Consider the following 71481-nt stretch of genomic DNA (forward strand, 5'->3'; position numbering starts at 1 on the left):
ATAGTCATGTGCGAGCCGGTGCAACTGTTTATTCTCATGCTTGAGCCCTCTAATCTCATGTTTGAGACTCATCACTTCAGCCGCCAATGATTCAACTTGGCGGGTTCGAGCAAATAGGCGTTGGGCCATGTTAGACACAGAACCTGCACACTGAACACTGAGAGCCAGAGAATCCTTAACAGCCAACTCATCAGACCGTTTGGAAAGTAGTCTGTTATCTTTGGGAGTGAGAAGGTTCCTGGCCACTACCGCAGCGGTTATATCATTCTTCATCACAGAATCCCCAACAGTAAGAGGACCAGTAGGGGAGACGAAGGATGGGCGCCATATGTTGTCTGGAGAAGGCGTGGCTGCCTCTTCAACAAGGTTCAAGTCAAAACGACGGTCGGAGGGGCCAGACATTTTCAAAGGTGTTGAAGAGAGAAGAGGTCGGACAAATCAAGATCTTAGAAGTGCAAGAATGGAGCTTCTACTGGTGGAGATTCAAGTGTGTTTTGGAACTTAATGCCAGCCTCTATAAAAATCTGCACTCGACGGAGCTTCAGAAATCGAAAAGGCGTTTGCTTTCTCAAAAGCTGGGCTGCTCAGAGACCACGAGACGTTTGCTTTCTCAAAAGTTGGGCTGCTCAAAGACCACGAAGGCCGATCTCAGAAATCGAAGAGGCGCTTGCTTTCTCAAAAGCTGGGCTGCTCAGAGACCACGAGGGCCGATCTCAGAAATCGAAGAGACACCTACTTTTCCAGCCTTGTCAGCACCTGTCAGCTTTGCGGAAATTATGGGCATTATGTCAAAGATTTCTGGTGAAGTAGAAAACACATGAATCTTACTGTTCAATCACCCACTTCCCACACGCAACATTAGCTCATGGGTACCACAGATAACTTTGCCAAAGTTCTCTGACAAAGTTGAGACACGTGAAGCTTGCAGCTCCCACTACACCGCTCTGACCAAGAAGGGTAAAAGAATAGCAAAGAAACAGCACTAACAAAGTTTAGACACATAAATTTTGAAGGTCTAGCTACCATATTATTACCCACAAGGGTAAAGGAACAGTACCACTGCTGGATAATTGGAAAGTCCCTGTGTGTCAACCTCTGTGCTTCGTGGCAAGATAGACTAGCAAACATGCCCAACCTTTTCTCACATTCGAGAAAACACTCCCAACAAGACTGCTTGCTCCAAAATCGAAGAGGCACCGCCCTCCGAATCTCGAGAGCCAGACTCCCAACATGATTACTTTCTCAAAAATCGAAGAGATACCGCTCTCCGAATCTCGAGAGCCAGACCCCTAGCAGGATGGCTTTCTCAAAAATCGAAAAGGCATCGTTCTCCGAATCTCGAGAGCCAGATCTCCGACAGGATTGCTTGTTCGAAAACTGAAGAGGTACCACTTTCCCAACTTCAAGAGCCGGATCTCCTTGGATAAAGTTTGTCTGTAATCTTTACACGCAACATCAGCTTTCCAGATACCACAGACCACTTTTTCAAAGTGCTCTGACAAAGTTAAAACATGTGAAGCTGGCAGCTTCCACTACCGTGTTATGACCAAGTAGGGTAAGGGAATAGCATTACTACTTGTTGTTAGGGAGACTCCTATATATGTTGACCTCCATCCCCAACAGACAGGCAGACCTGCAAAAATGTTCAACCCTTCCTCATATCTGAGAGGGCACTCCCAAAGAAGCCTTTCGAAATATTCAGCTTTCTTTCCCCAGATAATACCTCTGCAAACAAGCTATACTATAGCAAGAATATCTCATATCATCAGGGTTAAAAGCAAGAGTATCCCATATCATGTTTTTTCCCTGTCTTTTCCTTTGGCCTTGTTCTTACCTACAAGACAAGAAGAAAGAGAGCAATCAGTCAGCACTTGGAATCAAGCTTCCAGTCAGGAACTGACTGCCTGGAACCCCTTACTTGATTACTTACCTGGCATTGCTCTCGAGTACTCATCTTCAACATCTTATGCTTCCAGGGAAGATACCGCATCTGCCTGAGGAACATATAGGGCAAGTGAGAAGGATACAAGGAAGCATGTGGAGACAAACGTAACAGCACACGTGCCGATACATCCACTACTCTGTCAAAAGCAAAAGTATCCCATATCAGCAGGGTCGAACGTACTATAGATTTGATGGACTTGTTTTGACCCTCAAATTCTTCAGTCGGCCTTATACTCTGGAGGAAACCAGAAAACCCTCCAGCCCAGTTCAAGAATAAGCCTGTGGAAAGTTACTTCTTCAAAAGCAAAAGTATCTCATATCATCTCTTCTCATTTTCTTCTCTTTATCCTTCATGCTGCCTGCCAGATAGGGAGAATGTGAACAATCAGCCGGAACTCGAAATCAAAGTTCTGATCTGGGACTGATTGCTTGGAGCTCTGATTGCTTACCTTGTCTGTCACCTCTTTCAGCAGATCCCCTAGCTCGGCGACTTGGAGGACTCCTACTACATGGTTTGTATCGCGCTTGACCAAGCCTGAAACTACAAGTAAGCTTCAAGTGAAATTGATACATTACCTTGTGCATCTCCACCAGTTAAAGATACCACCCCTGGATGAAGGAAGAGTACTTCCAGAGAAGATGCCACATCTACCTACGAGACAGATAAGGCAAGTCAAGACGATACCACACTCCGGAACTTAGAAGTTTCGTGATTACGAGATCATTCTCCCACAATATTTCCTAATGTCATTTGTACTAAATCATTCACTTGTACTCACTAAAAGATAGCTTGAACCTATGTACTTGTGTAAACCCTTCACAATTAATGAGAACTCCTCTTTTCATGGACGTAGCCAATATGGGTGAACCACGTACATCTGGTGTTTGCTTTCCTATCTCTATCCATTTATATACTTATCCACACTAATGACCGGAGCAATCTAGCGACGATCACAAAAAGCGACCGTTTTCGCTACCTAGGATCTATCTTGCAAGAGAACGGAGAATTAGATGGAGATCTCAACCATAGAATACAAGCTGGATGGATGAAGTGTAAGAGTGCATCCGGCGTGTTGTGTGATCGTCGTAGGTCACTGAAGCTCAAGGGAAAATTTTATAGGATGGCAATAAGGCCAGCGATGTTGTATGGCATAGAATGTTGGGCGGTGAAGCATCAACACGTACACAAAATGGGTGTAGCGGAGATAAGGATGCTTCGTGGGATGTGTGGGCACACGAGAAAGGAAAAGATTGTGAATTAGGATATCCGAGGTAAAGTAGGAGTAGCCGAAGTTGAAGGAAAGATGAGAGAAAATCAGTTACGGTGGTTTGGACATGTGCAAAGAAGGCCTACTGACGCTCCGGTTCGAAGATGTGACTACAGAACAGAGGTTCGGGGCCGAAGGGGTAGAGGAAGACCTAGGAAAACTTTGGAAGAGACCCTAAGAAAAGACTTAGAGTACTTGGATCTAACGGAGGACATGACACAAAACCGAGCGCAATGGCGTTCTAGGATTCATATAGCCGACCCCCACTTAGTGGGAAAATGCTTTGTTGTTGTTGTTGTTGTTTATAGTACTATTGTTTTATTTCTTTTTGTAATTATTTTGGTAAACTTCTCATAATTTGAATGATTTATAATGTTTGGTTTTTCTATACTTAGCTTATACGGAAGAGAGTTTTGATTTGAAAAACCTTACTGAAAACATCATTAACATAACTCTTGAGAGCAAGAGATCAAGCCAAAGTTCAAATACAATTTCCCTATGATGATCGATGAAAATTGAAGGACTTCGTAAAAGGAATAACATACAAGCTTTGAGTTTCATTGGCAAGGTTTTAACTTCTGAGAAAAGCTTCACAACATTGAAAAGAAAAACTCATTCATTTTGCATATCCTTGCACATTTGATATTTTGTAGTAGACTAGTAGTGTATTGGTGTTTTTTATTAGGCTCTTATTTTGGAGTATAGATGTAGTACTTAACGAAAAAATTGTTTTTATGTTTTGAAGTTATATTTAAGTGGCAATGTGGTATTTGCAAATTTAAGGAAAAAAATACTTTTCTTAACGGGTCATAACGGGTCTGGTCATTTTACATGTTGGGTAAAGTGACCTAACTTGTTAAGAACCCGTTAAGATAACGGGGTGTGACATGACACAACCCGTTAAGATGACAGGTGTTACACGAAAATAAAATGAAACACGTCAAACACGACTCGTTTGCTAGGCCTACTCAAATCCATCATACCTTATTGCAGAAAATCGCCAATAAAAGATAAAGTTATAAAAAAAAAAAAACATCCGCTTCTTCACATGGTCTTATGCAAACATGCATGGCATTGACTTGAGCGTTATATATCACTGCCTTAGCTTAGATCCCTATTGCGAACCTGTGCGGTAGAAAAGACAGTCGTATGATGCCGAGCACTACGAACCCATAGAGGTGCAGGTGGACAAGTTACCAAGTATATGACTCATCAGGAAGGTAGATTACCCAAAATGTGTAGCAAATGTGATCATGGTTATGAAGACCACAACAGCCGAGTGCCCAATTAAGTGGTGCATGTTCACAAAATATGCAAATCTCAAGGGAGAATGCCTTAAAGACAACTTCTCTTTATCCCGCATCGACAGCCTTGTCGATGCAATGGCAGGACAAGAACTCTTGAGTTTTTTTATGCTTATTCCGGGTACAACTAGATTCACATGCATTTTGCTGACCAAGACGAAAATGTGTTCATCACTAAACAATGGCTTTATTGCTGGAATGTGATGCCTTTTAAACTCAAGAATGCAAGGGCCACGTACCAGCGGTTAGTCAACCAAATGTCCGCATACCACATTGGGAAAATTGTGGAAGTTTATGTACACGATATGCTCGTGAAGAATAAGAAAGAGAACCAACATGTCACATAATTAACCAACGTGTCAAAGATTATTGATGCCTACCAGATGAAGCTGAACTTTACGACGTGTGCATATGCAGTCGGATCGGGGAAGGTTTTGGTCTTCATGGTGAGCTAGAGGAAAACATAGGCTAACTGAGAAAAGATCCAGACACTCATAGATATGACACACTATTGTACAAAGAAGAAGATTCAAAGCCTCACCAGTCAACTGGTTTCCTTGAACCACTTTGGTCAAAGTGTTTAAATGAGCTACTCAAACTGCCAAGTGTATGATGGAGTGTCAACAGGCATGCAACAACTTGAAAGCCCATATTAGCTGAGCACTGATATTATCGAACCCGAGCATGATGAGCCACTTTATATCTTTTAATATCGTTATTGCGATAAGCTTTGTACCAATCTTGGAAAAAGAACAAGTGTAACGACATGTGTAATATGTTAGTCAAGCCCCGCTGACTGTTTGAAAAAACGTCTCTCTTTAGAAGATGTATCCCCAGCTTGGTCGACCATCACGGCCACTGATCCCGACCCTCCTACCTCGTCAATGTTGGGGTGCTTGAGTCTTTGACTATAGGGCATTTACCGGTTGTCCTACCATTGCCCGTTGCTAGCAGGCTTGCCCTAGGCTAAACAACTACCCCGAACCCTTGGCCTACAGAAAGTGACCCGCTCAAGCTTCCACGACCCTAGCATTTCTCTGCCAACGATTTCCTTGCTCATATAAGGCATTTTTCTTCCCCATCGCTCAGAAAGCAATTCTTTGGGCTTTAACATCCATATCTGTCATTCACATCTCTGCAAAAATGATAGCTAAATGAGAGAAAAGATATCACAAACATGGAAAAACTATGAATAAGGATAAGTATTTACCAGCTTCACTTTTCACCAGACCAACAACTCTCAAAATGCCTTATATTAAAATGGAAATTGTCGATCGTTGTTCGAGATTGAGAGAGCTCATCATTGTTGAACCTCCTCATCTTCAGTAAGCATGATCTTTTACTCCCAGTCAACTACATCAAAATGAATAATAGTTAGCTAGCATAAGAGAAAGACTACAAGAAGAAACTAGTAAGGTTATAGGAAGTAGTGACGACCTTTAAGCCTAAACCTCCTCAATACGCTAGCCATATCAAAGTCCACCTCAGTATGAACTCCCAGTTACTACTGGTGTAGAACTAGTTCTCCTTGTAGAGCTTTTGGTTTGAAGGATTATCAATCAGCAATTTGTCCAGGCTGATAACATAATAAAGTTATACTTGTTCAGGATTGAACCTCAGTTTATAGCAGTATTTGATCAAGTTGAGGTTAGGTTCTACTTTATGTTGCTTTATCCAGAGCAAGTATATGCTAAAGAAGAAAAGAATGGTGTTCAAGTTAAGCTAGTGAAGAGACAAACCAGTGTGGCTACATGCATTGAAAGAATGGGTGAAATAGTAACCTAACCCCAAACTTCAACAACTTAACAAAGAGTGCCACACATCCGCAAAGCAGTTGGCTCAGCTTATCTCCCTTTAATGGCACTTGGAGCATAATATCAATCAGAGTCACAGTTGGGACATCATGTTATTGGTGAGATCGGTGGTATACTCCAAGACCTCATAGTAGTAAGGGTCGACCAAGACCCCACACTTATAAAGGCATAGTAGGATTTCAATCTCCCTATTAATGCAAACAGGTATAGGTTTCCCTTGATCATCCAAATCGCGTATATCAACTCGAGCAATAGGCTAATTAGGATAGTTAGAAATGTTAATTAGCTCTTCGTCCCCTATCTCACTTGGTTCTTCTCAATCCTCTATGTCCTCATCTCTCTCCAGATTCATCTCACGATACTTACAAGTAGATTCTTCATCATTGGCGGCCGATGAAAAAGAATCTTCCAAGTTTATAATAAGGGTAAGGTTTTATGGATAGTGAATGATGTCTCTATCGAGCGCTACCAATAGACCATTGTTAAGTTCATCAGCGGACTTCTCGATGGCATCCCAGTTGATATCACTACCAACCCCCTCCTCGTAGTCTTGTGCCTTTTGGTCATCATCCTCAGAACCATAAGCGCTCGACATGTTAATTGTTGATCAATATATACAAGTATTTTGGGTATTAGAAACACGAGGCAGGGAATAGTACAGTATCAGAGCCTATATTCTAAGATAGCTAACATCATCCTACCTTTCATTCAGCCCGCTCATTCTATAAATCCAAAAATTCGTTGTTTTCCTACACTACTACTTTGAAGCACAAGAAAATTTTCATTCGATTGTGTTAATTTTTCAATAGACTACAATTATTATATATCCCACAGACATATGCAAGCAACTATTATAAACTATTATCAATGCCAAAACGATATGATTTCTCCATCAACAAGAATATGACATGTGCACTATATGCACTATAAAACCCGAGCGATTTAGCTTCCTTCTCATGGAAAGAGTTGGGAGACTATTGACATTTTGCATAACCGAGCGCTTCATCTAAAGGGGAAAAACCAGAGCGCTATACACTTGCAAAAAAATAAAAAATAAAAATAAAAAAATAAAAAATAAAAAAGACGCAAGAACAACAAAACAACTCTATATTACTTTAAGGTTTGACTGATTGTCATAACTCCTTGTTCAAAGAACAACTCCATGCCCAAGAAGAAACCTTTGAATAAGGAGTTGGAATACTTGTTGACGCGAGTTCCTTTTAGATTTATTAAAATAATATATAATTATTGTTGGACCTAATAAGAGGGGCATGAAGAGAGCCTACTAAAGGATGAAAAGATCAAGACATTGGGCCTACATGCCAGCCCAAGGAGTCCAGATAGCTGAACACCAATCACCAGAGCGAAAGATGGCCCCCATCAACTACCCATAACCAAAGATTGTCTACCAACAAGAAGAGACGAGCACATAACTTAAAAGTACTTCCCAACTGCTCGAGCTAGTTGGGAAACGACAACTTTATGGCACAGAGCTCTAAGGACAGGTATATCCAGATGTCAACTCCCAACCATGCATTGGCCATCATCGATAAAAGAAGTTTATGAAGAGGCGTAAATGTTGTCAGGTTTAGCACTCAGCTAAAGTACTTTCAAACCATTCTTAGGTGAGCGATACACTCACTATGTGTCTATTTGGGAAATCATGCAATTAGATTTGAGCAAACGTCACTTCCATTCCACGTGTTGTGTGGATAATGGAGGGATAGCTTATAGGTCATATCTACGTACTTGGACCATTAAGTGATAGGACAGTGAGAGAATTAAGGACCCAAGACTTTTGGCACTCACGTAGGGCCTATATATAGGGGTCAATTACCCCTTATAAGCAGTAAGATCAAGGAGAGAAAATGACATTACATTATTGTAAGGTGCTCTTGTGATCCACATCAAAATATATCAAATGATGACAGTGGACGTAGCCTATTTTTTAGGGGTAAACCACTTAAATTCTTTTGTTGTTCATAAAATAGCTTCATATCCCAAGCCCACCGAAGGTTTACCATACTTGTTTTTGTTGACCTCCTAGTTTTGAGCATTAACACCTTGTGACTCATTGTGCCTTATTGTGGTGTAGATTTTTTCAATACAATGATACATTTACTTAGTGTACAAGGATTGAAAATAACCTACATAATAGGTGAATCAAATTTATCATCTGCAAGAGTCGAATCTTAGACTTCTCACTCATAAGTGAAGAATACTACTAGAATGTAGTATTAAGTAGCTATTGCTACAAATAGTTATTAAAATACAAAACATGTATAGTACGTGAAAAATACCTCTGTATATTATTCAACACCTTTTCTAAAATAATAAATTGAAAAAAATTCAGCCATTTTTTTAATTTAATAATTGTTTTAATTAATTAATTAATTAATTATATGTGTACAATGCGTAAATTTTATATGAAAATAACATGTTTTAAACGTGAACAATACGTAAGTATGGGTATCGTATTTTGAAGTTTTAGTATCTTGTTTATTCTATTCATAGTCTTAAACACGAAAGTTTAATAAAAAAAATACATACATGTTTAATACATATGTTATTATATGCTATGTTGTGGCATAGTTAAAGGCCCATTGTAAAAGTAATTGGTAAATATTTTTATTTTTTTTGTCAAATTAGTTAATATCCCTTTCATTTGACAAAAAGAAAGAAATTATACCTTGTAATTTGCAACAAGCAAGTAAAAGGATGGGCAATAATGAATCGGCTCACACTTGGAGTTGAGTTGGAACGGTTAAAAGTAAGAGGATTCTCATTATTACTCAACGATGATATCTACCGAAAAAACAGAGTAAATTAGAATACAAATAGTCTGGCAAAAAAAGAAGGAAAAAAAATAAATTAATAGAAATTAATATGCAAATCCCAAATCGGACCAAAACTGACTATAAAATGACTATTTTTCTCTCTCTCTCTCTCTCTCTCCCTCACGGTCCCTTCATATACTCTCTCTCACTACTCTATTACTCCCACACCTCTGTCCTGCCCTCTGCTGCATTTTGGCAAGAGGCGGAACTGGCATTGGTTTGGCACAGATCTTAGAGAGAGAAAGAGAGGGGAGAGAAAGCTTTTGTTGTTCTGTACTTTCCACTTCTGAGTGAAGAGAGAAAGAGAGAGAGCCAATCTGTATTTTTGTGCCTTATTAATTTCCCTCTCTGGGTTTTTTCTTGAAATCAAAGGATTTTCCGGCCCATTGTTTCATTTTTCCCCATATAAAACCTTGAGCCACATTCAGATTGCTCACATTTCATACAAAAGCAAGAGAGAGAGAAAAGGAGAGAGAGCGATCTGAACAACAACCAGTTTGTTCCTTAGTATCTCTGTCTCGTTCTTTTCTAGAGAGAGAAAGAGAGGAGAGAGAGTGTGAAGTGGGTACAATGGCTGATACCACAACCCAAATTCTGATACCAGAAACGTTTCAGAGAGGGACGTATGACTTTGCAGGGCAAATTGGGCTGATATGGGAGCTAATCAAAGCGCCATTGATAGTCCCTCTGCTCACAGTTGGGGTCTATGTCTCATTGGCCATGTCTCTCATGCTCTTCTTTGAGAGGGTTTATATGGGAGTAGTCATCGTTCTCGTCAAGCTCTTCTGGAAAAAACCAGAGCAACGCTACAAATACGAGCCCATTCAGGACGACCTTGAACTGGGAAGCTCCAATTTTCCTGTTGTTCTCATCCAAATCCCCATGTTCAATGAAAGAGAGGTATTTCTTACACACATATATGTATATATAATATATATGCTTGTATTTGTTGCTATCAAATTCTCTTTGTTTTTTGCCATTTTTATTTTCTGGGTTTGTGAGAAAATCAAATAAAAAGCCTTAAAGTTTGGTGCTTTTTGGGCAGGTCTACAAGGTCTCCATTGGAGCTGCATGTGGACTTTCATGGCCGTCGGATCGTCTCGTGATCCAAGTCCTTGATGATTCAACCGACCCTACAATCAAGGTAAAAAACAATCCTCCCAAATCTCCAATTAAAAAACTCATCCTTTCAATGGGTCCTCTTTCTTTAAGGCCATTAGTTAGAGCTCCAAAGTTCTCAATGTGTTTGATAAAATGCCACACTGAAAAAACACCAATAATTGAATGTTTTGGAGCAACCCTTTTGATTTCAGACCCAATTTCTGACATGGGGTTGTTCCAATTCACAATGTGCAAGTGGGTTTTCAATAAAATCGGCAAATAAATAATCTGAAATTTTTGCAGCAAATGGTTGAGCTGGAATGCCAGAGGTGGGCAAGCAAGGGGATAAACATAAGGTACCAAATCAGAGAAACCAGGGGAGGCTACAAGGCAGGTGCCCTAAAGGAAGGACTCAAACGCAGCTACGTCAAACACTGCGAGTACGTTGCCATCTTCGATGCCGATTTCCGCCCCGAGCCCGACTACCTCCGGCGAGCCATCCCTTTCTTGGTCCACAACCCTGACATTGCCTTGGTTCAAGCTCGATGGAGATTCGGTAATTAATTTCTGAGTTTTAATTCCAATATCTGATTTTTAATTATTAAAAATTACTTATTGTTATTGTTAAATCGTTAGTTATGATATTATTTGGTTTATTTACGATTTAATTGCGCTAATTATTTTTTTTCCGGAGAGTGTCGGTGGTCTGGTTCTCTTGGATTTTTCTTCTGGGATTTTTGCTTTATTTTTGGTTTTTTGTTTCGTCGGCGGGTTCGTTTGTGGGTAGTTTGCATTAGTCACGCGGTCGGGCCCACTTAGCAGCCCTTCTTGGCTATGTCTTCTATTCTACGTGAGATTCTCGAGTGTGTAGGAAGAACAAGTGTTATAATACAAGTTATTGAATATCTGAAGGAAACAAAAATTTTCAATCATTTGTATCATAACACTTGATGTACTGAATCGTGTTCTCGTATACTGAAAATTTTCTCTTTATTCTATGCAAGGGATTGGATTGGGTCCCTCTTTCAGATTACGTTTCAATTGGCCTCATTTAAAGACAAATACTTTGTGTTATATGTTATATAGTCACACGGTTGATCAAGTCAGTGGAATAACTATATAGAGTTCAGCCGTGATTGATGATTCCAATTCACTTTTTGGTCGTGATTCACATGTTTGACTACACAACAACGTAACATGTCATATTGACAAGAAAATGATTTAACCTAGTTTTAAATGACGTGAGAGTCCTTTTTACGTAGGATGTGAATCCTTATCCTCCCCTAAGTCACAAAAGTTAGTGTCACCTTCTTCATGTGATCCGGCACAATCAGATGCTGGAAATGCGGGGTAGGTTTATCATTTTGCTGCAAAACAAGTAAGGTGGTTCTGTGACATTATAAGTGGGCTTAGGTAAACCCCGGATTGTACGGTTTAAACGGTCAACTACTCTGCGAGATGCCGGAACAGGGTCAATTTCCGGAAGTAATTGGGGCAGTTACGTCATTTTACCTTTCCCCAAGGGTGACCCTTATTTGCTTGGGCATTGTCCACGTGGTGTTTGCTAAAACTGGAGGGGCAGTTGGCCCTGTGGTGGACCTCTTTCTCTGCTTTACCGACACTTTGTGTTGTCGTGCTCATGCTATCGTGGCCGACCCTCGTTTGTATCACGTGACCACGAGACCAACTCCCCACTTTTCCTATTATTGACGGGGTCCACGTATTATATTTTTTATAACTAATTTCTTTGAATTTACTTTAATTATTTTACAGTGTGCACTTTCTTTTTCTTGTGTCAGTATGCATATGCGAGTGAGGTCAGTCGAACAAATGAGTGTCTGTATTTACTTCTTCGTAATTTAGAATAGTTTTGAACACCGTCGCTCCGGGGCTAAATTTTGGTATGTGGTTTGTTTTGCAGTGAATGCGGATGAGTGCTTGTTGACAAGAATGCAGGAGATGTCATTGGATTACCATTTCACAGTTGAGCAAGAAGTTGGCTCAGCAACTCATGCCTTCTTTGGCTTCAATGGTAAAACCCTCTAAATTTTCTTTTTTCTCAAAAACCATTTTTCCTTTCTTTTTTTTTTTAAATTTTATTTCCAGTAATATGTCTCTTTCTTTTCTTGCTGCTTATTAATTAAAAACACAAAATAGTTGGTGTGTGAGAGTGAAGGAACAGATGAGAAAAGTAGAAAATTGACCAAGTCTGCAAATGCAGGGAGCCATGTTATGCTGCCATCATCCTCATCATAATTATTTACATAATCATCATCAAGTTTTGATTTAATATGTTTTGGATTAAACAATGCACTGGTTAGTCTGGTTGACTTCTGGCTTAAAATCATACCGATGCAGAAGTCGACTTTTAAAACAGAAGTAAATTTTAAGGTCGTATACGGATAGTCAACTGAGAATCTAATTGCCAAGTTACTAATAAGGCCACAGTATTTACTAATTACTTCTTCTTCAAGTAACTTTCTACTGTATTTATTTATTTTTAGATTTGTAATCTTGTATTTGACATATGAATACATTGCAGGGACTGCTGGTGTATGGAGAATTGCTGCTATCAATGAGGCAGGTGGGTGGAAAGACCGAACAACAGTGGAGGATATGGATCTTGCTGTCCGTGCTAGTCTCAGAGGCTGGAAATTTTTGTATCTCGGTGACCTACAGGTATACCGCATTGTACAAATTATGTGGTTTGTCCCTAGCACTTCAAGTTTTAGAGAAATTAATTACATGACATGAGCACAATTCCTGACCATGATGTTTGTTTCAGGTGAAAAGTGAACTTCCTAGTACTTTCAACGCGTTCCGTTTCCAGCAGCACCGATGGTCCTGTGGTCCTGCTAATCTGTTTAGGAAAATGGCGATGGAAATTATCAAAACTAAGGTGAGTTCATTTTATTACACTATTCACGTGTTCTTCTAATGAAATTTCTTCTTCTTCCTTCTTATTCATATCTTCTAATTGTGTTCTTCGCATGTATTGCTGCAGAAAGTTACAGTGTGGAAGAAATTTTACACCATATACAGTTTCTTCTTTGTCCGGAAGATCATTGCTCACATGGTTACCTTCTTCTTTTACTGTGTTGTACTTCCTCTGACCATTTTGGTTCCTGAAGTTTATGTTCCAATCTGGGGAGCAGTATATATTCCTTCCATCATCACCATTCTAAACTCCGTTGGAACCCCAAGGTCTCGCACTTGATTTCTTGATCAGTTGTCTTTTGTTATGTGTTCTTTTATAGGATTCACATATTAATATTCTTCTTGAAAATTACAGGTCAATTCACCTTCTATTTTACTGGATTCTTTTTGAGAATGTGATGTCTTTGCACCGCACCAAGGCGACATTGATTGGCCTGCTAGAAACTGCGAGGTCTAACGAGTGGGTTGTCACTGAAAAGCTCGGAGATATTGTCAAGAACAAAGCAGCCGAGGCTGCCAAGAACAAAGTAGCAGATGCTAACAAGACTAAACCAGCCAGCAAACTCTTCAAAAGGCCACGATTCAAGTTCGGAAACAGGTAAAATTTCGTTAAACACCTTTTGTTCTTTCTACCGCAGACTTTCTGGTACGCTTATTTTATTTTGTCATGTGCAATGTGCATGGAAATTTGTAACTATTTGCATTGACACCACATTTTAACTGGCAAACAGAGAGCTGTCTCTTCTGCATAACTCTAAGAATTGGCACAAAACCGATCACATGCTCCTTAACTTTTAATTTTTTTTTTCAACAAATCTTTGCATTGTTTTATAAACGTTGATAAGTTTATTAATATACAAGAAAGCATCCCAAGATTGTTCGTATACTCTTTATTTTTTTATTACATTCTCACCTAATATTCAATTCTAACAGGCTTCACCTATTGGAGCTGGGATTCGGGGTGTTTCTGTTCATGTGTGGATGCTACGACTTTGTGCACGGGAAGAACAACTACTTCGTATACCTCTTCCTCCAAACCATTACGTTCTTGATATGCGGATTTGGCTACGTTGGAACCATCATCCCCAGCTCTTAGTGGCAGCGCTTCGTGGTTAAGTTCTATATGGATTTAGTTGATACAGACCGGTCAGTTATTGTTTCTCTTGCCATGCCAGCATCCTTCTCTCTTCAACACAGATTTAAGTAAGTGGGGTTCATTAAAACTCATCTTGCCGGCCAAAAAAAAAAAAAGGAAAGGTTCTTACTGCGTCTTCCTCAACGAATCTCATGTCATCGTTCGAGTAAACATGGAAATTTTCAGAGAAAGAACGAATGGTTGAATACATTTTACAGAGTGAATTGTGAAGGAAGAGGCAGATGTCATTTTCTTTTTCAAAGACAAGGAGATAGTAGTATTTTTCTTTTAAATGGATTGCTTGTAATTGTGAAGTTTTGTTCTTCTTTCTTGGTTTGCCTCTTATAGTTTTCCTTGGATTGCGAGGAATAAGCTTTTGGGTTGGAAAAAAAAACAAATTAGTTGAACTTGTAATCAGAATTTGCTTATCATTTGATAATCATCATATATGAGTGGTGATTTTAGATTGTACCAATCCAATTTTTACATAGAGTAACCATTTTTTGGCAGGACGACTCCTAGCCGTTGATGCAGTGTGGTCGTCACATGCATCAACGACTAGGAGTCGACTATTTGCTTGTGTGTTGGTGACTACGCTAAGTATAGCAAACTCTTTCAATTATAGTGAGAGAAATTGGAAATTTCTATTATGGTGTGGTATATAACATTTTACTAGAGCAATGGATGGTTAGATGCTCGATTAAGTATTTAATGAACAATAATTTAGCGGCCAAAAATACCAGTGTATACGATCATTTTAAGAAATGGTTAATGATTCATTAAATTTCTTTAGTCCTACTGAATTTTGTGGGAACTTTTTACTATGAAAAAAATATATGACACGAGTACACTGTTACAATAAACTGTATAAGTTGTCCTCTTTTACATAACTCCTGACTTTACTAATGATTATTAATTGATATCCAGCATGCAATGTAGTGCAACAGAATTTATAAAGTTTGGGACATGCACGTTTCTTGTCTGACTCCGAGTCAGAGATTTGTCGCTCTAAGGACCCCACTGGCGCATGGAAATTGCCGGCTGTGAAATAAAGCGCTAAAAGCAGTATACAAGAAATGCATTGGTTGACTATTTACTGGACACCACTTACCATATCCTTTTTCTGAAAAAGTTTACCTGCTCTCTTCTATTATATATGAATTGCAATTATCTAAGAAAGGGGATAATGGACTATCTTGCTACATAATATGCTTATATTGTCCCATTGTAAAACTGAACTATGAACAAGATCAGATACTTTGGGCGGTTTGAATTTACAGTTGACAACGCAAATTATTGATAAAAGAACATTTGGTATGTTGACAATAAAAGGGATCAGATGATGTGGAGTATCAGGAAGTACCAAAGAGAGAGGAGCGAGGATTGAATATGAGGAAGTATCAAAGTACTTACGTTTTCATTATCTTTGATCTATCTTGCAAAATAACAGAGAATTAGATAGAGATCTTAACCATAGAATACAAGCTGGATGGATGAAGTAGAAAAATGTGTCATTATGTTGTGCAATCGTCGTTTGCCACTAAAGCTCAAAGAAAACATTTATAAGACGACAACAAGGTCAGCGATGCTTCATGGAACATAATGTTGGACGGTCAAAAAGCAACACGTGCAAAAAATGAGTGTAGCGGAGATCATATTGCTTTGTTGGATGTGTGGACACATGAAGACCTACAGACGCTCTAATTAAAAATGTCATTATAAGACGAGGCTTAGAGTAAAAGGGTTAGAGAAAGACTTAGTAAGACTTTGAAAGAGATTATAAGAAAAGACATAGAGTACTAGACCTAACGAAAGACTTGGTACAAAATCAAGCTCAATGACGTTCTAGGATTAATACAGCGGACCTCAATTAGTGAGATAAGGCTTGGTAATTGTGTTGTTGATAAACCAATTGATTATACAAGATTTAGGAAACAAAACATCATTCAATCACTAAAGGCTTCTCCGGCAAGTAGGGAAGGGCATTCTAGAACATTTTAATTGCACTTTTCCTGCCTTGTCTCAATCACCAAATGATAATATGAATGTGTTATATTGTATATAATTTCATCATCTTCTTATTATTCACCTTTACTACTGCCTTGTTGCATTTAACTAAATAACTGATCAAAAGATAAGTTTAATTTTGGAGAAAAGAGGTTAAAATTATAAAGTAGCCTATCATGGTTTAGGGATTACTTGCATCTCAAGTGTCATTGTCTGTCTTTTACTTTTTCTTTACTTGCGTCAATGAGTGTCTCAGAGACCTCCAGCCAGCATGCTTACCTCCAATGCAGGTGCTGAAATAATAATTATAGTTTAGATAAAATTAATATAATACAAGGGAGACTAAGCTGTTTTTAAAAGAGCAATTTTTTTTAATGAAGTTGAAAGTTGTCAATAATTGTCTACTTAGGTAAATTTTATTTATTATTTTTTTTTTTCATGAATGTAAAATATTTAACGGAAACTTCGAAATCAAAGCAAGTTGCTCTGACGGGTGATAGGTCTGTCACTAAGAGATATATTTTTTTTTTTAATAAACAATATTATTTACACTAAGAGTGTGGAGTGGACTAAGTTTCACAATAAGCTAGTAATAATGCAGTTCAAATTCGCATTTGGCGAGAATCGAACGTAAGACCTCTCACTTACAAGTGAAGAAGAATACTACTAGACCATAGTGCTAAGTGACTACAATTTGAGTTTTATTCCAAGAGTTGGAGTAGGTCTAAGGGGTTGATGGAGTGGGCTAAGGTGCTAAGTCTCACAATGGGCTAGCAATAATAAGATTCAAATTCATCTTTAGCGAGAATTGAACCTAAGACCTCTTACTTACAAGTGAAGAGGAATACTACTAGACCATAATAAGAGATAAAATTAATATGGCAGAAAAACAATGGGCTGATTAATTGGAGGGACAACCATCTTTTATTAGACTTTTGGTCATCAATACTTATACTTATTGGTGTATAGACTAAATTATATAAACTAAATGATATGAAAATTAATGATTGAATTATTACTCAAGTGTTGAATAACGTGCTTATTTCTTATCGGTGACACATTATTTAGTATGCAAAGTTAATCTACAAATTTAGTTTACCTAGCATTATCCAACAACAAATATGAAGTTTACGAGAAACAAGACTAAATATACGATTTTTGTTTTCATACTGCTATATAGACACACAAAATTAATACATTTGTGCCACATTCTAATAGATTCTACATCTAAACTATATATTAATAGCTATTTGTCAACTAAAAGAGGATGAAAAAACTATTTAATCTTCTATCACAACAAAAAAAAAGTGAAGAGCACTAACGTAATTTTACAAAACGAAATTTTGCTGTTTTTTGTTTAAGCCTCACCTGCAAGTGATTTTAACATATCTAATTGAAAAAATAAACCTCTCCCTCCCTCCCTACTCTCACGTTCTCTCTCTCTCTTCCTCTATCCTTCAATTTTAAAAACAAAAAATAAAAAATTTCACACGCACTTTGTGTGTTTGGGCATATACTAGTACACTTAATTGTAGGCTTTACTTCTATTTTTGTGTGGTCAAATACATTAGTTGTTTTTTTTTTTTTTGGCTAACAATGCAAGCAATAGAAGTTTTACAAGAATACTTTTACAATGAAATATAGCACACCTTCAACATAGATCGCCTAATCATAATGGAGTTAGCCATAATTAAGTATCGAACTCAATACAAAATATGTTGTCACTGTATTTGTATGAATCGTACCCAAGACAACTTCTAGATGCACGAATCGTACCCAAGATAACTTGTAGATGCATGAATCGTACCCAACTAAATGGTATTTAAACCACTATTTGTGATGGTTTAAGCATTGCATTTAATTACTTGGCGAGGATATCATATAAGAACAACAACAACAACAACAACAACAAAGCCTTTTCCCACTAAGTGGGGTCGGCTATATGAATCCTAGAACGCCATTGCGCTCGGTTTTGTGTCATGTCCTCCGTTAGATCCAAGTACTCAAGTCTTTTCCTAGGGTCTATTCCAAAGTTTTCTTGGGTCTTCCTCTACCCCTTCGGCCCTGAACCTCTGTCCCGTAGTCACATTTTGGAACCGGAGCGCCAGTAGGCCTTCTTTGCACATGTCTAAACCACCGGAACCGATTTTCTCTCATATTTCCTTCAATTTTGGCTACTCCTACTTTACCTCGGATATCCTCATTCTCAATCTTATCCTTTCTCGTGTGCCCATACCTCCCACGAAGCATCCTCATCTCCGCTACACCCATTTTGTGTACGTGTTGATGCTTCACCGCCCAACATTCTGTGCCATACAACATCGCGGCCTTATTGCCGTCCTATAAAAATTTCCCTTGAGCTTCAGTGGCCTACGACGGTCACACAAACACGCCGGATGCACTCTTACACTTCATCCATCCAGCTTGTATTCTATGGTTGAGATCTCCATCTAAGTCTCCGTTCTCTTGCAAGATAGATCCTAGGTAGCGAAAACGGTCACTTTTTGTGATATTCGCTAGATTGCTCCGGTCATTAGTGTAGATAAGTATATAAATGAATAGAGATACGAAAGCAAACACAAGATGTACGTGGTTCACCCAGATTGGCTACGTCCACGGAATAGATGAGTTCTCATTAATTGTGAAGGGTTTACACAAGTACATAAGTTCAAGCTCTCCTTTAGTGAGTACAAGTGAATGATTTAGTACAAATGACATTAGGAAATATTGTGGGAGAATGATCTCGTAACCACGAAACTTCTAAGTACCGGAGTGTGGTATCGTCTTGACTTGCCTTATCTGTCTCATAGGTAGATGTGGCATCTTCTCTGGAAGTACTCTTCCTCCATCCAGGGGTGGTATCTGTAACTGGTGGAGATGCACAAGGTAATGTATCAATTTCACTTGAAGCTTACTTGTAGTTTCAAGCTTGGTCAAGCGCGATACAAACCATGTAGTAGGAGTCCCCCAAGTCGCCGAGCTAGGGGATCTGCTGAAAGAGGTGACAGACAAGGTAAGCAATCAGAGCTCCGGCTGATTGTTCACATTCTCCCTATCTTGCAGGCAGCATGAAGGATAAAGAGAAGAAAAATGAGAAGAGATGATATGGGATACTTTTGCTTTTGAAGAAGTAACTTTCCATAGGCTTATTCTTGAACTGGGCTGGAGGGTTTTCTGGTTTCCTCCAGAGTATAAGGCCGACTGAAGAATTTGAGGGTCAAAACAAGTCCATCAAATCTAGAGTACGTTCGACCCTGCTGATATGGGATACTTTTGCTTTTGACAGAGTAGTGGATGTATCGGCACGTGTGCTGTTACGCTTGTCTCCACATGCTTCCTTGTATCCTTCTCACTTGCCCTATCTGTTCCTCAGGCAGATGCGGTATCTTCCCTGGAAGCATAAGATGTTGAAGATGAGTACCCGAGAGCAATGCCAGGTAAGTAATCAGGTAAGGGGTTCCAGGCAGTCAGTTCCTGGCTGGAAGCTTGATTCCAAGTGCTGACTGATTGCTCTCATTCTCCTTGTCTTGCAGGTAAGAACAAGGCCAAAGGAAAAGACAGGGAAAAAGCATGATATGGGATACTCTTGCTTTTAACCCTGATGATATGAGATATTCTTGCTCTAGTATAGCTTGTTTACAGAGGTGTTATCGGGGGGAAAGAAAGCTGAATATTTTGAAAGGCTTCGTTGGGAGTGCCCTCTCAGATAAGAGGAAGGGTTGAGCATTTTTGCAGGTCTGCCTGTCCGTTGGGGATGGAGGTCGACATATATAGGAGTCTCCCTAACATCAAGTAATAATGCTATTCCTTTACCCTGCTTGGTCATAGCACGGTAGTGGGAGCTGCCAGCTTCACATGTTTTAACTCTGTCAGAGCACTTTGAAAAAGTGGTCTGTGGTATCTGGAAAGCTGATGTTGCGTGTGAAGATTACAGACAAGCTTTATCCAAGGAGATCCAGCTCTTGAAGTTGGGAAAGTGGTGCCTCTTCGGTTTTTGAACAAGCAATCCTGTCGGGGATCTAGCTCTCGAGATTCGGAGAACGATGCCTCTTCGATTTTTGAGAAAGCAATCTTGCTGGGGGTCTGGCTCTCGAGATTCGGATAGCGGTGTCTTCGATTTTTGAGAAAGTAATCATGTTGGGAGTCTGGCTCTCGAGATTCGGAGGGCGGTGCCTCTTCGATTTTGGAGCAAGCAATCTTGTTGGGAGTGTTTTCTCGAATGTGAGTAAAGGTTGGGCATGTTTGCTAGTCTACCTTGCCACGAAGCACAGAGGTTGACACACAGGGACTTTCCAATTATCCAGCAGTGGTACTGTTCCTTTACCACGAAGCACAGAGGAAAAAAAAAATTAATGTTATTATTTCTTGGGTAGCGCCCTAGGGGGCAATCAAATGATGTGCAAAAGAGTGAAGAAAGCGAACAATACTTGGCCGTAGCAGTCACTCCTGTTTTTATTCAATCAGATTTGAACACTGTCCAAATAATTGAAATTGTAAACACAAACGAGAGATGAAGATAGGAGTGACTGCTGAAAATTCAATAACTAAGTATTGTTCGAAGAGAGCTGGCCATGTTCAATTGGAGGGGTACCCACTTGGCACTTGCTCTCCATGGTAAAAATATACCAGGCAGGTTTGTATCTAAAGGCATTGCATTGTCCTATTTTATCAACTAGTCTTGTCAGCAACTCCACATTCTGTGTTTCTCACATTATTATTTTTATTATTGCCAATCCACACACACACACACACACAATGCATACTTTCTTTCTCTTTGTTTATTTTTTTTCATTTTTTATAATTTAGATTAACCTTTTGTCCTCTTTTTCTTTTTCTAACAAAAGGCAAATATATCTAACGAGCTAGATTTGCGTAAACCTAGAGTTGCTTGATGAAGGCTTTTCTTTAGATCAAATTTAGTATATAATACACATTGCTTAAATTATGATGTGAGGTATATCATTGACGGGTGCCAAACTAAACACAAAACTCGCATTGCACTAATCAAACAATTATTAGTTATTTATGTTTGCGTGGCTGATGATAATACAATTTGTGATGCAAAAAAGCTAAAGTGTAGCTAAAATCTTCATTGCATTAGTGCATTGTATCTCAAAATGGAGAAATTCTCTCATGCAACCAATTCACTAAGTGTCAATCATTTTTTAGATAATATGTACACTTTTTAAATACATAACAATCGTTTATTAGACTATAACGCTATTAGGACTAAAAACTAGTTGCATGAATCTCTCCTCAAAATGGTAGCACATGAGAGAGTAAAAAAAAACCTGATGTATGCGAGGCGAAAGCATGTTTTGAAGTGTCGGCAATATTGTGATTAACTTGAACATATTCAATGGGTGATTGTTGATTCCTTTATGACCAAAAAATTCGATAAGTGATTTCCTTACGATAGCGTATTTTTATAAAGTGGCACATGTTCTAGTAGATGCTTACATCACTTGTCCTTTTCAACTTCCCTACATTCAAGATTTAGGAAATATGTAGAAAAATAATTTTAAAGCAGGATGATCTAAATTTACAGTACTTTACTCAAGTATTAAAACAAAACAAAAATTGACTAATGGCAAGACTAAATGAATTTCTAAAAATTTAGTCCCACTATGTCTTGAACTTGAACCGACATAAAGAGAATTAGGGCAGACGGGAGCCCAAATTCAAGATAGTTGAAAAGACTCGCATGAAAAAGCATACACCATAATTATGATGGTGAACAAAAATAATTGTAGGAAGAATGTTATAATCAGTCATTGTATAAAAAAAAATTTCTGTTAATTGTCTACGTAGGTTGATAATTGATGCGTTATAAGTCTCAAATAAATTAACTGTCTGAAACCGTCTACGTATGTCTATGTGCCAATAACCATAGCACACTCAAAATGGTTAGAAACTACGTCATGAGTTGGTAAAGGGTCTCCTCACAGTCCCACTACCACAATTCTAGCATCTTGACATATCTGCCTTTGGGAATATTTTAGGCCCATTTCTTCTGCAACAATGGGGTCAGCCCCCATTTAATAATATTCCACAAGTTTCTCACTCTCTCTCTCTCTCACCTTATCAATGTAGAATAGAAAGTGTAAAATGTTATGTTCTAGACGGTTTTCGAAGCGGTTAAAAACGGCTTCTTGTGTTGTTTGAAAGAAAAACTTACAAGTTCTTCTGTTTGGAGATATACTTGATAAGTGATTCAACTTATTTCTAAGTAAAACACTTTTAGCAAATTCGCTTGAGATCAGAGATATATTAAGTAACAAAGAGATTAAGCATATTCAATCTAAATAATTTAGTAATGTGTGAGGATCACAATCAAGCAAAGAAATAAAAACGATATATATATATATATATATATATATACACAGAAAGCTTAAGGGGAGGGATCCCCATTTTTTGAAAAAAATGGGGATTAGGTGTGGGGGCTACTTCACATCAAATTTCAACGATCCGAACCGTCTATTTTGTTAGTCTCGATTCATAGATCATCCTTACAAAAATTCAATTCAATCCGAAACCATTTGCCTATTTAATTATCAATATCAAATTTCATATTTTCTTATATAACAAAGTATTGGTTCATTTCCTTGAACCCAATTAGATGTCTTAAACATTTCCAATTTAGCTAATATTTTGCAAGGATGATCTATGAATCGAGACTAACAAAATAGACGATTCGGATCGTCGAAATTAGATGTGAAGTGGGCTCCACACCTAATTCCCATTTTTTTCAAAAAATAGGGATCCCTCCCCTTAAGCTCTCTCTATATATACATATATAACACATCCCTGGAATGATCGCAGAATATGATGACTAAAAGTCCAATTTTCCTGCTGGAATTAACATGCTTAGCACAGAACTCTAAGTATTCTTTTTAATTAAATTTTTGGATTTATTTTCTAGTAGAAAAAGAAATCAAGGTGGAAAATAGTGTTGTTGACTTAGCGATTTGAGGTTGAATGGTTGATGCAAATTTTAAGGTTCAACTTTTACAATTTACGAGATAGAGACTTCATATTTTACAACTGGTGAGAATCACGTTGCGCTCACCCCCTCAGCATTTAGGCAACATTGTATAATAATGACTTATGTGAGATGTTACCTGATCTATTGTCTTATATAAAAAGTTGTCACACTAATAGATTGGGCAAGGCAAACCAAGTAGGCGAAATTATGTTTTATTATTTTCTTTCATCTATAACATATCTATTTTTAAGTTTTAGTTTTGTCATCTTCCTCAACAAAGTATTTTGCTATAAAAAGAGTTGTGGGATTTGATTTGCCTACTCATGGTAGGTAAGGTTGCCTACTTTGGGGGAGTTTGCAAGTTTGCCTATTCTATTGGAGCTTGATTTTGATCATCAAAAAAAATATGATTACTTATTTGCATACTTCATTGGAGATGCTCTTATAGATTCAATCCACAGGGTCCCAAGTTCAAACTCTCCCTGCTCTTCTTAGTATAACTTATAATAGTAATATCGGTTGTAACCGAAAAATATACTTTCGAATAGTTGCATGTATACTATGTTATACTACTAAATTAGCCTTAAACTCAACTATATTATTTATATTAGGGTTAACTATATTTTACACCACAAGGGGGGTCATTTGCAAAATGAGTCACGAGATTTCAATTACTACATTTACACCACGTGGTTTTTGAATTGCACAAATTTAACCTCTTTGTTAATCTCATCGTCTAATTACTACATTTTAAGCACGCATTGACTGTCAATTTCATCAAAATGAGTCACGAGATTTCAATTACTACATTTACACCACGTGGTTTTTGAATTGCACAAATTTAACCTCTTTGTTAATCTCATCGTCTAATTACTACATTTTAAGCACGCATTGACTGTCAATTTCATAAAAGGATTAAAAGAGTAAAAGAGTAAAGTACCAAACATTGAAATTGACAGTCAACGGACGTAAAATGTGAACCAAGTCTATGCCACATAAACACGTAACATATAATTAAATGTAAAATTGACAGAAAGATTAAATTGGTGCAATTCAGAAACCATATCGTATAAAATACAACAATTGAAATCTCGTTATTTTATTTTTTATTTTTTTTCGTAAATGATCCCTAATCTTTGTGGTGTAAAATGCAGTCAACCCTTTAAATCATTCAATGTTTTTTCAAATCAACCCAAACGAACCTTGGCAGAAACCATGAAAATTAGTAAAAGTAAGGCCCAGTAGGCCCAGTAGTATCGGGTTCAGTTTTTGCTGTTTTGGACCTTTGGACCCTCACGTGTATCAGAAAGAAAAGAAAATATATAAGAGAGCTTGGGAAATAAAACTGATTTTTTTTTTTTTTGGTACGTACCACTGAGCGGTATGAAAAATTAATAGTTAGATCAAACATATAAGGATCTAATAAATTTTTGCAACAATTAGATGTTGCATAAAACTCGTACAGCTCAATTGTAGCGGACCCATAAACAAGATCAAAGATAAACCCAATATGGGTTCTTTTAAGATTTCAAATTTTAAATTTTGACTGTTAGGTTTCAAATTTTAAGATTTTGAGAGAATTCTTCCAATCTGATGTACCAGTATCAAAATGTTATGCAAGGATGTTAATAGGTTGCAACCACTCTTATTGTTTTTAGGTTCTATATTAGACTACACTTTATTTTCAATTGCAATTCTTCATCTGTCAATTTTCATAGTAACAGCATCAACGGTATAAAGTTGTTTATCAAGTCTCACATCATCAAGTCCATGCAAGATCTATTCTTCCATCGTTGTGAGAATTGATTTGTTGTCTTTCTTTTTTTTATTGTTCTCATCCTTATCATATTTCATGTGAAATTGGTGGTAGATGTGATATATGTAAAGTTTTCTTAGACACATATGATAGATTCTTTGCTTCTACCATCATGCATATAGTTGGATTGATTTTCTTCTCGAGTAGGAGCACCTCAAAAGGTCTGGGCAGGTCTGGGCAATTGGACGTTGTGCTCTCTAAAATAGAGCTTAATTGCAACTTAATACTACATTCTAGTGATATTTCTCTTGACTTGTAAGTGAGAGGTCTTAGTTTTGATTTCACCAAAGGAGAATTTGAACCATATTATTGATAGCTCATTGTGAGGCTAAGCCTAGACCTATAAACGGGTCGGGTTTATTGGGTTTGGGTCGGGTTCAACCCGACCCGTTAAGTTAACGGGTCAACCGAATCCAACTCGTTAAGCTAACGGGTCACCCGTTTCACCCGTTATCACCCGTTAACAATTATTATTATTTTTTTTTTTTGCATAAAGTTTATTTTTTGTTATTAAGACTTTACTAAAATTACTAAAATATCCTCAACTAACGGGTGCTAACGGGTCTAACGGGTTGACCCAAAATGACCCGTTATTTAACAGGTTCACCCGTTAGCGACCCGACCCGTTAAGCATCCACCCAAATACAAATATTAATGGGTTGGGTCCAAAATGCCAGGCCTAGCTAAGCCCACCTCTCCCCTCAATGTAGATAATATTGTTTGTTTAACAATAAAAAAGAGCTTAATTATAATTTTGGGTTTTTATAGCAAATGGTCCCTGAAATTGAAAATCGATCAATATAATCTCTGAAAATGGGTGTCGCAAATTAATATGGTCATTCCCTCATAATTTTGTTAAAAAATCTATTAGAGCAAGTCCACCCCTAAGGACTTTGCGCTAGCATCCAGCGTATTTATCCACTCAAGTGAACAGTAATAGACCCCACTGAACAGTAATAGGCTAAAGCAGCTCCACCCCTAAAAATAGGCTGGCACCCAGTCCATCTAATATTATATTATTTTATTTATATCAATTAATATTTTATCATTTAATTTATTTTTTCTCCTTTTCTCTGTCCTGTCATCTTCCCTTTATTTCTCTCTCTCTCTCTCTCTCTCTCTCTCTTTTCCAGCTCACTCCCGTGAGCTTTCCTTCTCCTTCCTCTTCAAAACCTTCAACAAATCATTCTCCTTCCTCTTCAAAACCTTCAACAAATCAAACACAAAATATTATTTTTGTAATCCCTGGAGCTCAAGGAACCCAACCATGGCCTTGCATGCGTCATCGGTGTATGGTGCGAGATCCTACCATTGAAGCCGAGAGCTTGAGCTCTCAATCTCTAACCCAGGTGATGTTTCTATCACTGTATTGTGTTATTGAGTTTTAAATCCTGTTGTGTTGCAAGTTTTGTGGTTAATTTGAGGGCTTAATTCCCTGCCTGTGATTCCGACAAAGGAAAACGGACAACTCCGACGAGTTTAAGGTCCAATCTCGGTGAAATCTCTTGCATTTCACCTGGGTAAGTTCTCAATCCTATTCTTATGGTTTCTAACATATAAATCGTGTTGGAAACCTTTGTGTTGATGCAAACATGTTGTTGGTGCATTTTTTCAGATTTTCCGACGAACTCAGGCCATCACCTTCAGGCCATTTGCCTTCTCCCTCCGTGCTCCTTCCCTCCCTGACGTCAGCAAGCGTCATACAGGCCGGTCCCAAGGTCTGTCAGTTTTGGACTGGCCTAGAGACCAGCTTGGGCTGGGTGCCAGGCAATCTGTTGGGCTGGAGAGATTTCCCTAGGTGCCGGGCCATTTTTTTGGCTGGGTGCCGGCCTATCCCATCCCCGGTGGAATTGCTCTTATGTACTAACATGGCACATAATTGGGTCTTACAAATCTAATTAAATATTGATATATAAATTAGACTGGGTCCAACGTGCTGTTTGAATAACATCACTTGAATGTTAAGCGTTTCTGACTTATTTGCATCATTATTAGCCTGTATGAACCATTAATTGTTTCCAAAATTCCACAAATGCAAGAAGAAGAAGAAGAAGAAAATAGTTAGTCAACCTTTTTGTGCAATGAATCTACTTAATCTTACCAGAATTATAAAACATAAGCATCAGCTTCATTGTCGTTTTGTTACCACACTATTAGGTTTTTGTAAACCTACATGGTTGTTCCAATGAACCTTCCCCACCCCACTCATCGGATTTATAAACTTTAGCACCAGCTTCATTCAAGCTGTTTTCCTGATTGTGTTTTGTTTCCTTGTAGTTAATCATAAGTACGTGTGAGGTTAGAGGACTAAATGCATGATTAATTTCTTGGTTACGTATGTACCTTCATGGTAAGGATAATGGTATTTAAAACGCATAATTAAGCTCTATTTTAGAGAGCAACATGTTCAATTGCCCAGACCTTTTGAAGATGCTCCTACTCAAAAGAAGAAAATCAAACCAGCTGTATACATGGTGGGAGAAGCAAAGAATCTATCAAATGTGTCCAAGAAGGCTGTACATATATTTTACCATCAATTTCACGTGGAATGTGATAAAAATGAGACCAAAAAAAAAAAAAAAAAAAAAAGGCAACAACTCAAAGGTGAGATTACACTTTGGCTTTTTCTTTTGTGAGAATGCTATGAGAATAAATCTCATAATCATGGAAGAATAGATCTTGCATGGACTTATAAGTAAGTTAGGGTACTCTTTATATTGCCAATTGGTTTTGTGGTGTAACTTTTAACTTTATTTATAATGAGATTCTTTACTTGTCTTGGTGGTTGTTCAAATTTCACATCTCACGTCAAAATAAGATTTTTTTTCAATTTCTATAAACTTCTCTCCACTTCTCTCATTTGATTTCATTTTCTTTTCATCTTCCAAATCCTGTAACCATTTTGGGGACACATAATTTTCAAATTTGTTTATATTTTGGATTGCTGGTTCTTGCTTGCCATATCGGTACTTCGGTTTGTTTTACTTCTTGGATCTTGCTGCAATTCAAAAACCATGTTGTTTAAAATACAATAATTGAAATATCGTGACTTATTTTTGTAAATGATAATTAAACTTTATGGTGTAAAATGCAGTCAACCCTTTACATCATTCAATTTTTTCCCAAATCAACCTCGTTGTTCATGTCCCAGGAATTGGATCCTCTCCTGAGCACAAGCTCAGGATCCTGCTGACCAGCCCAATCCAACGGTTACAAATAGGAGGTACTTTTCAAAGTTATAATAATTGTAGTCGTTTGATCAAAATCTAACAGTTCACATCGGCTGATTATGAGGATCCTGAGCTTGTGCTTAAGAAAGGATCCAATTCCCATGCCCCATATCATATACCACAGCTGGAAGATCCAACCTAAACGAACCTTGGCAGTACCCATGAAAATTAGTAAAAGTATTAGGCCTAGTAGGCCCAGTATTATCTGGTTCCGTTTATGCTGTTTTGGACCTTTGGACCCTCACGTGTATCAGCAATTTTTCTTTTTGGTACATACCACTGAGTGGTTAAAAAATCAACGGTTAAATCAATTATATAAGAATCTAATAAATCTTTGCAATAATTAGATATTGTATAAAACTCGTACCGCTCAATTGTAGCTGGACCCATAACAAGATGAAAGGTAAAAACCAACTTGGGTTTTTTTTAAGATTTTAAATTTTGACTATTAGATTTCAAATTTTAAGATTTTGACAGGGGTTCTTGCAATTTAATGTACCAGTATCAAAATGTTATGCAAGGATGCTGATAGGTTGCAACCACTCTCATCGTTTTTAGGTTCGGTATTAGACTACGCTTTATTTTCAATTGCAATTCTTCATTTGTCAATTTTCATAGTAACAACATCAACGGTACAAAGTTGTTTATCAAGTCTCACAACATCAAGTTAATGCAAGCTCTATTCTTCCATCAATGTGAGATTTATCTCAATATATTCTCGCAAAAGAAAAAACCAAAGTATAATCTCACATTTAATTGATTTGTAATCTTACTTTTATTATTGTTCTCATCTTTATCATATTTTACATGAAATCGGTGATAAATGTGATATATGTGCAGCCTTCTCGGACGCATTTGATAGATTCTTTGCTTCTCCCATCATGCATATTCTTCTCTTGAGTAGGAGCATCTTCGAAGGGTCTAGGCAATTGGACATGCTGCTCTATAAAATAGAGCTTAATTATAATTTTGGGGTTTTATCACAAATGATACCTGAAATTGACCAATCCATTAAAATGGTTCTTGAAATTCAAAATCGATCAATGTAATCCCTGAAAATGGGTGTTGCAAATCAAAATCATCATTCCGTCATAATTTTGTTAAAAATTATGTTATGTGCTGATATGACACATAATTAGATCCTAAAAATCTAATTAAATATTAATATATAAATTAAAATTATATAAATAATGAAAAATGTTTTTATTTTTGTATAAATAATATTTTATTTCAATTCTAACTGGTATGAGTTTGTAATTTACCCACATTTGAGTTTGTTCTCTCTCCTCTCTCCCTCCTTACTTCGTCTCCGCCAAACCTCTTTTCCCTTTTTGTGCCCCCATAATTCCCATAACATTGTTTTTCATGTCCAATTGCCCAGACCTTTTGAAGATGCTCCTACTCAAAAGAAGAAAATCAAACCAGTTGTATGCATGGTGGGAGAAGCAATGAATCTATCAAATATGTTCCAGAAAGATGTACATATATCACATTTATCATCAATTTCATGTGAAATATGATAAAAGATGAGACAAAAAGAAAAAAAAAAGACAAAGGTGAGATTATACTTTGACTTTTTCTTTTGTGAAAATGCTTTGAGAATAAATCTAACGTTGATAGAAGAATAGGTCATGCATGAACTTATAGATAAGTTGGGGTACTCCTCATATTGCTAGTCGGTTTTATAGTGTTACCTCAACTTTCTTTATAATGCGATTCTTTACTTCTCGTGGTAGTTGTTCAAATTTCACATCTCATGCCAGAATATGATTCTTCCTGATTTCTATAAATTTCTCTGCACTTCTCTCATTTGATTTCATTTTCTTTTCATCTTCCAAATCCTGTAACCATTTTGGAGACTCATATTTTTCAAATTTGTTTATACTTTGGATTGTTGCTTCTTCCTTGCCAGATCAGTACTTCGGTTTGTTTTCCTTCTTGGATCTTGTTGCCTCCCATTTGGTTAACCCTTTTGCTGAAGATCAAGCAAAACGGTAAGTTGAATTGGAAGTCAAAAAATCGAAATATAAACACACATAGAATAAATTGCTTTATTTTATTTATTTGTTTATTAGAATAAGGTGAGATGAAATTTATTAGCTTATTTTATTTATTAGTGGGCTTTATTTTTCACTTAGAAAAGTGCTCACATGACATTATTACATTGAAACTGAATGATAAGTGTGATCTTTCAATTGCAATTAAGGATGTCATCTGACATTCTGATTAATCAATGTGCATACGATACATGCAGGAGAATAGGCCTCCTCAGGTATTGTTAGACAGACAGACTTTGTTTCATTTTGTTATTCTTAATTTTTTTTTTTCCACATATGCCTTCGCCCATGAGCGGTAGGTCTCGGGTTCGAGACTTGGGAGCAGCCTCCTCATAAATGGGGGTAAGGCTAGCCGACATTCACCTCTCCCAGACCCTGCGTAAAGCGGGAGCCTTGTGCACTGGGTACGACCTTTTTTTATGCTCGATTGACATAAAATCTCATTAAATAAATAGGTAGATTGAACATGGCAGCTGCAGTTGTTCCTACAGTTCTTAACCGTGAGAACTATCGGAAATGGAGTTCTCGGATGAAGACCTACTTGTTGGCCGAAGATCTTTGGGACATCGTCGAAGGCACCTATCAACTTCCTGAAGAAGAAGAAGATGAAGAAGAAGATGCTGAAGCTGAACGTGAGGCTTGGAAGAAGAAGAATGTTAAGGCCTTATATGCAATCCAAAGTTCTTGTGTGGATGATATTTACGACATAATCGAGTACAAAACCAATGCCAAAGAAGCATGGGATGCTTTGTATGATTCTTTGATGCTAAGTCATACACCATACGATAAAGGTACGTAGTATATACATGAAAGGGTGAAGGAAAAAAGAGGAGCTGATAAACATATATATACCTTGTAGGTGATCTATGATCTAATTTGATGAGAAATATTTTGTACTATTCATAATTAAGATATGCATGAATTGGAAATGTAGAAAAAGAAAAGACAAATTAAGAATTGAAAGGTAACATCTGAACATCAAGATTTCCATTTTCAGATGAGAGGTCACTTGTTGAAGCGTATCCAACCCGGATTGATGGAAATGATGGTGATGCTGCAATGGAAGAAGGGCTCAATGCAGGACACGATGAGATCAGCAATGCCGACGATATTAATGCAACTTTCATCAAATATGTCAAGTATAAAGATTGGGATAATGTGATCAAGTTGCTTCGCGAACATCGCCAGCTAGGAAGACTTCCAGTTTACACGGATATGGGAATTGAAGGCAAAGGTGGTACAGCTCTTCACCACGCAATCAGCCCGTTTCCGCACAGGACCGTCAACGTGCGCATTGTTGAGCAGTTGGTGGAGTTGATGGCAAAGGAAGACTTGGAAAGGCAAGACGGTTTTGGTCAGACAGCTCTTTTTCGCTTAATGCTTTATCATCCAGAAAGGGTTGAATTAGCTAAATGCATGCTTGAAAAGAACGACAAGTTAGTTACTATTTTGTGTCGTTATGAGGGCAAGACTCCTCTGGTTGTCCTGGCGGAGACGATGGAAAATGCAAAAGGAATGGCTCGCTGTCTTTACTCCGTTACACCACATGAAACACTAAGAGTTACCGATGGCGCTCAACTTCTTTCTCTCGGTTTTCAGCTCAATAGATTCGGTACAATTATTCCCGGCATACTTGCAATGTCAATCTTTTCCCGTCTGATTTTGTTTTGTTACAAGTTTTTGTCTAATTTTCTTTTGTTACAAGTTTTTTGTGCATACTTACAATGTTAATTTTTCACATTTACATATATATATATATATATATATATAGATATTGCGTGGGATTTGATTCAACGTTACCCACAATTGGCCATGGCTAAAGACTACAACGGGAATTTCCCCTTAGAAACATTGGCCAAGAACCGTCATGGATTCTTAAGTGGAAGCCGGCTCAATTTCTGGAAAAAATTAATCTATAACGGTTAGTACATAAATATTGCTTTTTACTTTCTCCTCATATTTATGTGAAATTGGTCCAATGACTAGGATTACACGTCATCATTTTTTTTATTTTCATACCAGTATACGCCTAAGAAGAGGTCGCACTTGGTGTGATGGCAAGTGCCTTCGCCCATGAGCGGTAGGTCTCGGGTTCGAGACTTGGGAGCAGCCTCTCCATAAATGGGGGTAAGGCTAGCCGACATTCACCTCTCCCAGACCTTGCGTAAAGCGGGAGCTTTGTGCACTGGGTACGACCAGTATACGCCTAAGATTACAAATTGATATAAATATGTAGATGCACATAATCTCATAAAATATGTAGATGCACAAATTGATATAAATATGCAGATGCACATAATCATTTATTTTATTTTATTTTCAACTCTCCTGTATAAAATATGATATGTTCGTCTTCTATACCTGCCTCGCTCGAACACCATTTGCTCGTTCAAACTTTGATTTTGTGTGTACACAATTAACATAAAAATCTTGCTTCACAAGAATACTTGCTGGATTTAATGATTGGGCTTGCGTTCTTATCTTGGTAGGCATACGCATAAGGCTCTTCGACCTAGTTTGGGAGTGAGGTGCTTAAAAAAAAAGCACCTATGAAAAAAAGCTGTGAGGGTTTTAGGTGTTTGGTAAACTGAAAAAAAAGGGCTTATTTTGGAAGCTGCTGTGAGAATAAGCTGAAATCAAAGGAAAAAGCTGAAGCTGCTATTTGCAGCTTTGGAAAACTGGCTTTTTTTCAAAGCACATGGAGCTACAGTGCTCCTTTAATGAAAAGACCCACTATCAGACTGCTTTTTTTTCCAAAAGCACTTTTACAAAAAAGTTTACCAAACGCTCTGCTGCTTTATTTCACAACCGCTTATTCTCACAGCACATCCGCTTATTCTCACAGCAGCTTTTTTTCAAAGCACAGCAATACCAAACCAGCCCTTCCTCCCATCAATGATAATCGTGTCAATGAAAGTGGCCAGAGTGATCAAAGGCATCTGTCAAACAAAAATGAAAATCAGAAGCCTCTCTCAGACCAAAAAGAGAATCAAAGGCATTTCAGTTGCTCAGGTATTTTATATGTCTGCAATGCAATTTGTTTTTGTTAATGCCATGGTAAATTGTTCCATAATTCTTCAATCATTCCATATTTTCTACTGCTCAAGCGTGGTTTTTTTAACATCTTTAGCTCAAGCTAGACTTAGCTTGCTTATGATACGAGCCGAGCTACACTGAGCTTAAAAAGTTCAAGCTTGATATCATTTAAGCTCAAGCTGTTTCGATTAATTTACTAGTCTAAGTTGGTTCTATCTTTTAATAAAAATTCCCAAATTGGCAGACATTAATAAATAAATATAAAACACAGTTACTATAACACAAAATTTCCAGACATAAAAGATAGTCATATAAACGAAGTAAACACATCATCTACAAATATAGAGAACTTAGTAGTACAACCCAAAACAAAACAAAAATGCTTCAAAACTTTCCTTCATTTACGGCATTTTCTAGACAACCAAAAAACCCCAGAAAACAAAAACCACAAAAAAAGATCAATTGGGAGAACTGAAAAGAGGAAGAGGATTAGAGATTCACGGTTCTTACCCACATTTGAGTCAGTTTCTATCCCATGCAAAAAAGAGACACAACTACTTTAATTAAAAAATGTAATAAACAGCAACCAGAAGGCTTTATGAATTCCTGCCAATTAAAGATTATTACCTGGCCTTGGCAAAACAAAGCCTTCACATTATCTTCCCAATCACGCAATGCAAAGTCTGTGTCCAACAATGCTCCTTCTAGGTCTCCTAATTTCACCCTGCAAGCCTGAATAGAAAACTCACCTATCAATCAAGTGGATAAACGGAAATGTATTTCTTTTTAGTTGATGACAGTAAAATCAATGTACCACAAAAGAATGCAGAATACTCATTAACATAATCAAGTTAGCCTTCTGAGAAAAATTAACGCGAGGCCTGATTACTATATTCATAGTTGTCTTTTAGGTTTCACTCACCTCAAGGACTCTTCATAGAAACTCAGAAGCAACAGTAATTTTAATTTAGTCCAACATGTTTAATTTAAGTACGATTAAGTTACTATTATACAAAACTATCCTCCTAACTTTTGATAATTACCCTCTCAACCCAACTCAACTCACGACTTTTTTGTAAATAGCGTGAAATCTAGTGGCAAAGGTTTGACTATAGCTTATATGTGTGTTGTTGTTGTTGATGAAAACCCTTTTTCATTACTTTTCTGATTTATATAGAGACTGTAGTTACTAGATATAATTGGAGTAATTTTGTGTAATGTTATAACTTATGCTTATTAATTTTTCATACAAAATTTGACCTGTAATACAGGAATGGGTTTATTCATCGGACTCGTGAAGAATCTTCAAAAACTTTTGGGTAGGCCACATATACATTCATATAATCAACCATATCGTTAATTAACTTTGGGATGATTGTTTTATTAATTGTCAATATTATTTTTAAATTATTATAATTTTAAATTTGTTTTCTTGAATGAACTTAGGAATCAATCGTATATATGAGATGAAATTGATACATGAGCAAGTGAAGCAGTTTTTACCTATCATATCTGAAGAAAAAAGAAACTTATTCTTACCAGAACTTAAACAAGTATTGTGTGTGGCCGCAGAAAGAGGGCATGCAGAGTTTCTTACTCATTTCCTTGGAGAAGCCTTAGATATACAGGCTACAAACGACAAGCGCCAGAACGTGTTCCAAATTGCCGCTGAATGTCGTTACCACAAAGTTTATAATCTTATATATCTCCTTGATGAGTTTCTCAAAGAAGATCCAGACAAACAAAAAAAAATACAGATGATATTGGGGTCGAGAGATAACTTTGAAAATAATATATTACATACAGTAGCAAGAATTACCTCATTGTCACAGATTTATCACATTCGAGGTGCAGCTTTGCAAATGCAAAGAGAACTACAATGGTTCAAGGTGACTATTTTTCCATTTTGAACTACCTATTATACTATCGTTCTCTGTATCATTTATGTGTTCCATTGTTGACAACCCTATTCCATTAAGAATTACCTCATTGTCATAGTCACATCCCTAAAAAGTTTCGCCAAAAAATGCAGGAGGTGGAGAGCATTATAGATCCCAAAGATTGTGAATCTGTAAACGTGGATAATAGGACACCACGACAAGTATTTACGGATAATCACAACGACATGGGTAAAGAGGCAGAAAAGTCAATGAAGGAAACATCAACTTCTTGTACAGTTGTAGGTGCTCTCATTGTCACCATCATGTTTGCTGCTGCAATCACAGTTCCTGGTGGAAATGATGGACATACAGGTCTTCCTACATTCTTAACCGAAAGGGTATTCACAACATTTATAGTTTCAGATGCAATCTCACTCTTTTCTTCCACAACTTCAGTTATTATGTTTCTGGGGATTCTCACATCACGTTATTCTGAAGATGATTTCCGCAAATCTTTGCCCACAAAAATGATAATAGGCCTTTTTACCCTCTTTTTATCTATCGCCACCATGATGATTGTCTTTTCTTGTGCCCTTTACATTATGCTTAAAGGGAAATCATCGATTGTTATCCCAAGCATTTTGCTTGCTAGTGTTCCAGTTACCTCATTCATATGGATGCAATTTCCGTTTCTTGTTGAGTTAGTTATTTCTACGTTTGGACCAGGATTATTTGATAGGAACAAGAAAAAGTTGTTTTGAATTCCTATGTTATCTTTAGTTGGGTTTGTATTTGAGTTGAGAGTATGAATCTCACGTTGTGTTGTTCACTTGAGAATTCGCCACATATTAAGAAACTTGTGAAGAGAAGCCAATGTATACGGCTTTCTATTTGGCCAATGATGTGTGTGTGTTTTCTTTTTTCAATAATGTATGTTCTTCAATCCTAAAAGAAAAATTCTAACTTCCAGAGTTTCTATTTTGAGTTATTTACCCTTGTTAATATTGTAGAAGAGAGAAATAGAAGCGGAATTTTAAGGAGAAAAATGCTATATTTTGTTACTTGATTAACAAGAATACAATGAGAGCATGCTGTTGCTTTTACTGAATGCAACAATACAATGCGCAGCACAATACACATTGGCAACAAACACTTAAGTAAACTCTATATAGGCTCTACTTTGGACATAAACATCATATTTAAAAATTACATGTAAATCCAACAACGTTTGGACTTTGAGGACATGAGAAACCTTTCCACAATAGCGTTAACAACGATGAATATATTAAGCATTATGACACATATTGTATCAATTCATATTTCGGATATACTATAAAATCTCTCCACAAGAACCACAACAGGCCAAGAGACATGCATTAACCACCATCCATATATAATTGGACCTAGAAAGACAATTAAAGGAATAGGATTCTCTCCCTTCCAGTCGCCATCTATTTGGAAAGTTATAATTAAGGCATGTCATCATCTTCAAGGTTCCATCTGAAAAAGAACACGTAGTTCTCTGCACAAAATGTGTTAATATCATCTTCAATCATAAATCCCTTTTACAAAAATTTGTCCAACTCTTTTCGGATGTCGGATTTGAATCAACCTAAATATTTTAGAACTTTTCAACTCAAAATTAGATCGAACCCTATTTTCTTAGTCAAGTAATATGATCCAAATATAAATAAAATAAAATATAAAAAAAAACAACTTTTCTCACCCTGTACATTTTTTTTTTAACGTGTCGGATTGAGATTTAACTATTAACTATTTTTTTTCGTTAAATCTCAACCATTAATTCACTCGTAAGAAAATGGGCAAAATAAATTTTCCATTGTACAAAATATACATTAACGGCATGGTGTAATTGATGGGCGCGTGAACCCAATTTCACATAAACACATCGACTGTCCAAACGAACTCTCTGGAAGAACGAGAACCAGAATTTAAAACGACGTCGGTTTATCTCCCCTTCCCTCAATATTTATAGACGCACGCGCACCCTCCGCTTTTGGCCACCGTCTCAAGCTTCCTCCATTCCCCATTGATTCGCAAACACCGCAGAACCGACTACACTCATGGCGAAGCATTTGGCTTCGATATTCGGGACGGAGAAGAACCGAGTGAACTGCCCTTTCTACTTCAAAATTGGGGCGTGTAGGCACAGCGACCGCTGCTCCAGACTTCACACCAAACCCAGCGTCAGCCCCACGATCTTGCTCTCCAACATGTACCAGTGACCCGATATGATCACCCCCGGCGTCGACGCCCAGGGCCAGCCCATCTGTTACAACCCTACTCTACATCTTCCACAATTGCACAGAAAGAATACATGATACTGCAATTTTATGCACCTGAAAAGGAATGGCAGGTAATTTTTCTTGTTATTTTTTTTAATTGCAGAATGTACTTGTTGGAATTGTTGGATCGCCGGGCCCGTCCCACTCTAACAACACAGATACTGTCCCCACTTAACCACCTGCACAATCCTCAGGTGTGGGGTTTTATCACAAAAGGCCTCGGTATTAGTTAGAGTGGGGTAATACTATTTAAACTTCTTTGGTTTTCTTCACCCCACCGATGTGGGACAGTTTAACACTCCCCCTCACGTGTAACCTCATTTAGTGGTTCACACGTGGAGATCCACATCAGTAATTGAAACTCAGAGGTCGGCTCACGTTGGGCCCACTTGTTTTCAATTGGAACTCAGCGGTCGTTTCTATATTAAGAGTTTAGACTTGTTTCCTTCCGGGTGGTGACAAGCTCATTGGCTTGCACACAAGCTCGTTGGCTTGCACGGGCCCGCAACCGTGGGCTCTGATACCATGTTGGAATTGTTGGATCGCCGGGCCTGTCCCACTCTAACAACACAGATACTGTCCCCACTTAACCACCCACACCTGAGGATTGTGCAGGTGGTTAAGTGGGGACAGTATCTGTGTTGTTAGAGTGGGACGGGCCCGGCGATCCAACAATTCCAACAGTACTGATAAGCTAATATTTTTTTTTTTACTTTGTTAAAATGTCAGGGAATTGAAGCGTGAATTATTTGGGAGCTATAAGAGAAGGCATAGCCACAGTCGAAGCAGGAGTCGCAGCCCTTACCGGCATCGTAGCTATGAAGAGCGTTCTCTTGGTAGCCGCGGTCATAGCAGAAGGTATAATGATGAGGATCGCTATCCTGAAAGCTGGAGAAGAGGAACAAGAATGTAAGCCTTGGTCGAAGGAAATGACGCAGTAGAAGTAAAAGCCCTGGAAGAAGAAGAAACCAGAGTCCGATTAGAGAAGGAAGTGAGGAGAGACGGGCAAAGATTGAGCAGTGGAACAGGGAAAAAGAACAGGATGAAAATGCTAGTAAGGTCAACACTGACCGAAGCAACACTAATGGGCATGCATGAATGGAACAACAGTACAATGGCCATGAGGAACAACAACAATGGCAACTTCCAAATAAATGAGGGTATGACTGCTGAGATTATACAGCTTTATTTTGGTTTTTGCATACACACACACACACACTCCCTCTCTCTCTCTCACCCCCACATCCACACACGCGTCAATATTTATTATACATGCTCATGTAAGATTAACAGAAATATATATATACCTAAATTACTAATCACAAGTTTGCCAATCGAATCACCATAAATCAAGAACAAACTAATTATTCACCATTAAACGTGTTTATGGAAAACTGATGTATTTGCAGAAACACTAACCTGCAGAACTCGATATGGAAGACGAAGCCATCGCAGCTTGTTGATCTAATAACCTTCTCCTCTTTAGCAAACACAAGTGCTTTCCAAACAATAGTTATTTGGTACAAAAGAAGCAGACATTGCAAGAGCAGTGATTATGATCATATATATATATGGTCGTTCTAATCATTCCCCTATTAGAATTCTTATATAACTCGAACAAGTAATCCATATTACAAGTGACCCTTAAAAGATAAAGTACAGAGATAAGTCCCTCAACAACAAGGACTTGTATTTATAATCCTACAAGAAAAAGGATTTCACTAAGCTTATCAACAGGACTATTCCATTCAAAAGATTTATACTACTCGGCTCTTTCAATTCATACTCATACTTTTACATTCTCCCACTTGAGTATGACATATGATTAATAGCCTTATAAATCATGGAAGTGATCACTAAGTTCATACCAACAGAAAACTTATCTTCACATTCGACGTTACTCAAGCACTTCAAAGCATGGAACTCATAAGTCTCTTTTGTCCATCACAAAATTAACTTAAGAATCACAGCATGCCTAAATTGCTCTCTGTGTTCATGTGAACGTATATATTCAGTAATGTCAAAAACATTACTCCCACTTTTCCAATATAACCTCAACACAATAATTGTCAAGACATCAGTTAATGATCAAAACTTATTAACCACAACCATCTTATATCAAAACAGCATATTCAATAGTTCAAAAAAAAAAAGTATTCTGCAACAAAATCACAAAATGACTTTCTAGCAAACCAAACTATCAAATAAAATATGTTCTCTGGTACAATTGATCACAAAGTTTGAAAAATTGAACCCTTAATGAAAACCAAAACAAACACTAACAAGTAGATAAGTATAACTAAGCTAACTAGACTACCTTAGTTCTGGGAATCTTCAAGCTCATCGTTGTCATGTTCTAACTGAACAAAAGCAACTATCTTCAAGCCTTTAAACAGTACACTCCCACTTATCTAGGCCATACTTAACACAACCAAGTTAAGTACAAGTTAATAGCAACTATAAAGGTCGTACCCAGTGCACAAGGCTCCCGCTTTACGCAGGGTCTGGGAGAGGTGAATGTCGGCTAGCCTTACCCCCATTTATGGAGAGGCTGCTCCCAAGTCTCGAACCCGAGACCTACCGCTCATGGGCGAAGGCACTTGCCATCGCACCAAGTGCGACCTCTAAGTTAATAGCAACTATATTAACTAAAAATCATTCCAATACAATGAATGACTAATTAGAATCCATATGGAAACCAAATTCGTTTCCTTTTGAATGCTAACATAATAGGATTCTTCTCATTACTTAAACAAATTACGTAACACAAATAATTCAACCAATTGCTTCAATAAAACCATAAACTGGTTTTTAAGCATCTTGATGAATTATAATGGCTGGCTTAAATACTCTTAGCCAAGCTTACATTCGAACATATGATTCTCCCACTTAAGCATAAGCAGAATGTACTGCACAGCCGATAAAGAAACCGAAGATATGAACCAATTGGTTCCCGATTCCTCACCAATTGCATAATCTCAGTTTAGTCATATACACCTAAACCATTATGCAAACAGTCTATGTATCAAAAGATAGTCACAATCCATTCGGAAAAACTTATCCCACATAAACCCAAAATCACTAGTTTCAACAATGATCAAAATCAGAATAGCAAGCACAATATTTTTGCATTCAATTTGATCCTAACTGTTCAATATCCATCGAGCAAGATCAACTAAAAATTGATAATGTTTGGACATAGAAGCACAAGTTATCATGAAATAAACGAGATAATCAAGATCTCAACTTTTCAACAATATGATTTACATATAATAATTCTTTAACAAGATCGACATGTATCATAATTCAATCTAGTCCAAAAATCAATTGCAAAAATACTAATTGACGCTTCAAAATCTCAAACAATTCCAATCAATGGAAAACCCATAAGTTGTCAAAATTTCAAAATTAATATCTTATGAACTTTGAGATCACATTAGATATGAATTAAAGGATACATACCAATTAATCAGCAAATTTTCATTAAGAGCAGTGGAAGCAAACGAGAAACGAAAATTCCAGACCAAATCTTGCCAATCGATGAGTTCCACTATCATAGCGAAATAGAATGTATTCTTGCCAACAAGGCTTCACCAAAACAATTTATATCATTCCATACAAGGTATAAATACAAGAGCCCTGACATGTTTTCGGTTATACACTGCAAAGATTGACATTTATCGAATCCAAATTCCAAACTCCACCATTCATATATACGGCAACACCCCCAAAACATATTATATGTACTCTAACCAAAACTGGGGATATGAATTACACTTTTTTTCTTCTAATAATTCAAAACAGACCAATGCATTTAATTATATGTACCATAAATACAAACAATGGCATCCAAATTCCATTAGTTTAATATTAGAACCGCTCGGTCATTAAGCATACTTGCCCAGACAATATCAATTCATGGAGTTCTCGTGTAGTCAGATTGATTCCATTCCAAATTGATATTCATCGTATATGTCCCAAAACAAACAAACAAAAGAGAACGATAGGTGCTCTATATGAACAAGTTTTATCCTCCACCAAGACTAATTTAATCATAACCATAGACTCTTTAATGAAAAATAAAGAGTATACATAGACTAAATGCTACATTAACTTATTTATGCAGCAAAAGATGATTTCAGACATCCCACATAATTACAAGTTGGCATCCATAGGGATTTCGAGTTTAATCATGCCCTCACAGTATGTAATTAAACAGGCATACTCGAAATAGCAAAAGCCCTAATTCATCATGCTCAAACTCATCACACTATAATCATGCATATAAGAGAACAATTAACCATGCATGATACAATGAATTAAGTTACTTGAATGCATCATTGGATCCATATTCGTCAACCTAATTGTAATTCCTCAGCTCCAAATAAATGAAACAAATTATCCATCAATGCTCGAGACCCAACCACGCGGATTTCCATCACTCCAAATTCCCATGGACCTCGTACCATTGCAGATTATGAAATGAATTGCCATTGTTACAGACGTGTCGATCCAAAATCATCGCCAAAGTTATCAGCCAGAATCCCGTCGGCACCAATTCCCAGAAAATGACAATTCTCATTCAGATTTCAATAAAACAAAAGAAACAAGATGAACTTTGTTCAATGGTTCTCATTCATAATACAAGTTTATTCATTACACTGATAATACTAGGAGGATTAATAAACCAAAATTATCTCAATCTACAAACATCGTAACCAACTGCAACGGAAGCAATACGCATGCAACTTAAATGTGACATTAGTTAGAAAAGAACGGTTTGGATTCAACAATATTCAATTGCAGGTGTTATTTCAATATCGCTGTCAAATTCCAATATTTCCGATCTACAACTAATTATTTAAGCGGAGTTTGAAGAACATACCATTAACATAATGTTAATGGGGTTGTCGTGATCAAGAGATAGACAAAGCAAAAACTTCTTAATCGTCGCAACTTTCAGTGAAAGCAAGAAAGAAAAGAAAAAGAAGAAACCCAGATAGAAGAAACCGAAAACCTAGAAAATAACAGTCAAAAAATTTTAAATAAAAGGAAACCTTCTAACGGCTCTTTCGCCCTTTCCCTTTTTTTTTTTTTTTTAACGGTGTCGTTTCTTAAGTTCTTTCTGGGTTCAAAAACCGGGAATTTATGTGAAATTTGATCTTGAACAAGATTTATGATTTCAATGGTCAAAATTTAATTGGCTCTAATACCACATATAAGATTAACAGGAATATATATATATACCTAAATTACTAATCACAAGTTTGCCAATTGAATCACCATAAATCAAGAACAAACTAATTATTCACCATTAAACGTGTTTATGGAAAACTGATGTATTTGCAGAAACACTAACCTGCAGAACCCGCTATGGAAGATGAAGCCATCGCAGCTTGTTGATCTAATAACCTTCTCCTCTTTAGCAAACACAGTGTTTTCCAAACAATAGGTATTTGGTACAAAATAAGCAGACATTGCAAGAGCAGGGATTATGATCATATATATATATGGTCGTCCTAATCATTCCCCTATTAGAATTCTTATAGAACTCGAACAAGTAATCCATATTACAAGTGACCCTTAAAAGATAAAATACAGAGATAAGTCCCTCAACAACAAGGACCTGTACTTATAATCCTACAAGAAAAAGGATTTCACTAAGCTTATCAACAGGACTATTCCATTCAAAAGATTTATACTACTCGGCTCTTTCAATTCATACTCATACTCTTACAGCTCAATCACGAAAGAAATTTATATTTCAACAAGAAGCATACGTTCAATAAATAGAGCTTACAGCGCATTTCCACTGTGCATGTTCATTTTGTGGTATGGAATTGAAATAACTTTGCTTTCCTAATCGTTCATATTGTCTGACTGTGTGCTTTCTGCATGATATGCCTCAATACATTCCTCCCTACTGCCCTAGATCTCTCCTCTTAGATTGAACCCTTCAATTCAAGCAGTGTTCCTTCATCAGTTTGTCCTTTTGTATAAAACTATTACTATTACATCATTCGTGACAACTACCAAGTGACGCAAAGGAAATAAATAGAGGATAGGGTGAAGTTAAGAGTTAGGAGACCAATTAGGGTAAACCCTAGTTAGCATTCCTAACAATATTACATTATGTTTGGATATAGAAATTTAAGATTACTAAAGAATTTTAAAATGACGGAAATTGAAATGACTTGATTTTATTTTCTAGAATTTGTAAATTTTAAGGTCTTATACAGACAGTTAACTGAGAATCTAATTGTCAAGTTACTAATAAGGCCACGGTAATTACTAACTACTTTTTCTTCAAGTAACTTTCCACAGTAATTACGAACAAAAATACATAATATATTGGGGGTGGAGAGATAACTTTGGAGATAATATATTACATACGGTAGCAAAAATTACCTCATTGTCACAGATTTATCACATTCGAGGTGCAGCTTTGCAAATGCAAAGAGAACTACAATGGTTCAAGGTGACTATTTTTACATTAAGAACTACCTATTATAATATCGTTCTATGTATCACTTATGTGTTCCATGTTGACAACCCTATTCCATTAAGAATTACCTCATTGTCATAGTCACATCCCTAAAAAAATTCGGCAAAAAATGTAGGAGGTGGAGAGCATTGTAGATCCCAAAGATTGTGAATATGTAAACGAGGATAATAGGACACCACGACAAGTATTTACGGATAATCACAACGACATGGGTAAAGAGGCAAAAAAGTCAATGAAGGAAATAGCAACTTCTTGAACAGTTGTAGGTGCTCTTATTGTCACCATCATGTTTGCTGCTGCAATCACAGTTCCTGGTGGAAATGATGGAGATACGGGTCTTCCTACATTCTTAACTAAAAGGGTATTCACAACATTTATAGTTTCGGATGCAATCTCACTCTTTTCTTCCACAACTTCAGTTATCATGTTTTTGGGGATTCTCACGTCACGTTATTTAGAAGATGATTTTCATAAATATTTGCCCACAAAAATGATAATAGGCCTTTTCACCCTCTTTTTATCTATTGCCACCATGATGATTGTCTTTTCTTGTGCCCTTTACATTATGCTTAAAGGGAAATCATCGATTGTTATCCTAAGCATTTTGCTTGCCAGTGTTCCAGTTACCTCATTCATATGGATGCAATTTCCGTTTCTTGTTGAGTTAGTCATTTCTACGTTTGGACCAGGATTATTTGATGGGAACAAGAAAAAGTTGTTTTGAATTCCTATGTTATCTTTAGTTGGGTTTGTATTTGAGTTGAGATTATGAATCTCACGTTGTGTTGTTCACGTGTTAGGCTTGAGAATTCGTCACACGTTAAGAAACTTGTGAAGGGAAGCCAATGTATATGGCTTTCTATTTGGCCAATGATGTGTGTGTTTTCTTTTTTTCAATAATATGTTCTTCGATCCTAAAAGAAAATTTCCAACTTCAATTTAAATTTATGAGGTTTCTTTTTTGGTAAGTTTCTATTTTGAGTTATTTACCCTTCTTAATGTTATAGAAGAGATAAATAGAACAGGAATTTTAAGGAGAAAAATGTTATATTTCGTTAACAAGAATACAATGGGAGCATGTTGTTGCTTTTACTGATTGCAACAATATAATGCGTAGCACAATACACACTGGCAACAAACACTTGAGCAAACTCTATATAGGTTCTACTTTGGACATAGACATCAATTTTTTTAAAATTACATGTAAATCCAACAACGTTTGAACTTTGAGGACATGAGAAACCTTTCCACAATAACGTTAACAACAATGAATATATTAAGCATTATGACACATAGTGTATCAATTCATATTTCAGGTACACTATAAAATCTCTCCACAAGAACCACAACGGGCCAAAATACATGCATTAACCACCATCCATATATAATTGGACCTAGAAAGACAATTAAAATTCCTTGGTAGAACTCTCTACCAACTTCCAATTTCAACGAGTAGGATTCTCTCCCTTCCAATCGCCTCCTATCTGGACGGTTACGATTAAGGCAAATCAATATCTTGTATTGACTTCTTTATAGAGAGAGAACAAAAAAAGGAAAGTGAGAGAGGAGGGGAGGAAATTTGGAGGGAAAAGATATAAGTGAAAGAACACTTGAAAAAAAAAAAAACATTATTATGTGTTTTGGAAACCCTGAAAAATCTCTTGAGTGATCTTGTGAAAATTTTAAAGGGAACTTTAACGAAAAGCTCCCGGTACTGTTCACTTTAACGAAAAATCATAATTTTATACTAAAAAGTCAATCCTGGTACTATTCACTTTACCCTTTATTTTGTCCTTATCGTTAAAACTCAAAGTTTTCAAACCCTTTTCATTAGTTTTCCTAAATCCCTTTTACAAAAATTTGTCCAACTCTTTTCAAACTTTCGGATTTGAATGAACCTAAATATTTTAGAACTTTTCAACTCGAAATTAGTTTGAATCCCATTTTCTTAGTCAAGTAATATGACAAAAAATAAACTTTCTCACCCTGCACATTTTTTTTACGTGTGATGAATTGAGATTTAACTATTAACTTTTTTTTTTTGTTAAATCTCAATCTTTCATTCATTCGTAAGAAAAATGCGCAAAAGAAAATTTCCATTGTACAGAATAGGTCTGGCAATTCCTGACACGAAATTAACAAGTGTTAGGGTCGTTATCGGGTAATCCGATAAGCATCTGTTAAGATAACGGATTGGTTCAGGTATACACGTGGATAATACGATACACGATAAACAAAATATTAATTTTATAATTTTATAACCCTACAAAATTACTATAATAATTATATATATTAATTTAACAATTTTATACCCCTAAAAACTATAATAATTATATATATATATATGATGCGAAATATATAAGCACACAAATTAAACCCTCTTTTTATCAATTGTAGTAAAGTATGTAAGTAGGGATCGTTCTAGGCCGGGGATTAGGAGGGATTGCTAAATCACTTGGAAACTGACTTGAAAACGTGAAAACAAAGTTTAAAACACTAACTAGACTCAAAGAATGCAAAACTATACTTTAAAACACTAAAACAAACCAAAAGACTCAAAACAGCCCCTAAACACTCAAAACTACCTTAAAACACAATCTGGGCAATTTTGGGACTCTCACACAAACTTGGACATATTTTGGTTTTCTAATGAACTAAAACACTTAAAAACATAATCTAAGACAAGTTCTAATTAATATGACTCAAAGAAATAAGATGGGGTTGATTTTCGACGAAAATAATTAAATTAAGACAAGAACAAAGTAAACAAATTCTTAGACAAATTTGGGTGAATCAAAACACTCTAACACACAACCAAAACAGAAATTAAACACTTTGAAACAATAAAGTAAAAGGAGGATTTTGGTTTTAATGAATTTGAAAACAAAACAAACTTTGTAAAACAAAACAGATTGTAAGTGAATTTGAATGAAACTTATGGATGGAAGATTAGCTAGGAGGTTCTTCTCCACATATGTCACACTTGCATACAAAACGATTTCCAGTTGCTTTTCGATAAGCTATGAATACTCAACGCCCCAAATTAACCGTGAATTGCACTAATTAACCCTCAGTTTTTTCCACAAGTTATTAGGTTGGATGATTGCATACGACAACCCAAAACATTCCCTACAAGTTCCCTACATGAATTGCATAATAGAGATACAAGCAAAAATCATTAAGTTCTATGAAAAACATAAGCATTGACGAGGCACTCGTTACTATGATTTGCATGAAACTTATGCCAAGAGTTTACTTAACGTGATTGTGACTAGCAACCTTCACTACTTGTGAATATAAGTTTATAACGATTAGGTGAAACTCCCTTATATTCTAGCGTCAAATTCATGCATGAAAATTAAGCGTGCACTCTTAACCAACATACACAAATTAGTTTTTATATGAACGGATAAGTAAATTGAATTCACAACTTATGAATCACAACTGGATGTAATCAAATCATATTGCAAGTATGAACATAGTTTCGAATCACCCCCTAACTAAGAGGGGTTTAGTTCCTCATACTCACAAAGCAAAGATACATAAAATTAGACATTAAAATCAAAGGAAAGAAAACACATAAAATGCTCCAACTTGGTAGCAATTGCATCCAAGATTCCTCCTTTCCCTTGCTTGCGGCAGATTGGGTTATGGCAGATTTTGGGTAGTTTTATGATGTAGAATGGATGGGGAATGGTATGGAAGGGTTTAGGGTGAGTGTGGAGGAGTGTTTGATGGTTGGAGGGTGGTGGGTGGTGGAGAACTAGGCAAAGAGGGTGGAAGAAGGTGGAGTGGCTGTTATGTTTTCTAGGCACTAGAATGGTGTTTTTGGGGTGTTTTGCTTCCTAGGGTGTGTATGGACGAATTTTTGTGATAAAATGATGAATATGGGGGATTGTCCTCTGGCCAAGGGGTGTAAACATGTATTTATAGGCCCCAAAAACCTTAGAAAATCAGGTTAGGTTAAGGATGAAATGCATGGCAATTTGTGTGTGTGGTGTGCAATGGTCCAAGGGTGAAAATGAAGTAATGATGCAAAGTGTGAAGGGTAAAATGGAGTGGTGTTGTAGCTAGGGAGCATGAATGATTATGTGCATTGCATAGAGATGGAAATGGAGGTGAAATGTGTCAACAAATGGGTTAAAGGTGCAACAACATGTGTTGCACATGGCATTGGATTCCAAATGTGAATGATGGAGCATCAATTGGTGCATGTAATGGATGTAAATGTTGTCTAAAATCTAATGAGTGAAGGGAACAAGAGGTATCAAGCAATTGAGTGTAATAATTAAATGAATTGAAGCATGAAATTAGAAATTATGTAGGGGACAAGAGTGATCAAGCATGGCATGGAATCCAAAGGGAATTCTATGTGGTTTGCATGGCAAGGAATGCAAGTTGGGGTGACAGATTTTTGGGCTGTTTTCTTCATCTTTTGGACCATAATTCTTCACATTCTTGGCCTCTTTAGTTCTCAAATTCGTCCATCCACTTTGGCCCAAATATGTGACATGCATTCCAAGCTCCATTTTGCTCCAAAATGCTCCAAAATGCATCTTCTTGCCTACTTTGTCCATAAAATCTGAAAACACACGAAAATGACTTTAAACATTAAAATAACTAAGGAAACACGACATAAATGCACAAGAACAAGCCAACTAAGTCGCATAAATATGCTCCTATCAATATATATTAAATATTAAAAATTAGTGACCATTGGATCAGCTTAAATATACATATCATTGAATTTCTTAAGTATTATACGTACAAAATAAATAAATTTAAATCTACTTAATAAATAAATAAATATATTCATATATATATATATACACACACCATTGAACTTGATAGGATACGAATTCTACGAAACTAATTTCAATGATCCAACCATCAAACTTGTTTGTATATGCTTTGAGATAGCATCAGCAAAAAATCGCAAAAAACAAACATTCAGAGATTAAGTAACAGGACAAAAAATTCCGACGGTTAACAACAAAAAATCACGATTTAACGGTTAATTTAACTCCAATTTTGATGATTATTTACAGCTATACTCCTTAACCCTATATGAATACAATCAATGAACTCGATCTTCAATTTAAAATATTTACACTAGTCGATACCGCAAAATCTTATGTTATACTTAATAAAATTGATGGGATACGTATTATATGAAACTAGTTTCAACGATCCAACCGTCAAACATGTTTGTATATACTTCAAGATCGCATACGCCAAAAATTTAAAAAACAACATTCAGAGATCAAGTAACGAGACAAAACTTTTCGACGGTTATAAACGAAAAATCACAATTTAATGATTATTTTAACTCCAATTTTGATGGTTTTTTACAGCTACACTCCTTGACCCTATATGAATACAATGAATGAATTCAATTTTCAATTTAAAATATTTACACTAGTGAATACCACAAAATCTTATGTTATACTTAATGAAAGTATAAATAAACTCTTAAGTGTTAGTGAATCTATTGTTTTGATGAGATACGCATTCTAGGAAACTAATTTCAACGATCCAACCGTTAAACCTGTTTGTATATGCTTTAAGATCGCATACACTAAAAATCGCAAAAAAAAAAAACATTCAAAGATCAAGTAACGGGACAAAACTTTACGACGGTTATCAACAAAAAATCACGATTTAACGGTTATTTTAACTCCGATTTTGATGATTTTTTACAACTACACTCCTTAACCCTATATGAATACAATGAATAAATTCGATCTTCAATTTAAAATATTTACACTAGTGGATATACTTAATGAAAGTATGAATAAACTCTTAAATGTTAATAAATCTATCGTTTTGATGAGATACGCATTCTACAAAACTAATTTCAACGATCCAACCGTCAAACTTGTTTGTATATGCTTCAAGATCGCATACGCCAAAAATCGCAAAAAACAAACATTCAAAGATCAAGTAACAGGACAAAACTTTTCGACGGTTATCAACGAAAAATCACGATTTAACGGTTATTTTAACTTCGATTTTGATGTTTTTTACAACTACACTCCTTGACCCTATATGAATACAATGAATAAACTCGGATCTTCAATTTAAAATATTTACACTAGTGGATATAAAATCTTATGTTATATTTAATGAAAGTATGAATAAACAAGTGTTAGTGAATCTATTGTTTTGATAGGATACGCATTCTATGAAACTAGTTTCAATGATCCAACCGTCAAACATGTTTATATATATTTTGAGATCGCATATGCCAAAAATTGTAAAAAAACAAACATTTAGAGATCAAGTAACGAAACAAAACTTTTCGACGGTTATAAACGAAAAATCACGATTTAACGGTTATTTTAACTCCGATTTTGATGATTTTTTATAGTTACACTCTTTGACCCTATATGAATACAATGAATGAATTCAATTCAATTTAAAATATTTACACTAGTGATCAATGAAAATTGATGATTTTGTAAAAAAAATAACATGTAAGCTTTGAGTTTCATTGGCAAGATTTTAACTTTTGAGAAAGGATTCACAACCTTGAAAACAAAAACTGTTTCATTTTGCATATCTTTGCACATTTAATATTTTGTAATAAACTAGTAGTGTATGGATATTTGTTTATTAGACTCTTATTTTCAAGTATAGATGTAGTACTTAAACGAAAAATTTGTTTTAATGTTTTGAAGTAATATTTATGTGGCATTTTGTGGTATGTGCAAATTTAAGAATTTTTTTTTTTTTTAAACGGGTCGAGTCACTTTACCTGTTAAGATAACGAGTGTAACACGACACAACCTGTTAAGATAATAGATATTACACGAAAATGACACGAACACGACCGACATAACTCGTTTACTATGCCAAGTACAGAATTTCACGGGCTGGGTGTAATTGATGGGCGCGTGAACCCAATTTCACATAAACACGTCCAACCGTCCAAACGAACTCTCTAGAAGAACAAGAACCAGAATTGAAAACGACGTCGTTTTATCTCCCCTTCCCTCAATATTTAGAGACGCACGCGCACCCTCCCCCACTGGCTACCGTTGCAAGCTCCGCCCTTCCCCATTGATTCGCAAACACCGCAGAACCGAAGACACTCATGGCGGAGCATTTGGCTTCGATATTCGGGACGGAGAAGGACCGAGTGAACTGCCCTTTCTACTTCAAAATTGGGGCGTGTAGGCACGGCGACCGCTGCTCCAGACTCCACACCAAGCCCAGCGTCAGCCCCACGATCTTGCTCTCCAACATGTACCAGCGACCCGATATGATCACCCCGGGCGTCGACGCCGAGGGCCAGCCCATCGACCCCCGCCAGATGCAGAGGCACTTTGAGGTTTTCCTCGCCCTTCTTTTTCTTCTTCTTCTTCTTCTTTGTCTCGAAAATTGAGAACCCTTTTGCCGTATTTGCTTTAATTTGATGGTGGTTTATGCTATATGACCCGTGATTCAACAGAAATCGCTTGAATTTTGTGTTGTTTTTATTGGTAGGGTTGTTAGATTTATCATTGCATTATGTGTTGTTTCTGTGGGATTAGGGTTTTTTGTTATGCAGTGAAATGATCCAAATCTCTAGGCCCTTAATGAACCTGCAAGTAACAGAGGATAGAGATAGAGAGGGAAGGAAGAGAGAGAGCAGAGCTCTTGAATACTGAGAGCTAGTGCGCTCTTATACAAGTTACAACTCATCAAAACCACACTAAAACAGGAAAAGCCTAATAATCCCAAGAATTAAACCCTTAATAGTGATTAAGCTAATCACTACTCACAGATCATATCATGCAGATTCCCCGTTTGTGAAGTTTTCAGAATTGGTGGGATTAAAAAGTGCATCTATAAACTTTTAGGGATTAATTTAAACTTTTAGTTGTTAATTATATGATCTTAGACCGCCGAATGCTTCATACGAAGGCTGTGAAATAGTTGAAACCTTATAAGAGTGTTTGTTTAAGTCCTTTTCATTATGTGTATATCTTGTAAGCGTGTTATGGCATTTCGCAGGAGTTTTATGAGGATTTATTTCTCGAGTTGAGCAAGTATGGCGACATTGAAAGTCTGAATGTCTGCGACAACCTAGCCGACCACATGGTATGTTATATTCAACGGAGAGTTAAGCTCTCGTTCGGTTTTCCTTGTTTATTTTGTTTCTTTCAACAGAAAGATTATTGATATTTGATTCTATTGGGAAATTCATTCATTTGGGCAGGTGGGCAATGTGTGTGTTCAGTTTAGGGAGGAAGAACATGCTGCAAATGCGCTTCGGAACCTGAGTGGAAGATTTTATGCTGGTTAGTTTTTCTCTGCATCCGTCATCTTTAGAATTTGGTCTCAACTCTCAAGGTTTCTACTGGTTATGGTTTATATTGTATGTTAGGCCTACAATTTATTATATGCTGAACTTCTGGCCCTTGGTAAATCACTTGCAGGTCGTCCTATCATCGTTGACTATTCACCGGTGACAGACTTCCGTGAAGCCACCTGCAGGCAATATGAGGAGAACACATGCAACCGTGGTGGATACTGCAATTTTATGCACCTGAAAAGGATTGGCAGGTAAGTTTTCTTGTTATTTTTTTTAATTGCAGAATGTACTGATAAGCTAATATTATTTTTACTTTGTTAAAATGTCAGGGAATTGAGGCGTGAATTATTTGGGAGCTATAAGAGAAGGCATAGCCGCAGTCGAAGCAGGAGTCGCAGCCCTTACAGGCATCGTAGCTATGAAGAGCGCTCTCACCGTAGCCGGGGTCATATCAGAAGGTATGATGATGAGGATCGCTATCCTGAAAGCTGGAGCCGGAGGAACAAGACTGTAAGCCCTGGTCGAAGGAAAGGACGCAGTAGAAGTAGAAGCCCTGGAAGAAGAAGAAGAAACCAGAGTCCTGTTAGAGAAGGAAGTGAGGAGAGACGGGCAAAAATTGAGCAGTGGAACAGGGAAAGAGAACAGGATGAAAATGCTAGTAAGGTCAATATTGACCGAAGCAACATTAATGGGCATGCACAAATGGAACAACAGAACAATGGCCGTGAGGAACAGCAACAATAGCAACTTCCAGAGAAATGAGGGTATGACTACTGTGATTATACAGCTTTATTCTGGTTTTTGCTCACGCTGTCTATCCTCTTCTCTACACACACACACACACACACTCTCTCTCTCTCTCTCTCTCTCTCTCTCTCTCTCTCTCTCTCTCTCTCTCTCACCCCCACACCCACACCCTCGTCAATATATATTATACATGCCCAATCACGAAAGAAATTTATGTTTCAACAAGAAGCATATGTTCAATAAATATAGCTTACAGCACATTTTCCACTGTGCAGATGGTGTGCAGGTTCATTCTGTGGTATGGAATTGGAATAACTTTGCATTTTTAATCATTCATATTGTGTGACTGTGTGCTCTCTGCATGATATGCCTCAATACATTCCTCCCTACTGCCCTAGATCTCTACTCTTAGATTGAACCATTCACTTCAAACAGTGTTCCTTCGTCAGTTTGTCCTTTGTAGAAAATTATTACTATTCCATCATCCGTGACAACTACAAAGTGACGCAAAGGAAAGAAATAGAGGATAGGGAGAAGTCAAGAGTTAGGAAACCAATTAGTGTATACCCTAGATAGCATTCCTAACAATATTAAATTATGTTTGGATGAAGAAATTTAAGATTACCAAAGAATTTTAAAATGATGGAAATTGAAATGACAGGATTTTATTTTCAAGAATTTGTAAATTTTCTTGTTTGGTTAACCTAAAAGAACAATGGAATTGAATACAGAAATTTTTTTTTTTTTTTAACTCTCAATCATAGAAATTGGGAAATTACAATATTTACATGGAATTTAAACTTGGGAATTAAAAGTCCTAAATTCCAAGTGTTTTTTACCATGCGGAAATTCTTAATTTCTATGTTTATGAATCTAAACAAAGGAATTGGTGCATATCAATTTATAAATTCTGACTTTTATCGAAATTCTAAGTTCATTTCCTTCATCCAAACATAGTGTTATTCTTCAAATAGGAAATTCTTTAGAGGCTTGATTATTTGAAGCACAAATTATCAAAAGTTTATCACAATAAGTAAATTAGATTTGGGAATCTGTAAAGAAAATAATATAACGTTTAGTTCATAGTAGTATAATATTATAGCATAGCCATCCCCCTCAGCTAAGAATTTCTGTTTGGGAATTAGGGCCGGATCACAGTCACTCTTGCATCTCTGTATGAAATAGGCCCCGTATATCTTTCTTGTTCAATTAAGACGGAAAAAGGTTTTATTTCGTTCTTATTTATGTTCATGAAAGTATTCCCTAGTTGATGTGTTGCAAACTTGTGAAACTTGTATGCTTGTTTTGTATGCATCACAATTTCAGTCAGGATCTGTGACCACCACAAATCAAGAGTAGTGAATGATGGAATATCATGGTTCAGTCTGGGTTTTGTTTCCTTCTCCCTTTGTAGCTTAATATCTTTTTCTGTTTCAATTTACGGAAAAAAAGTCGAGATCTTACATTCTTTACAAGTTTTGCAGGTTCAGGTTTCCCTGCTTCTATGGTCCGTAGCTTTTTCTTTTCATTGCAGCTTACCATGGAATTTGTGTACAGGTTTGATGGTGCAGTGTTTCAGGATTCAGGAGAATGTAGTGGTTATTCGACGTTTCAGGTTTCATTTCGAACGACTGTTGTAGGTTGTTTACTGTTGGTAGTTGTAGTAGTCTAATTATGGTGCAGGTTGAGTCTGACAACCAAAATCTCTCATCTTATGTTGTTGAACGAGTTGGTTGACATATTTGAGATTTCAAGGATTATTATTTGATGTTTTTAGTTGGAATGATCTAGGACGGATCCAGAAATCTTTTTTAGTGGGGGCAACAAAAAACAACTAAGAAAATCTTATTATAATATGGTTATACGCAATATGATATTAAGGATGGTTTCAAATGATGATGTATCACAATTTCAATGTTACAAAAATTTGAATATAGTAGTGGAAAGTGGCAAAGTGATGAGAAAAATATAAATACATGATAGGCGGAAGAGGGTTTTTTAGGTTTGAATGACAGAACAAGAGCACTATTGCCCATATAATATTTGATATGGAGTATAAGTAGAATGAATGGTTGGATATTAGATACATATATTTTCTTCAAAAATAATCTGTGTATATTATATAATTGTAGTCTGCAACTAAATAAACGAATTACTTGAGTGGGGAGCATCTGCCCCCAGTGAGCCTTTGTTGGCTCCGTCCATGGAATGATCATATTAAGTTGTTCGATTTCTGTTTTTATTTATTTGTTTGTATATAATTATTTTGGTGAATTTTAAAGCATTATTTTTTCTACTTTTATTGGGAAATCTTAATCCCTATCAGCCAAGTTTAATCCTAAATTTTCCAGGCTAAAAAGAGAGCTAAAAAAAGAGACAACAGGTGACGAGCCACGAATATTCACTTATTCTGGACCAAGAATGACTATGGGAATTTCACCTGTTTGAACGTGCTTCAATCATTTGAACACATGAGCTAGAAATTGTCAAAGATTTTAGCCGAGCGATATAATAAATAAAAATTGACTCCGACCAATTTTCATGTTTTTTTTTCCAGCCATTGGGATTAAGCGGTTAGCATTTTCCTTGGTTAAAATGCTCATGTTTACAAAATTTAAGACTCAGGTAATTGGATTAAAGTGCGATTAAAATCAAATTAGAATTTGAGATTTAAATACTAGAGATTCATGAGGAAAACATAGGTCCAATTCAAGATATTAACTATAAATAACAAGCCGCATATTTCAAAAACCTCCCTCGAGGACAACCGCTACGCCCAAAACATTTAACACATCACCCTCTCTACTCTGAATTATCAAAATAATTAACATATCATAGGCGTCCAACGCTTGCTTCCGCACGTCCTTCATTCTACTTGGCTCCGTGCTTGGCCTTGTTGTGAGACGAAAGAGCGCCATCAGAGTTAAATGACCTGCAAAAAAGCAACACAATACATAAATACCACCAGCAAAATACAGTCCAACGCCAATAAACTGTTATAGCCTTCACATACTTGCTGCATGTTTTGCAAGAGTGATCGCCGCCAGCAGAATTAGGTGTTTGTGGAGTCTTTCCGCCCTTCTTTGCAGGGTGTGGTGTTGCAGTGTGGGCACCCTTCTTTCCGTCTGTAACAGATGCAACAACTTTAACGACACAAGTCCATAAAACCAAGCACTAAGTAAAACGAGGGAAATTATCTTGCTTCTTGTTTTCTGAATCGAACTAGGAATTTATATTGCATGTTGTGCAGTTTCCTGAATCGTTATGCATTTACATCACATGTCGTCCATAAAACATGCAAGAAACATTCCCAATATGCCCGCCCACTAACGCTAGAAAACAGAAAGAATCATTTGCAGCGTTATTAAACTAAAAATGCTTTTTTGTGTGTGAGAAAAAGGAAAAGTACCAGTCTTCTGTGGAGTAACTTGCTTTGCCTTCTTAGCAGAGACAGGAGTTTTCGGGGCAGATTCATTGGGCCTTTTCTTGGAGTCCTGCATAAATAATCAAATTATGAACAATTAGAACTCACAGAAAAAAATAAAAGTTCAAAAACTGGAAGCGACAAACACACTAACAGGAACCATATGAATTCATTTGATTACCTTCTTAGGCGTTGGGGTGTCCTCTTCTTCCTCACTGTCCTCTTCATCTTCATCACTACTATCAGCTCCAAGCATGTCCTACAATACGAAACGCAAATTTTGAAAGTGATTATTAGATACAAGCTAGAAACTGGTAATCTAAAAGCTAAATCCAAAGTTAACATTTGACCCAAGAACCTCCAACAACAAACAAGTTGAAACACAACCCATGAACAAATCTTCAGGACCAAAGAGGAAAAAAATAAAACTCGAACTAATTTTAGACATTGGTTAAAACCAGAACATTTGAAATAAGTTAACTTGTGTGCAAATAGTTCATAATCTGTAGTTTTTTTGGTACAATTCATAACATTATTCAATTCATACTTGTAAAGGAATAGCTATATTCTTATGAAACCCTTTTGGTTACCTCATCAGAACTTTCATCATCATCAGAATCATCTTCATCTGAGTCATCAGAATCATCCTCATCCTTAATTGGCTCTTCAATCTTAACCTTCTGCTTTCCAGAAGATTCTGGTTTGACAGTATTAGTCTTGGGTGGAGCTGGCTTTGCTTCAACAATGTTACCTGTGCACAATCGAAAAACTGGTTAGAATGAACTGAACTTCCCACACATTCCCGCAACAAAATCAAAAAGAGAAGTCCAAGTGCAGCATTTACCATTGCCAGTAAAATTCAGCGGGAGATCCTCTTCTGATTCACTATCAAAATCTACAAGGAAAATTGTAACCACATCAGCTGACATTGAATAATACATTAACGATAAACACAAAACAGAGAAGTAAAATATAATAGAACTTACCAGTTTGGTCCTCGTCGGATTCGGTGGCAGCAGAAACAGCAAGTAGTCAAGGAACAAATGGAGAGATCAAATATTGCAACATTCATTAACACTAAGTTACAAAATCAGTATTATAATAGTTCCATGCAATACAAAACCCCAGTTAATGAAAACTTGTTTTCCTCGAATGATAACTAGCATGGAGGAAAAAACATAATAATGAACTCATACAATTTTGATCCCCAAAAGCAATAGAGAGAACTGCTGCATGTTTTGCATGCATTTCTACAAAAGACAACTGAACAAAAACTTCATAAAACTACAGTAAACTAAATTTTGAGAATACAATGTAAAACCAGAAAGTACTATAAGCCAATTAACATGTTCCCAAATTTAAGGTGCTCACCCCACCCAATCCAACGATACTACACCTGCTAATGAAAAGAAATATTCAACAACCCAACTAAAGGTCATCCAAAGAAAGTAACAACCAGCTGAAAAAAAAATAGCAATAGGAAACAACCAACTGAAAACCGCTTTTAACATAAGACTCCACCTTATCATAACAAGATTAACACATTAAGAAAGAAAGTTTAAATATCATGCTCCAACAATCAATTTAGCATAAACACAAACAATTGAAAGGATATTTTGCAATGTAAGTTTGATAACCACAAAAGTGGACACTCCCGCTTTTCAAGTTGTGAGAGAGCTCGAACTCTTTGTCAAAGACCAAGTCAAAGGGAATCTGAGGCATTTTATCAGATGAGAGATTTGCCAAAACAAGCTTCTGGTTCCCAACCTTGACATGGATAACACACTGATCACCTCCCTTCTTTAACTCGCCCAGAGTTGCCTAGCGAACAAGAAACTATTAAGAAACTTGCGAACGCATGCCATGTACAGTGATTCAAAACAAAAATTAGTGGACAAATCAATTAACCTGTGACAAGTGGATAACATAGCTTTCCTCTGGCACCACCTTTAGAGGCTCTCCAGCCTTAACTTCAACACCTAAACCAACGAAAACGGAATCGTTATTCAGAGTACAACAATAATTAATAGCATAACATCTGCAAAGACAAAATATCCATATACATTACATTACATAACCACAAAAAGCATATTAATCACCACTGTCCTTTTAAATCCACATTTTCTACAAAAACCCGAGTAGGAAACGATGCAGGATACCATTTTAAGAGACCGTAAACCCGAAACGCTCATGGAAATCATCAAGTCAAATTATTACACCGGTTTCTGAACACAAGAATTTTAGCTACCGCAACAATCTCAATCGCAGAATCACATTCATAAAAATTATCGGTAACGGAATGCAGAGCAAAAAAAAAAAAAACACAACCAGTAAGTCAAAAAATTTCAAACTATCGAACACAGAAAGGAAGTTTTCTCAGAGCAGACGACCAGAGCACAGATCATAACAGTAGGAAACCCTAGACAATGAATTCATGCGAGACGAAGAATAGAAAGAGATATAGGTAGAGACGAATTACCCCAAAACTCCATTGAACAACTGTGAGAAAGTGAGAGAGAAGGGGGGCTAGGGTTTTTGAGAGAGCACGACTGGAGAGGCGGAAGATGGAGGGTTTAAGGGGCGTTTTATAAGCGCTTTGCTGCCAGGTTTCGTGCTAGGGTTTTTGAAGACTTCTTCACAATCGCAGTGTGGGGTTGGGCCTGGGCTTTAGTTTAAAGCGGGGCCGAAGCCCATATCAGAACTAATGATTTCAAAAGAAAACTTCCCGTTGGATGTATTTCTATGTTGAATAAATAAACCTAATCAAGGTTATAATCAAATTAAATATAATTACCGACTTGCCAGATTTTAAAATATGTTAGGTGCCTCTGATAGGATATTAATCCGAATTATAATACAAAAGAGATAGATTTTCAAACGAGAAATTTTATATGAATCCAAACTGAATTATATTAATCCAGTTACCATTTTAACATAACGGAAAATTATAAATCTTAATATCTTAAACACCCTTTCGGATAAGAATATCATCTTCCTTCCTTAGTAGTAATCAAAGCAAACTTGAAGAAGATAACCGTATGACCAATTTATTATGTTCATAATCTTCAGTTTATAATATTCATCCAAAGCCATATAATCAAAGTTTTAATTATTGGATTTAGAAGATATTATGAGTGGAGGTAGACGACATGGATTTGCTCTTCGAGGGTATGGTTTTGTTAACTTACCCCTAATATCCAATAAATAATCCCCAATTGGAGGATTTGGGGAAACATCATCACCCTCGTTTTTATTTGATTGTGTCACACGTATGTATGGATACTCGACCTTTGATGTTGTGTTAATAGTTTCCAAAATTTAAAATTACTTGAAGGATATAACAGTCGTGGACGACCTTGAGGAGATATTTTGCGCTCACTTGGGTTCGTTTTGCAAGAAATTATACATGGTACAGTGGTGTGCTAGGTTTTGGCTTAGTCGCTCTTTTTTATTGGGAATTGTTATTGACATTCCAAAAATCTCATTCTATACTCCAAATTTTCTATATTTGGAAAGAAAAATACATTTATGAGGAGTTGTTGACCCTAAAAACTACCAAGCCTACGTGGCGCGCAGGCCGAGTAATCTATAAGCTAACTACGTCCTTCGGTGAATGCGGGGCGTGCCAACTAGTCAGCCGAGCTCGGCCGAGGAGTAAATTTATTGATGTTGTGTTGGGTGCGCGGCTGACTTCTGCGTCTTGCGATTGCGACCGAGGAAGGAACACGTCTCGGCCTCTTGGGTTCTCGAACCTGAAGACAAGGCTACTATTCTTACGAAGTTCACGAATCGCCGTCGTCGGGTTCGGCCACAGTGATGTTATTCGTCAGAGTAAACTCACGCTGAATTGACACCAAAGTGTAAGGGCACAAATACTCAAAGCGAATATAAGTCTTAATAGTGAACGTGGTTTGGCTGTCTGAATGCCGAACTCTAAATCCCACTTGAGAGTATCCAATCATAAAATAACTCGGTGTGCAATGCGCCGAGCTCAGTAAACTGTAACACCTCACTTCGCCGCCGAAGGCTAATGAGATGACCTCAATCAATGAGGATTCAGAAATCCTTCTCAACCGAGACTTGGATAGGTAACCAACCATCCTCGCCGCAATGTTGTTGATGCCAACGGAAGATGCTGCGAGATCGGCTGATTCTACGGCGGCAGAGCTATCTATGCCGACTTAAGATATAACCAGTTGCTTTCACAGTGCTGTTAATGCCAACGGAAGATGTGTCAGCGAAAAGAGAAAATAAAAATCTCAAAGTTGTTGAGAGAGTTTGCGCAGGGCAGTTGTGTGTTGAATTGGAGGGGGCCTCGAACGATGTACAACCTCCTCTATTTATAGCACCTGATACCTTCAAGGAGTTAAAAACCTACCCGGATTAGGACTTCTTCTCCTGATCAAACACTAACTCGACCGGTCATATTTTCACTATAATTGTGAACCTAGTCCTTTATTGTGCCGGATTCACTTCCGGGTTATTAATCTTGCCGAGACTCCTCATTGCATCAGGATTCGACTCGCCTTGCAGCATGACTTAACCGACCCAGGTTTGGAAGCCCACGACCTAACCGATCCAGAACTAAACGATCCCTGATAACCTTGTCGTAAGGCCTTCTGGGCCGAGAATAATTTTATACTCTGCCCAAACTGATATTTTGGGCCCAAACAGGAGTGTAAAATGAGATTTTTGGAGTGTCAATAACACTTCCCTTTTTATTTTCTTATCTATATATATAAACAAAGGGAGCACACCAAAATGGTGAGGCTTTCAATATCCCAAAATACCAGCTCCTAATTAAATTCTAAAGTAAAACAATTTAATTTTTTAAAAAAAAATCCAAACTACACACAATTAAAAATTACAAATAAATAATAAACACTAAGAGGTAAAAGAGTAAAATTTAATTGAAAAAAAAGAATCTAAACTAAACATAAATAAAATTACAAATAAATAATAAAGAATAAGATGTAAAGAGTAAGATGCTATTTCTTATTTAATTATGGGCAAACTTGGAAGTTGAATTGAAATATTATTTTTTTAGTTGGTGTAGAAAATAAAATAATTTGATCCAAAGAAAGTTTCCGTTTTCAAAATCAAGTTTGAAGCTGGACATTAATGAAGGGATTCTCGATCATTCAACTAGATTTCAAACATATATCTCTAATACTTTTAAATGATTCAAATCTCACATTTCTTTTCATTTTGTGATCCTCGATCCTGTCTATGTTATGCTGTGATTTAGTTTTCTTAATCATTCATTGCAAGGAAAACAATCTCACACTTAATCTGCAACAAATTTTTCGAATAGTATTTAATTTATCTAAATATTGAGAATAAAAGCAAACTTGATTGAATTTAAAGAAATTACGAACTTATTAATATGCATTGAACAAAAAAACTAATTAATAAGTTGAACACACAAGGGTTTTTTTTTTTTTTTTTTTTTTTTTTTTGAAAAAAACGATATTATCTACATTAAAAGAGAGGGAGTAGGAGTAGTCTCACAATGGGCTAGCAATAATGTGGTTCAAATTCGCTTTTGGTGATAATCGAACCTAAGACCTCTCACTTACAAATGAAGAGGAATACCGCTATACTATAGTACTAAGTGGCAACACACAAGCTTTTTTAGTTGCCTTCTTTGTAATGCTCATATCTTCATTATCGGTAAGCTCATACCTATCAGACTTATCTTTGGGCTTTCCGTCATCTCGCTTTTCCCCCTCCCTTGCTTCTCATGGACTCTCAGTATTGGCCTTGATCAAGGAGCTCTTCAATGTGGTCCCTCAGTGTTTGGCAATTCCGAGTAGTATGACTTGTGCACTGGTGGAAGGAGCAATACTCGTTTGGTTGCTTTTTGGCCAGGTGTTCAAGTACATAAGGGCTTCATCCGTTTGAGAAAAGGCTTGTCCTTGATGTTGTGAAGGATGTTGTTGACTGTAATGTTCAGGTTTGTATACTACCTTGACTTTGGTGAAGCTGTCTTATCCCTTCGACCTCTCCTATCGTTCCGACGGAGGGAGAAATGTATTTTCATATCTACGATCACACAACCAATTATTCATGATTGACTAGATCATTTATGAAAACAAAATATCCAAATACCCAAGGGATTCCTTAGATATGATGGAAAATGGATCTTGCTCTATCGTTGATAAGAGGTCTCTCTATAAATAACACGAATCATAGTTTGAAAAGGGAAAGGAGTCCTCAACTTGCACGGACAGAGAGAGATTTATTCAATCATATAGTGTGAGTTCTTAGAATATGTCACCCTTGGGGCTTTCTATTTGATTGTATCAAACTCGTCTGTCAATCATATAGACATTTGAGACTTAAGCTAAATTCTCTTCCTATTATACATATGGGTGATACTATTCACACTCATTTTTACCTTCTACACAACCTTTGTTATTTTTGTTATTTGATCATCTTTAATTCATTCAATTAGATAGCTGAAAAATAAGTGTGTAAATAACACCGTCCTATACACATTTGTCAATCATTATACACATTCTATCCCAAAAATTAGATTTTTGTAGTCACTAGAGAATCGATTTTAACTTCAGTCCTCTTAAAAAATATATATATATAACAAAAAAAAACCTAAAAGAATAATAATTTTGATACACGTTTTGCACATCAACTTGAATATTTTGTAATTTAGTGCACTCACATAGGAGGCCACTGAATAAATAAGGAGGGCTAAAGTCAGTGACCAAAATACCTTTTTGTTTTGCTAATAAGGAACACTACCCACCTACATATATGATATACACACACTGCCACATGCATTTTTGCAAAAAAAATTAACATCTTAATTAATTTTGCCAAAACTAATTATCCCATTTACAACAAGAAATCCATGAACTTGAGCCACGCAAACCCAGTTCGTGAAACTTTCTCCGCCTCTTTCGAACACGAAGCGGACGACGCCGTCGCTCCCCCGCAGCCGCCACCGCCCACCGCTATTGCGTTTGGGCATAGAAAAAAGTTCCTGGATCCCAACTCCATCAGCTTCTTTTCCCTATCCAAACCTGGCCCAACAAAAAATTATCGCAATCAATACGCGCTGGACACGTGTCAATCAATTATATACGAAGTTAAATGGTGGCCGTTGATTTATAAAGCGAAAAGATAATAAGCGCTTACTTTCTAAGCTGAACTGCGAGTAATGTAGGTCGAAAAACGACGGCTCAACGGAAGGCAAGATTGGACGGCGACCTTCCTTGCCGTACTGCCGCACGGCCGCCGCGACCAGATCTCCGACTTTTGATTCCGGCGACATCACAACCTGTACGGCCCCAACGCTACCCTGGATCGTAACGTTGAGGAGCAGCTTCGTCAGCTTTGGCCGTAATTCCGTCGACGACACCGTTGTTCCGACTGCGTTCCTGAACGACGCCATGTCCGGCACCGTTTTGGGCCTCCGAAGCTGCGGCGCCGCCGCATCCGTGAACTGGCCGTGGAACGATGACGATCGAACAGAGAGCGGTCTCGGCCTGCGGTTCTTCTCTTCCGGCTGTCCCCTCCGGCTAGAAATCTTCGGGCTCGGCATTTTCCGTAAATAACTAATACAGTCGATGACGAAAACGGAAATAACTACTTTTGTGGCGTTTCGTTTTGAGCGGGTGGAGTGGTTCCGCCGTTCCGGTTACCTCAAGCGGCGGTATCGGAAGAACCTGGGGCGAGGGAAGCCGAGAGCAGGGGAAGAGCTTCGGCTCTCAGGTTTCCGGCAGCCGATAGCAATCATAACCTGCTTGGTATAACCGTAATAACCATAAATCCGTGGAGGGCAAAAGCGAGAATATAACGTAAGGGTGGAGAGAGGATAACAAGGCTTCACGATCGATCGATAAACCAGCCCCCGCCCTCGTATGGGTTTTATACCCGCAACGAGATAAGGGGTAGCCTAGAAATTAACACGAATTTTCCTAGCGTGGTTACCGGTTACTGGCTATTGCCCGTTAAATAGAGGGAGCGTCGTTTTGTTTGTTCTTTCAGTATTTCTATTTCGTGGATTTCTCTCGTGTCTTGAATTCTTTTGTGATGGAAAAAATATCGAGTTAGCAATTTGATTAATTTTTACATAGCGTATTTTTGGTGTTTTATATACCGAATTTTCGACTATAATTATATATAATTGGGGTTACGATTGTTTTTCTATCAGTTATTTGGGTTGAAGATAGTTTAGTAACTTCTTAGATGCACATTTTATCTCCGACACCTCACGATTTACTGTTATTTTTTATATCAATATTATAAAATGTTGTACAAAAAATGTGAAATGTCAAAAAATTCATAAAGAGTCTCACCCTGTAACTTTCTAAAATATAACCAAAGTCTGACTCGGAATTTGAAAAATTTAAAGGGGTCTCAATCTCATAATGCAGCAACTTTGGCAAGATTTCTCATTCTTCTTTCTTTGGGAAATAAAACAAGAATTTGAAATTAGTTTTCTTCTTTTGTCGCCTTTAATGTCTTAACATATTATTTATCTCACCCACTAATTTACTTGTTAATTATCATAAATTAATAATTCGATGCTACTGCATTTAATTTTTTTGGTCTAGAAAAGTTACAAATATATTATTTATAATTGTTGCGTTTTTGAAATGTGATTTTTTTTTCTTTAACAAATAATATTATATACATTAAGGGAGAGGGGGTGAGTTTAGCCTCATAACGGACTATCAATGATGTAGTTCAAATTCGCATATGATAAAAATCAAACCTAAGACCTCTCTCTTATAAGTGAAGAGGAATACAACTAGACCGTAGTACTAAGTGGCTTAAAAGGTGATTGTCAGAACAATTAATAACTTATAATAATTTAAAGAGGAATTTGGGTAAATAAAAAATATAGAAGTAATTATACAAGGATAATAATTTGAAATGATTAGAAAATGCCTAATATATTGACTTTAAGACATGATTCAATTAAATGATGTCCAGTAGTATTCTTTTATTATTACTATTATTATGAAAAATAAATGAAATGTGAATGAGCAGTCCATCATTTTTTTAAAGGAAAACTAATGAAAATTATTTGAAAACTTTGAGTTTTAACAAAAATGACAAAAATGTGTTGTAAGTGAATAGTACCAGGATTGACTATTTAGAATAAAAATGTGATTTTTCGTTAAAATGAACAATACCGGACCGGAAGTGTTTCGTTAAAGTTCCAATTTTTTAATACGATGATATATTTATATTAAATGAAACTGGGCTAAGACAATAAATAAGCAATTATAATAATTTAGTTTGAATTAACGTTCGACGATAAGCAAACATAAAAAAATTTAATTTTTAAACAATAAAATATGAGTTAAAATATTATTGAACCTAAAGTGCAAAGTTAGCATTATCCATGATACAATTGGAGGTCGAGCTTAGGTAAGAAATCGGCTAAATACGTTTTTCATCTTTATCTTTATTTTATTTTTATTTTCAAGTTTGATGGTCAACCGGCCAAGCTGCGTGTGCGGTGTGGGCTGGGTTACCGGTTTTAACCGTCTAGTGGTAAGATCGGTTGTCAGAATGCAACACGTGGATGGATGACAGTGGTGCGGCGGTGAGCGTGTCGCAACGGTGAGACGTCAAGGTAGCTAATCATTGCTCAGTCGGGGAAGGCGGCTATACCGTTGTTTGAGTTTCACATGCTCAGCACGTGTAGGTAAGCGATGCTAGGGTTACGATGGTCACTCGAGTTTTAAGCACGTGTCAAAATTAAGTGGTTTCGTGGAAGTTTCAGGAGAAGCGGTAGGCGGGCCGCGGTATGGCAGAGGATTGATCCTCGAGTCTCTGTGGAATTGAAGCGTGAGTAGAGAGGTCCACGTGGTAAAATCTGAGGGGCCTATTGGGCTGGCGGGGACATGCAATTGCCACGTGGCCCAATCAGGTCGTGTGGGCAGAAAACAAAACGAGTCATTTGAGGTCACGGTGGAGTTATGTATTTTGTCGCACACAAATTAATGCAGACAGTCGGTGCAACGTTGCCACTCGTTCTAATTTCCCAGAAAACATTACATCAAGTGAAGTAGATTTTAAACAATTCCCTAACCTTGAGAAATGGTAAAGGATCATCGTTGGATTCATTTTATGGGAATCCTAAAGATACCGTAATCATGATCGTTTATCATACAATAAAAATTATTTTAAAATTTTAAAATTTAAATTAAATATAAATAATGTCTAACGAAAATTGATCGCACGAAAATGATTCGGCTAAAATCATTTTCCTTAAGAAATATCAACAGAATCTCTTTTTTCTTTTCTTACTTTTTACAAGATGATGTTCTAAATTATGAGAAAAATAGTTCTGTTGCGTTTAACGTGACTATAGTATTTTGGCCAAATAACAAAACTTGTATTGTCGTGGAGATAATCTCATAAGTAAATGAAAAAAAAAATGACTTGCATTACAATGCCTATTTATTATAGTATAAATGTTTTTATAATTATATGATTAACTAATATTATAAGTGGTGGTTGGCGTGATGGAATAATTTGTCCTACTTTGTGTTGAATTATCACATAGACGGGCCACATGTTTAGATTCAACAATATCAGTATTGTCCTAACTTGGTAATCACTTAAAGCATAATCCGTCAGATATGAAGTTTTTGTCATAAAAGACTACGGTATTAATTAGAGAAGAGTTAAAGTACTTAAACTATAATTTCTCTCTTTCTACCGCAATGTGGGATTCAACATTGTGTTTAGAATTTAAACATTTCTGTTAGAATAACATTAGTTGTGTTAAAGTAAAGAAATAAATTGAAAATAAAACCTTTTTTTTTTTAATGAGGGACAACTGGTGTCAAATCACGGTTCTATACCCCTTCTGAGCCCGAAGAGGATATGAGAGAATTCATTTTAAGCGTGGCCACAATCAAGCAGACTCATCAGCTTAGATCATCGAATCTAAAACCTCATCCTTTTTTCGTACTCCCGTGTGTAGAAAAGACATGAATTATTAGAACCTTTCCATCTCCACAAAAACACAATAGCTGGAGACAAGTTTCTCTAATTATTATTATTCTTTTGGTAAAAGATGTGAGAGGTGGCCCAAGAGGATGCTTCTAATCAACATACAAGTTACGCGAATTTTCTTGCGTGCTTTTAGGTTTAGGGTGATGCATAACACATTAGCTGGGGACAAGTTTGATTTGGACCACATCATCAAATACTAGATTATATGTACCATTATACAAGGTAGTTAGAGTGGTAGGCAAATAATATATATGTGTGTGTGTGTGTGTAGTTCAAATAATTGTTGATAGTTTTGACACTTCTACTAAAATATATAGTAGTGTAGTATCGTAATTGGATGTTAAGTTAGGCATATACTAATGGTTAAAAAACGGACTATATTTCTTTGGAGTTAACTGAAAAATGAATGATTAAAAGATTTGTGATAATTTTGACATTGCCACTTAGGACAGTTTAGAATTGCTGTACATTTTTAAAAAATTGCTAACACATGTCACTAACAAAGTAAAAAAGAAAAAAGAAGTAAAATGGACCCCTGGGTGAGGGGGAAATTGCATGATTTGACTAATAGGAGAACGAGTATCACATAAAAGAATGATTAATAAGTCTTTTTTTTTTTTTTTTTGAAAAAGAAATCAGTTGTTGGTTTCGTCATGGTAGTTCATCTTTCCAAAGATTGGAAAACTCAATCATATATACACATGTTCGTGTGCTTATGGAATCTTGCATGTGAAATGACCAAACACTAGACATGAATCTCATCATTTCCACTCCAATCCTTGCCTTATCCCATTTGAAATATAAAGTTCAATGTGATCCAAGCCACTGAACGATGCCTCAGTTTTTTAAAAACGACAATTCCTCGTAACCCTCCGACTATGCAATTTTAATAAACCATCTCTACAAATATAAAAATCTTTTTATACAATGGTATTAGGGTAGGGGGTTTAGACCGGATCAAATAATGAGCTAACTATAGTTAGATATTCAACTGGTCATTCATAGAAGTAGAATATAGGTTTCTCTATTTATAAGTGGAAAGTAGTTAATACCATTATGTTGGAATATGATTTATAATGACATGGTTTTTACAAGAGTAAATTGTCGTTTGACATCCCTGAACTATTGATTCAATTAAAAGTGCCCTGAACTACTTTTTTGGTAAATTAACACCTTAAACTATTTTACATCAGTCAATTAACCCCTTTATGGTTTGTTTGTACCACATTTGCGGGTGATGTGGTCTCACCTTTGAATGGCGGCTTGATGTGGTCTCAACTTTTAGTGGTGACTTTATGTGGTTTCGCCTTTCAGTAATGACTTTATATGGTCTCACTCTCCAGCGACGACTTTGTGTGGCCTCACTCATCAGTGAAGATCAGTGTGTGCACTAGTATAGGTTTGTTGCATCTATCGTTCTTGTGATGAGGTTTGTTGCTTCTATCATTCTTGTGATGAATTTGTATTAGTGGACCTGTCCTTGTAGTGACCGTGTAGTAGTTTTAATTAATTACTTTTTTGTGTAAATTTACTTAAGATGAATTTGTTGATCACTAAAGCAACATACCTAATAAGCACCCTTATATTTATTTGTGATGATCAATCAAAATTGAAACACCATTATCATTTAAAAAAAAAAAACAAAACTCAAGAATACGTTGCAAAACTCAAGTATGATGATGAGGTTCACCAGCTAGTTAATGTAAATCATTCTTTTATGTGACTTTATGTGCTTCTATCATCCGTCGCATTCTTTTTAAATTCATTTGATCCATATTTTATGGAAAGTGATTACATGCACGCAACGCAATATAGATTTGACTATTGCTCTTTCTTTCTATAAATAAGTAGGTTCTTCATATATATATACTCCTTTCATTTTCTTCCTTTGATAGAGTTGATATCATTTGGGGGATCGATCAATTTCTAGAGACCTTTTCTTTTTGGCTTTTCTTATGAACTTACTTCTTCAAAGGGATAAGATCATGTCATCTTATCGAGCTGACCAAAATATATTTTCCATTTTTTTCTAATATAATTTTTGTTACTCTATGCTATGAAGACTCAAGAGGTCGCACTTGGTGCGATGGCAAGTGCCTTCGCCCATGAGCGGTAGGTCTCGGGTTCGAGACTTGGGAGCAGCCTCTCAATAAAATGGGGGTAAGGCTAGCCGACATTCACCTCTCCCAGACCCTGCGTAAAGCGGGAGCCTTGTGCACTGGGTACGACCTTTTTATGCTATGAAGACTCACGTGATTTATATATTGGTAACAAACTTTCATATGATAAATATGTATTGTTTTGGTTAGATCCCATCCATTGATGATCTCCAAAAAATTTCATCCTCTTATATATTTTCATATGAACATATTAAGCTCAAATTTTGATTGTTTGTTGAATTTGGCTTGAATATATTGTCTTAAAAAAAATTCTTCAAATACCATCTTTAGAAGGGGTAAATCTTCAATATTTTGGATTACATATTTTGATTGTTCATTTTCCGTACTATTGAATAATCCGAACTATTAAAAAAAATTACTTAAGAAGGGCCCATTAATAAAACTTGCAGAGTGTCTCCGAAATGTCAAAGACAACTCTTGATAAGTTGGTGCTTGATTCCATACACTACAACGAAATGATTTTCTTATTCCATCCGTTTCTATTTGATTAATTGGTCTTGAATCATGATAAATTCAAATAATATATATAGCCTTCAAGGAAAGAGATCTTCATTTTCTTTCAAAAAATGGGAATAAGTTGTGGGACTCATTCTACATCGAACTTTAACAATTCAAACTATCTATTATGTAAGTTTCATTTCATAAATCATCTATCCAAAAATTCAATTTAATCCAAAACCATTTGTCAATTTAATTGTCACGATGAAATTTAATGTTTCTTAGAACACAGTGTTGGAAATTTTGAGTATAAATTTAATTGTCCCACATTGGTCATTCCCAAAATGTTTCCTCACTCTATAAGGCTTTATCCCTTATATAGTGATTGGAGTGATGGTCCATGGAGAATGAAATTGGGCTCACCCTTGGGGTTGGGCTTTAAAGTGTACTAATTAATTGATACTTAATGTGCCTTGGGGCTCTGAAAATTAAATTCTTTAATTAATTATTTTTAATTAATTTTGAATTTAATGAAATTATTTTTTATGAAAAGACTCATCCTTTCAAATGAAGTCTGAGAGTGTATGAACATATCTGAGAAACAAATGGAGCAACGCACCCTTTGCGTTGAACAGTCGCCTCCCAAAAACATGTTTGTTGCGAACAAACATATGCTCACTATAAATACATACATCTGCATATCATTCCTCTCACTGAAAATCATCAATTCTTATATACCAAGCATATTGAGAGTACCACAAACAAATTCGCCAGAAGTCTAGTATTTCGATTCTGCTTAAATAATATTTCATCTTGTTTATTCTCTGAAATATATTTATTCGCATTTATTATTAGCATATATAAATTTATCACAGATTGTTGACATATCTCCAACACAGAGTGTTCATAAATTTCTTTAAACTCAATTAGATCCCTCAAATATTTCCAATTTGGCTAATATTTTGCAAGGATTATGCAACTTGAAAAATAGACGGTTCGAATGGTTGAAGTTTGATGTGGTGTGGGTACTGTAAGTTAAAAAAAATGGGGATTCCTTTCCCCTAATAACCATATATATTTTTCTTTTAATAACCACATGATTGTTTATCTAGGGTAGGCGATATCCACCAAAGTGATTGATGAAAGAAAAGAAGACAAGAAATAGAAGGGAGGCATCACTGGTGCAGGTTGGTCTATCTAGACAGCTAGCCATATATAAGGTATGCTAAG

At 36.6% G+C, this 71481-nt stretch overlaps 5 protein-coding genes and 3 long non-coding RNA genes across 13 annotated transcripts; 5 read left to right on the plus strand and 3 right to left on the minus strand.

Moving 5' to 3' along the window:
* The first annotated feature begins 9227 nt into the window (after positions 1-9227).
* Positions 9228-14815, plus strand: LOC103423973 (glucomannan 4-beta-mannosyltransferase 2-like). Its single transcript, XM_008362047.4, has 9 exons — positions 9228-10067; positions 10213-10311; positions 10572-10824; positions 12190-12300; positions 12811-12947; positions 13054-13167; positions 13273-13472; positions 13561-13803; positions 14139-14815. Exons 1-9 carry the CDS (start codon positions 9738-9740, stop codon positions 14299-14301), a joined length of 1650 nt encoding a protein of 549 aa, XP_008360269.3. The 5' UTR covers positions 9228-9737; the 3' UTR covers positions 14302-14815.
* An 11448-nt stretch (positions 14816-26263) lies between these two features.
* LOC139194193 (uncharacterized) lies at positions 26264-27217 on the plus strand. The gene is made up of 2 exons (XR_011578961.1): positions 26264-26668; positions 26764-27217. It is a non-coding gene; the product is annotated as an uncharacterized lncRNA (long non-coding RNA).
* A 2758-nt stretch (positions 27218-29975) lies between these two features.
* Positions 29976-36327, plus strand: LOC103423981 (ankyrin repeat-containing protein ITN1-like). Of its 4 annotated transcripts, none has more exons than XM_029099874.2 (8): positions 29976-30372; positions 30891-31226; positions 31433-32047; positions 32207-32356; positions 32925-33447; positions 34743-34790; positions 34918-35360; positions 35504-36327. In XM_029099874.2, the coding sequence occupies exons 2-5, from the start codon at positions 30902-30904 to the stop codon at positions 32960-32962; spliced, it is 1128 nt and encodes a 375-aa protein (XP_028955707.1). In that variant the 5' UTR covers positions 29976-30372; positions 30891-30901; the 3' UTR covers positions 32963-33447; positions 34743-34790; positions 34918-35360; positions 35504-36327. The 4 variants fall into 4 exon arrangements, with proteins under 4 accessions (XP_028955707.1, XP_070674424.1, XP_070674425.1 ...); XM_070818323.1 differs by having other exon boundaries at positions 33281-33447; XM_070818324.1 differs by having other exon boundaries at positions 30025-30372; positions 30909-31226; positions 33281-33447.
* Positions 36328-37347: 1020 nt separating this feature from the next.
* On the plus strand, positions 37348-44761 carry LOC139194441 (uncharacterized). Its single transcript, XR_011579269.1, has 3 exons — positions 37348-37728; positions 38387-38817; positions 44278-44761. It is a non-coding gene; the product is annotated as an uncharacterized lncRNA (long non-coding RNA).
* Positions 44762-51142: 6381 nt separating this feature from the next.
* On the plus strand, positions 51143-54971 carry LOC103418888 (splicing factor U2af small subunit B-like). Of its 3 annotated transcripts, XM_008356996.4 has the most exons (7): positions 51182-51495; positions 52161-52247; positions 52366-52447; positions 52586-52712; positions 52791-53225; positions 53484-53506; positions 54766-54971. In XM_008356996.4, exons 1-5 carry the CDS (start codon positions 51259-51261, stop codon positions 53203-53205), a joined length of 948 nt encoding a protein of 315 aa, XP_008355218.3. In that variant the 5' UTR covers positions 51182-51258; the 3' UTR covers positions 53206-53225; positions 53484-53506; positions 54766-54971. The 3 variants fall into 3 exon arrangements, with proteins under 3 accessions (XP_028955713.2, XP_008355218.3, XP_008355219.3); XM_029099880.2 differs by having other exon boundaries at positions 51143-51495; positions 53484-54971; XM_008356997.4 differs by lacking the exon at positions 53484-53506.
* Positions 51628-52912, minus strand: LOC139194069 (uncharacterized). Its single transcript, XR_011578786.1, has 2 exons — positions 52775-52912; positions 51628-52695 (listed from the first exon to the last, which is right to left on the minus strand). It is a non-coding gene; the product is annotated as an uncharacterized lncRNA (long non-coding RNA).
* Positions 54972-55853: 882 nt separating the features above from the next.
* On the minus strand, positions 55854-59266 carry LOC103418887 (histone deacetylase HDT1-like). Its single transcript, XM_070819566.1, has 10 exons — positions 59112-59266; positions 58541-58611; positions 58228-58453; positions 57619-57663; positions 57477-57527; positions 57223-57383; positions 56814-56891; positions 56618-56702; positions 56222-56333; positions 55854-56140 (listed from the first exon to the last, which is right to left on the minus strand). Exons 1-10 carry the CDS (start codon positions 59122-59124, stop codon positions 56080-56082), a joined length of 903 nt encoding a protein of 300 aa, XP_070675667.1. The 5' UTR covers positions 59125-59266; the 3' UTR covers positions 55854-56079.
* A 4005-nt stretch (positions 59267-63271) lies between these two features.
* On the minus strand, positions 63272-64784 carry LOC103407817 (uncharacterized protein At4g22758-like). The gene is made up of 2 exons (XM_008346690.4): positions 63791-64784; positions 63272-63675 (listed from the first exon to the last, which is right to left on the minus strand). The coding sequence occupies exons 1-2, from the start codon at positions 64194-64196 to the stop codon at positions 63488-63490; spliced, it is 594 nt and encodes a 197-aa protein (XP_008344912.1). The 5' UTR covers positions 64197-64784; the 3' UTR covers positions 63272-63487.
* Positions 64785-71481: the final 6697 nt, after the last annotated feature.

Source organism: Malus domestica, chromosome 03, assembly GCF_042453785.1.
Source record: "Malus domestica chromosome 03, GDT2T_hap1".
Classification (NCBI taxonomy): Eukaryota; Viridiplantae; Streptophyta; class Magnoliopsida; order Rosales; family Rosaceae; genus Malus; species Malus domestica.

Coding starts and splice junctions, on each gene's coding strand:
- LOC103423973 (XM_008362047.4), top strand. CDS start 9,738: ATGGCTGATACCACAACCCAAATTCTGATACCAGAAACGTTTCAGAGA. Junction 10,825..12,189: donor TCAAGCTCGATGGAGATTCG/GTAATTAATTTC, acceptor TTTGTTTTGCAG/TGAATGCGGATGAGTGCTTG. Junction 12,301..12,810: donor TGCCTTCTTTGGCTTCAATG/GTAAAACCCTCT, acceptor AATACATTGCAG/GGACTGCTGGTGTATGGAGA.
- LOC103423981 (XM_070818322.1), top strand. CDS start 33,156: ATGAAAAGACCCACTATCAGACTGCTTTTTTTTCCAAAAGCACTTTTA. Junction 33,448..34,742: donor AAGGCATTTCAGTTGCTCAG/GTATTTTATATG, acceptor CCTGTAATACAG/GAATGGGTTTATTCATCGGA. Junction 34,791..34,917: donor GAATCTTCAAAAACTTTTGG/GTAGGCCACATA, acceptor GAATGAACTTAG/GAATCAATCGTATATATGAG.
- LOC103418888 (XM_029099880.2), top strand. CDS start 51,259: ATGGCGGAGCATTTGGCTTCGATATTCGGGACGGAGAAGGACCGAGTG. Junction 52,248..52,365: donor ACAACCTAGCCGACCACATG/GTATGTTATATT, acceptor TCATTTGGGCAG/GTGGGCAATGTGTGTGTTCA. Junction 52,713..52,790: donor CACCTGAAAAGGATTGGCAG/GTAAGTTTTCTT, acceptor TTAAAATGTCAG/GGAATTGAGGCGTGAATTAT.
- LOC103418887 (XM_070819566.1), bottom strand. Junction 57,384..57,476: donor GCTGAATTTTACTGGCAATG/GTAAATGCTGCA, acceptor GATTGTGCACAG/GTAACATTGTTGAAGCAAAG. Junction 56,703..56,813: donor ACACCCCAACGCCTAAGAAG/GTAATCAAATGA, acceptor TTATTTATGCAG/GACTCCAAGAAAAGGCCCAA.
- LOC103407817 (XM_008346690.4), bottom strand. CDS start 64,196: ATGCCGAGCCCGAAGATTTCTAGCCGGAGGGGACAGCCGGAAGAGAAG. Junction 63,676..63,790: donor CTCGCAGTTCAGCTTAGAAA/GTAAGCGCTTAT, acceptor TTGTTGGGCCAG/GTTTGGATAGGGAAAAGAAG.